Genomic DNA, 72089 nt, shown 5'->3' on the forward strand with positions numbered 1-72089 from the left:
TAGTGCTGCACTTTCCAAAATTTATTTTCAATAAACGTTATGAAAGCACAAGTTATTAGAGACCTATAGCCAGTGCCACATATATATGGACATAAATTTAAAATTTAAGACGCATTTAAAAAAGTCACTTAATATATGTGACGAGAGTCACATACACATGTCAGGATGAGACATGTGACAGGAAGCAAAGTTGTAGTTTTTTTTCAAAATGGAGCAATGGTTCCAAATTCTGATATCTATTGTACTTTTATCTATTTTTGTGGTACTTGCAACAGGAATTGCATTGCTTTTTGTGATGTTCAGGCGTTGGTCATTGCTTTTTAATTTGTGGAATAGAGATCTCCAGTAAATGACATGCAGTTGTATGAGGTATACATTGACGGTAATGAATACTTTTGTCAGTTAAGATTTATTATGGCAATTATACTGGAATTGAATCTACACTGCCAACTGCTAACAAAGATAAAAAATGCCTCTACAAGATTTGGTTTTGGAACATTTTCACTAGAAGAGGCAGAAGTGATAACATGTTTACTTATTAGACTGAAAGTTCCGTTTGAATGTGAATAGGTAAGTATAATCGATTGCAATGCCTACATTATGAATATGATACACTGAAAATCTCATTTTATTAATCACTTGATCTAAACATTATTTTGAACTTACAAGTGTAGTTAAAAAATGAAGGGTTAAGTAGTAGATAGAAAGCATTGACAGGAACAAGTCACATAGTTAGACCTAAAAAAAAATTACGTTTGTTTCCTGTAACCCGACCGACCCATTCAAATTTGCCCCGGGTGGATTTTTTTTCCTGCCAAATCTGTGTTTGCTGTTTGGTTTGATCAATCAGCTGATTCCAAAAAATATTAATTGTAGCTTTATTTGAGATATAAAATATGTCAACCTAGTCAATATTTACCTTAAATATAAAGAGTAATCATTATTGTAACAACAATTTCCACCCACAACTTTTTGAAGATCATTTTCTGTCGCTAGGCAGCCATGTTGGGTGTCTACTGTAAACATAACACCTGGTTAAGTCCGGGGATGTTTGACCCAATATCCATAAGCAAAAAAAAAAATTCCCGACCAATCGGCCCTTGATTTTTATGCCCCTGGATCGAAAGATCCCTGGGGTATATTGTTTTTGTCCTGTCTGTCTGTCTCTCTCTTATCAACTATAACCTAGCCCATAACTATTGCGCTGTCAAGGGTAAGGCTTTAATATTTGACATGAATGTTCATTATGACAAGACCTTTCCATTGGTACAGAAATTTTTGATCATGTGACCTCAACTGTGACCTTTGACCTACATTTGAAAAACTTTAACATTGGCCATAACTATTGCAATGTAGTCTACGTCCCACTCCAGAATTGTGTTACCATTGGGGGATAGTGTTTCACAAACACATCTTGTTTGGGAATGTTACAGGAAACAAACATAATTTTTTTTTTTAGGCCTTATATGGACAGATCCTTAGACATTGTATATTTATGTAGGTTAAGTACTAGATAGAAAGCATTGACAGGATTAAATCACATAGTTATATGGACAGATGTCACATAAATATCCTTAGACTTGTATATTTATGTAGGGTTAAGTAGTAGATAGAAAACATTGACAAGATTAAGTCACATAGTTATATGGACAGATGTCACATAAAATATCCTTAGACATTGTATATTTATGTAGGGTTAAGTAGTAGATAGAAAACATTGACAAGATTAAGTCACATAGTTATATGGACAGATGTCACATAAATATCCTTAGACTTGTATATTTATGTAGGGTTAAGTAATAAATAGAAAGCATTGACAAGATTAAGTCACATAGTTATATGGACAGATGTCACATAAAATATCCATAGATATTGTATATTTATGTAGAGTTAAGTAGTAGATAGAAAACATTGACAAGATTTAGTCACATAGTGATATGGACAGATGTCACATAAAATATCCATAGATATTGTATATATTTATGTAGGGTTAAGTAGTAGTCTACTAGAAAACATTGACAAGATTAAGTCACATAGTTATATGGACAGATGTCACATAAAATATCCTTATAGACATTGTATATTTATGTAGGGTTACAGTGATTTTTCTACACCCAATTTAGGTCCGAATATCAGCCCTTTCCCCTCTAAAAAATTACCGATTTTTTCCCAATTTCTGTTGCTTTTTTTCTCAACACAAAACCTGTTGTTATTTTTGTTATATTGAATTTTTTTCGTACGACTTATCTAAAATGGAACACTATTGTTCTCAGTCACTAAGACTCTTAAAATAACAGTAAGAAACAACAGAGTACTCTAAGTGTTTATAAGACCTAGAAAAACACATGGGTCTCCTCCTTGTCAAACTTGTGTGTAAATACATCGTTAGAAAGTGTAAGATGCATGTTAATTACCAGCAAAACATAGCTTTATTTGCAAATCCAAGTACTAATAGTTCTACAAAAAGCATCCCTGATTCCACGAAAATCAAACTGTTTCTACGCTCGGCAGATGCAACTAGTATTGCAGAGAAAAATTGCAGCATTATGTATAGCTAATGTAATTAGAAAGTTTAAATAATTACTTAAATGAAAAATAAATGATTTGTAATAAATCATGTTAGATTATTCTATCTTAAACTATGGCTATTACAAGAAGGATTTTCTCTTAATATGTCTACCATAATGTCAGAGCAAAAAGGGAAATACAGGTATACTGATATGATCATATAGGTTGGTCACAATAACAACTTTCAAAGATTTTAAAAAAGGTTAAAAATATAGAACTGTGTTTAATTGATTATTTTGTAGCAAATGAATTGATGAATGATGTTAAATTTACTTACATAGTTTATTTTACCTGCCAATTAAGGTTACATGACAATTTAAATTTTTTTTCCCAATTTAATACAAATGTCGACGATTTTTCCCAATTGTAAAGGCCCAGGCCCCTTTTAAAAAATGTAGAAAAATCACTGGGTTAAGTAGTAGATAGAAAACATTGACAAGATTAAGTCACATAGTTATATGGACAGATGTCACATAAAATATCCTTATAGACATTGTATATTTATGTAGGGTTAAGTAGTAGATAGAAAACATTGACAGGATTAAGTCACATAGTTATATGGACAGATGTCACATAAATATCCTTAGACTTGTATATTTATGTAGGTTAAGTACTAGATAGAAAGCATTGACAAGATTAAGTCACATAGTTATATGGACAGATGTCACATAAATATCCATAGACATTGTATATTTATGTAGAGTTAAGTAGTAGATAGAAAGCATTGACAAGATTAAGTCACATAGTTATATGGACAGATGTCACATAAATATCCATAGACATTGTATACATTGACGAGATTAAGTCACATAGTGATATGGACAAATGTCACATAAAATATCCTTATAGACATTGTATATTTATGTAGGGTTAAGTAGTAGATAGAAAGCATTGACGAGATTAAGTCACATAGTTATATGGACAGATGTCACATAAATATCCATAGACATTGTATATTTATGTAGGGTTAAGTAGTAGATAGAAAGCATTGACAAGATTAAGTCACATAGTTATATGGACAGATGTCACATAAATATCCATAGACATTGTATATTTATGTAGAGTTAAGTAGTAGATAGAAAGCATTGACGAGATTAAGTCACATAGTGATATGGACAAATGTCACATAAAATATCCTTAGACTTGTATATTTATGTAGGGTTAAGTAGTAGATAGAAAGCATTGACGAGATTAAGTCACATAGTTATATGGACAGATGTCACATAAATATCCATAGACATTGTATATTTATGTAGGGTTAAGTAGTAGATAGAAAGCATTGACAAGATTAAGTCACATAGTTATATGGACAGATGTCACATAAATATCCATAGACATTGTATATTTATGTAGAGTTAAGTAGTAGATAGAAAGCATTGACAAGATTAAGTCACATAGTTATATGGACAGATGTCACATAAATATCCATAGACATTGTATATTTATGTAGAGTTAAGTAGTAGATAGAAAGCATTGACGAGATTAAGTCACATAGTGATATGGACAAATGTCACATAAAATATCCTTAGACTTGTATATTTATGTAGGGTTAAGTAGTAGATAGAAAACATTGACAAGATTAAGTCACATAGTTATATGGACAGATGTCACATAAAATATCCTTAGACTTGTATATTTATGTAGGGTTAAGTAGTAGATAGAAAGCATTGACGAGATTAAGTCACATAGTTATATGGATAGATGTCACATAAAATATCCTTATAGACATTGTATATTTATGTAGGGTTAAGTAGTAGATAGAAAGCATTGACAAGATTAAGTCACATAGTTATATGGACAGATGTCACATAAAATATCCATAGATATTGTATATTTAGTAGATAGAAAACATTGACAAGATTAAGTCACATAGTTATATGGACAAATGTCACATAAAATATCCTTAGACAATGTATATGTAGGGTTAAGTTATAGTCACATAACACCTTGACAGAAATCACATAATATCCCCTTAACCATGTGACAGGAAGGTCTTGGGCAGCCATGTTGACCAGAGTCAGCTGAAGTGAAAACATGGATGACGAACTTCCCGTTGGATTTTTAGCATTTGATTCAGATTTGGAATTTTCACAAGCTTGTTCTTTCTCCTCAGATTTTTCCCTTGATGTTCTAGAGCTTTTTATTAATGGAAAAAATTTTCTGTGCTTTTTCTCTGCAGCTGAATTCACTGCATGTACATTTTTTTGTCATCTATTGGGATTTCACTTTTCAAAATATGTACTTGAATAAATTTTAATGCCATTATTCCACATCCATTCAATGAGGACACATTGGTGAAATACAAAAAGGTAGGGCCATGGCCACATTATTTTACGTCATCACTCTCACACAAAACCCATTGTGATGTCACAAGGGGGGGATATCAAGACAATATTCAATGAGGAATATTCATGGGATATAGGGGTAAACATGGGATAAAGAGATCTATGAATTGCTCCTGTGCAGCATGGACAAGAATCCTAAGATATTAGGGGTGAAACGATACGCCTCCTTCAAGATACGATACGAATCAGAAAATTTTTCTAGGTTTGGTTTTTTTCTATACAATACATTTTGATAGAAGGAAACAAATTCAACGTTGTTTTATGTATTGTATCACTGAATCCAGTCACTTAATCTACTTGCAAATTAACTAGAAGAAGTAAATTAGAATGAATTGACTGTTTAAGATTATTTTACATAGTATCAGTCCTCAAAAAATTACCTTTTTAAATATTTTTTATGTTGAGTAGCGTGTTTTACCTATGCCAAACCCGACTGAATAACGATCGATCCTGACCGAAAAATGAACTGAACCAAAAATGGAGATTTTGCACCGTGTGGTAGCTAAACACAGTTTCGTATAAAATCCAGGGGGTTTTTCCCCAGTGAATAGCATGATGGGTAGGGATTTTCCTGCTATTTTTGTGCGGTATACATGAAATAATTTCTTTTTTATTTTCAGTTGCATAGAATATAGTCTTATCTTTAGAATAGATGTAAAAAATATGCAGAAATGTTTTTAAAATTAATTTTGTGAGTCTCTGATATAGAGGGAGGTAACTCGATAAACATCCGGATTTTACATTTGCAGGATTTCATGTCTTGAGTAGCAGGTAATATAGCTCTTTAAAAAGCTGGCGAATGTACCCTAAAATAACATGAAAACAAGACTTTAAGACTTGCTCTGTGAAATGCTTAGAACTTGAAATGGCTGATTTGGTTGCAATTTTGTGTTAGGGGGTGCTAAAAAGGAATGGGTGTAGAGCAATTTGGGGCATTATCTCCCATATTTACCCCATATTTCCATCGTCTAATACACCTTATTATTTATTGATAAATGTGTTATCTTTTAATATTTACAAAATTCATCATTTTATCTTTCCTTTGATATATAGATATATATGTAACACATTTTAACAACATTTCTTTATAGGGGTCAGTTTTGCTTGTCCCTCATGTAATGACGTCGCGATAACGTCATATAGAAAACTGTGTTTTGCACCCTTAAGGGACACACATGAAATAATGTTTTCTTCATTGTTCTGCATGCTCAGGCTGCAAAGTGGTTGATGTGACTTATTTTTTTTATTAAAAATCATACAGTATTGGTTTCATGTAACATTAAAGCACAAGTACATGTTTTTACATGTGTTGCATAGGCTTAGCCCCCCCCCACTGGTTAGACCTAATCATTAGGCACATAGCAGAATAGAGGGTTCAGCCCCCCACTTTTTCTTCGCATGAAACATAATTTTTCGTTTGAAAGATTGAGAAGTTGGAGTCAAAGGTATACTATCCCCCCCCCCCCCCCCCCAAGGTAAACTACCCCCCCCCACCCCCCCCCACCCCCACCCCCCCACATAATTTTTTTTGTAACTTAAGGTATACTCATCTCCCCACGCCCCTTGGATAAGGATTTTCATGATTTTGGGGTAAAAATATGTTATGGCCGGGAAAGATGTTTTGTTTTGGAAGTATAGGTATAGGATTACTCCCTCTCCCCCCCCCCCCCCCCCCCCCCCCCCACCCCCCACGGATTAGGATTTTCATGATTTTGGAAATTAGGTTTTTTCTCTCAATATTGCATCGGACGCCAGTGTGTTGTACATGTTAAATGTGCATGTTAAATATGTCATTTACTTACAGCCCATTTCATTTCAGTGTCAGTTGCTTTTGACACAACATCATGACTGTATTTTCTATGATATTGTTTCAGACCGCTGGATTTAAAGTACATATTTTAAAAAATCTATCATGTCCAAGGCATATGAAACCCCCTTCACAACAGAAGAGAAACAATTTTTATACTCAAAGTTGTATAAATTTAATGAATTAGATGGTTGTCATATATGGTACGGTGCGACAGACTCTGATGGATATGGCATCATAAGACCAACTTTCCGTCTGAAAAGACAAATTTTTACCGTTCACCGTCTTATGTATTATTTGGAAAATGATTGTCATTTTCATAACATATCATATCATGTTTCCCACTTATGTCATTACAAAAAATGTATGAATATTCAGCATTTATCTCTGGAGCCAGGAGAAATTAATGTCCAGCGCAATAGCTGCAGACAGTCAAAGACATGCTGCGGGCATGATGGTTTTAAAAATTGTATTTTTAGGTAAGCAGAACACAAAAAAATGAACTCTGTTTTTGTTTGGGTTTTTTTTCTGTTTTATTAACATTTAGTGTTTGTTGACATTTATTGCATAGTTGTGAATTTGTACCAGTTCATTACATGCATTTGAGTACAAGGACCCTTGTCTAATTTTTCGATTACTTTTTCTACATTTTGCAAGATACCGCTGTATTTTGTACTTTGGCGTCTTTTTCCTTTGCGAATGGTACAAAGCTAATATATCTTTTCGAGTCATATAACGGAAAAAAGGGGCGCATTTTGAGAAATTAAGACCAAGGGATTTTGCTAACAGTACGGACGACTTCCCAGTTCCAAATGTGGATGAATGGCATGCTGAGTGACATAGTCCATTAAAATTTCTTGAGAACAACACAGATTTTGGTGCATATGTAAAAACTCTGTGATGCAAGCTCTCACATTGATTGGTTGTATATAGATTAGCAATTTTATTCAAAATTTCAGTTGTCAGGGACTTATTCATAACCGATTCCAGCTTGCGGCGGTCTTCTGTGACCAGACTTAAGTAACTTCCATATGGAAGATACTGAGTACTGAAGGACTCCAGGTGAGCATTGCAGGCCAGGGATCTCTCTGCACAATAAGTGTGAGATCCACTGAAGCATGTCACAATGTTCTTCATAGCCATCAGTGCCCTGGTCACAAAAGCCCCCTCTGCTGGGTACTTCTTTTTAATCCTGACTAGTTCGAGTCTCACTCTCGACCGGATACATGTTGCCAATTTTTGGCGAAAGATGTCTTGATCGTAACCGGCCGGGAGTTTTAAGAACTGTATGGATTTCACTTTTTTCTGAATTGTGCGTAGTCGGTGAACAAAACATTGGAAGTACTTGATAACGATTTCATTTTTTTTCCCAACTTCTCTAACAACCTTGCTGATTTGAGAGCTTGCATCACTAGTTAAGGATTTTATGGATACAATTTTGAGATCATGAATCTTTTGCAAGTTTTTAGTGGTCAGTTTTGATTCACTGGAGGAGATAGACTCATCAGGGTTGTAGGTCAGTGAACATTTGTTGTTCTCATGGGTGCACATGTTTATTTTTGAACACAGTTTGCTCGCAGTGGCCATTGCAATTGGGAGGTTAAGACCAGTTGTCTTCTCAATCACCGGACAGAATGATTGCGTGCCGGCTTCGTACCCAGTTTGGTTACGGTTGTTGAAGCACGTGTCCGTTTCGACATCAATGTTGTTTCCCTCTCCGATGAAGGTTGCCACTTGGCCGGCAAACTTCTGATTCTCAACCATGGATTTTTCATTTAGTTCTATCATTTTTTCACATTGCTTATTGATTTTGTTGTTGATTATAGTTAAACTGGGAGCACGAATATCAAGACAAGCCATTAACATCTGAACGTCAGTTCCTCCCATTTTGGATTTAACGGTGGCCATAGAGAGGCCTTCATTTAAGCAGCCTGCGGCGGGACCTCTTTTGTTGCTTGTACACTCGGTGTACAGTTTATGCACACCGGTATCAAAACCACAGTTTGTGCAGCTCGCCTGCAGACATACACACAATCCTTTTCGCTTAGCAATTGCCACATTGAAACTGTCTTGTCGCCTGCAGTTATGGCTAATGCTTGATTTAATGAATTCTTTTAACTTACAGAAGTTAACAATTATATTTTCTGATGAATTGTCTAACGGTTCATCCTCTTTTCTTTCATGTTTAGGTCTTAGCTTTCCTGGAAGGGTATTTGGAGGACCCTCATACTTTAGAATTGAAGCGTCATAGATTGCTTTCTCCGGACGACACACAGGGATATTGACAGAGGTGGACTCTGTGCAAGGAACACTGCTGATAGGCTGCTGATCCTTATTCCAAGGTAGGTGTCCCTTTAGAAATGTAGTCTTGCGTGTTTTCTTCTTTTTGCCTTGCCTGTGTCTATCAGTTCTAGGCATGTTGAAAATCATTTAACAGCATAGTCCCTCATTCATGATTGTTTACATTGTGATGATACATGTATGTGATTATGACGTCATGTATATTGTGACATCATCAATGCATTTGCATTGTGACGTCATAGCATGTCATCAATCAATCAATCAATCAATCAATATATATATATATATATATATATATATATGTATATGTATATGTACATGTATATACATGTATGTGTATGTGTATATACATGTATGTGTGTGATGACACTCTATGGACATTTGAGGCATTCTTTTATTTCAACACAATTTCACATAGAATCATCACTCATGTGTTCATAATTCAACAAATGTAAATCTAAAACAACAGAATGTGTAGTTGGAGGAATTATTTAATATGTACTGAAGCATGTCATCAATATTCACACATGCAGTTCAATTCACGGTGTTCTTTTTATTAGATAAAATGAGATAATGTGAGTTGATGGTCAGTTCTGAATTCTTGACTGTTCAGTCTTGTTTGTTGGGTCAGTCAATGTCTTGGACATGTCGTACTAAAATACCAATTTCTCGGCCATTTCTTGACTATATTGAATGCTGCATACACCAAAATGTTTGTAATTTGTAGTTCCAAATGTGGATGAATGGCATGCTGAGTGACATAGTCCATTAAAATTTCTTGAGAACAACACAGATTTTGGTGCATATGTAAAAACTCTGTGATGCAAGCTCTCACATTGATTGGTTGTATATAGATTAGCAATTTTATTCAAAATTTCAGTTGTCAGGGACTTATTCATAACCGATTCCAGCTTGCGGCGGTCTTCTGTGACCAGACTTAAGTAACTTCCATATGGAAGATACTGAGTACTGAAGGACTCCAGGTGAGCATTGCAGGCCAGGGATCTCTCTGCACAATAAGTGTGAGATCCACTGAAGCATGTCACAATGTTCTTCATAGCCATCAGTGCCCTGGTCACAAAAGCCCCCTCTGCTGGGTACTTCTTTTTAATCCTGACTAGTTCGAGTCTCACTCTCGACCGGATACATGTTGCCAATTTTTGGCGAAAGATGTCTTGATCGTAACCGGCCGGGAGTTTTAAGAACTGTATGGATTTCACTTTTTTCTGAATTGTGCGTAGTCGGTGAACAAAACATTGGAAGTACTTGATAACGATTTCATTTTTTTTCCCAACTTCTCTAACAACCTTGCTGATTTGAGAGCTTGCATCACTAGTTAAGGATTTTATGGATACAATTTTGAGATCATGAATCTTTTGCAAGTTTTTAGTGGTCAGTTTTGATTCACTGGAGGAGATAGACTCATCAGGGTTGTAGGTCAGTGAACATTTGTTGTTCTCATGGGTGCACATGTTTATTTTTGAACACAGTTTGCTCGCAGTGGCCATTGCAATTGGGAGGTTAAGACCAGTTGTCTTCTCAATCACCGGACAGAATGATTGCGTGCCGGCTTCGTACCCAGTTTGGTTACGGTTGTTGAAGCACGTGTCCGTTTCGACATCAATGTTGTTTCCCTCTCCGATGAAGGTTGCCACTTGGCCGGCAAACTTCTGATTCTCAACCATGGATTTTTCATTTAGTTCTATCATTTTTTCACATTGCTTATTGATTTTGTTGTTGATTATAGTTAAACTGGGAGCACGAATATCAAGACAAGCCATTAACATCTGAACGTCAGTTCCTCCCATTTTGGATTTAACGGTGGCCATAGAGAGGCCTTCATTTAAGCAGCCTGCGGCGGGACCTCTTTTTTTGCTTGTACACTCGGTGTACAGTTTATGCACACCGGTATCAAAACCACAGTTTGTGCAGCTCGCCTGCAGACATACACACAATCCTTTTCGCTTAGCAATTGCCACATTGAAACTGTCTTGTCGCCTGCAGTTATGGCTAATGCTTGATTTAATGAATTCTTTTAACTTACAGAAGTTAACAATTATATTTTCTGATGAATTGTCTAACGGTTCATCCTCTTTTCTTTCATGTTTAGGTCTTAGCTTTCCTGGAAGGGTATTTGGAGGACCCTCATACTTTAGAATTGAAGCGTCATAGATTGCTTTCTCCGGACGACACACAGGGATATTGACAGAGGTGGACTCTGTGCAAGGAACACTGCTAATAGGCTGCTGATCCTTATTCCAAGGTAGGTGTCCCTTTAGAAATGTAGTCTTGCGTGTTTTCTTCTTTTTGCCTTGCCTGTGTCTATCAGTTCTAGGCATGTTGAAAATCATTTAACAGCATAGTCCCTCATTCATGATTGTTTACATTGTGATGATACATGTATGTGATTATGACGTCATGTATATTGTGACATCATCAATGCATTTGCATTGTGACGTCATAGCATGTCATCAATCAATCAATCAATCAATCAATATATATATATATATATATATATATATGTATATGTATATGTACATGTATATACATGTATGTGTATGTGTATATACATGTATGTGTGTGATGACACTCTATGGACATTTGAGGCATTCTTTTATTTCAACACAATTTCACATAGAATCATCACTCATGTGTTCATAATTCAACAAATGTAAATCTAAAACAACAGAATGTGTAGTTGGAGGAATTATTTAATATGTACTGAAGCATGTCATCAATATTCACACATGCAGTTCAATTCACGGTGTTCTTTTTATTAGATAAAATGAGATAATGTGAGTTGATGGTCAGTTCTGAATTCTTGACTGTTCAGTCTTGTTTGTTGGGTCAGTCAATGTCTTGGACATGTCGTACTAAAATACCAATTTCTCGGCCATTTCTTGACTATATTGAATGCTGCATACACCAAAATGTTTGTAATTTGTAGTTCCAAATGTGGATGAATGGCATGCTGAGTGACATAGTCCATTAAAATTTCTTGAGAACAACACAGATTTTGGTGCATATGTAAAAACTCTGTGATGCAAGCTCTCACATTGATTGGTTGTATATAGATTAGCAATTTTATTCAAAATTTCAGTTGTCAGGGACTTATTCATAACCGATTCCAGCTTGCGGCGGTCTTCTGTGACCAGACTTAAGTAACTTCCATATGGAAGATACTGAGTACTGAAGGACTCCAGGTGAGCATTGCAGGCCAGGGATCTCTCTGCACAATAAGTGTGAGATCCACTGAAGCATGTCACAATGTTCTTCATAGCCATCAGTGCCCTGGTCACAAAAGCCCCCTCTGCTGGGTACTTCTTTTTAATCCTGACTAGTTCGAGTCTTACTCTCGACCGGATACATGTTGCCAATTTTTGGCGAAAGATGTCTTGATCGTAACCGGCCGGGAGTTTTAAGAACTGTATGGATTTCACTTTTTTCTGAATTGTGCGTAGTCGGTGAACAAAACATTGGAAGTACTTGATAACGATTTCATTTTTTTTCCCAACTTCTCTAACAACCTTGCTGATTTGAGAGCTTGCATCACTAGTTAAGGATTTTATGGATACAATTTTGAGATCATGAATCTTTTGCAAGTTTTTAGTGGTCAGTTTTGATTCACTGGAGGAGATAGACTCATCAGGGTTGTAGGTCAGTGAACATTTGTTGTTCTCATGGGTGCACATGTTTATTTTTGAACACAGTTTGCTCGCAGTGGCCATTGCAATTGGGAGGTTAAGACCAGTTGTCTTCTCAATCACCGGACAGAATGATTGCGTGCCGGCTTCGTACCCAGTTTGGTTACGGTTGTTGAAGCACGTGTCCGTTTCGACATCAATGTTGTTTCCCTCTCCGATGAAGGTTGCCACTTGGCCGGCAAACTTCTGATTCTCAACCATGGATTTTTCATTTAGTTCTATCATTTTTTCACATTGCTTATTGATTTTGTTGTTGATTATAGTTAAACTGGGAGCACGAATATCAAGACAAGCCATTAACATCTGAACGTCAGTTCCTCCCATTTTGGATTTAACGGTGGCCATAGAGAGGCCTTCATTTAAGCAGCCTGCGGCGGGACCTCTTTTGTTGCTTGTACACTCGGTGTACAGTTTATGCACACCGGTATCAAAACCACAGTTTGTGCAGCTCGCCTGCAGACATACACACAATCCTTTTCGCTTAGCAATTGCCACATTGAAACTGTCTTGTCGCCTGCAGTTATGGCTAATGCTTGATTTAATGAATTCTTTTAACTTACAGAAGTTAACAATTATATTTTCTGATGAATTGTCTAACGGTTCATCCTCTTTTCTTTCATGTTTAGGTCTTAGCTTTCCTGGAAGGGTATTTGGAGGACCCTCATACTTTAGAATTGAAGCGTCATAGATTGCTTTCTCCGGACGACACACAGGGATATTGACAGAGGTGGACTCTGTGCAAGGAACACTGCTGATAGGCTGCTGATCCTTATTCCAAGGTAGGTGTCCCTTTAGAAATGTAGTCTTGCGTGTTTTCTTCTTTTTGCCTTGCCTGTGTCTATCAGTTCTAGGCATGTTGAAAATCATTTAACAGCATAGTCCCTCATTCATGATTGTTTACATTGTGATGATACATGTATGTGATTATGACGTCATGTATATTGTGACATCATCAATGCATTTGCATTGTGACGTCATAGCATGTCATCAATCAATCAATCAATCAATCAATATATATATATATATATATATATATATATGTATATGTATATGTACATGTATATACATGTATGTGTATGTGTATATACATGTATGTGTGTGATGACACTCTATGGACATTTGAGGCATTCTTTTATTTCAACACAATTTCACATAGAATCATCACTCATGTGTTCATAATTCAACAAATGTAAATCTAAAACAACAGAATGTGTAGTTGGAGGAATTATTTAATATGTACTGAAGCATGTCATCAATATTCACACATGCAGTTCAATTCACGGTGTTCTTTTTATTAGATAAAATGAGATAATGTGAGTTGATGGTCAGTTCTGAATTCTTGACTGTTCAGTCTTGTTTGTTGGGTCAGTCAATGTCTTGGACATGTCGTACTAAAATACCAATTTCTCGGCCATTTCTTGACTATATTGAATGCTGCATACACCAAAATGTTTGTAATTTGTAGTTCCAAATGTGGATGAATGGCATGCTGAGTGACATAGTCCATTAAAATTTCTTGAGAACAACACAGATTTTGGTGCATATGTAAAAACTCTGTGATGCAAGCTCTCACATTGATTGGTTGTATATAGATTAGCAATTTTATTCAAAATTTCAGTTGTCAGGGACTTATTCATAACCGATTCCAGCTTGCGGCGGTCTTCTGTGACCAGACTTAAGTAACTTCCATATGGAAGATACTGAGTACTGAAGGACTCCAGGTGAGCATTGCAGGCCAGGGATCTCTCTGCACAATAAGTGTGAGATCCACTGAAGCATGTCACAATGTTCTTCATAGCCATCAGTGCCCTGGTCACAAAAGCCCCCTCTGCTGGGTACTTCTTTTTAATCCTGACTAGTTCGAGTCTCACTCTCGACCGGATACATGTTGCCAATTTTTGGCGAAAGATGTCTTGATCGTAACCGGCCGGGAGTTTTAAGAACTGTATGGATTTCACTTTTTTCTGAATTGTGCGTAGTCGGTGAACAAAACATTGGAAGTACTTGATAACGATTTCATTTTTTTTCCCAACTTCTCTAACAACCTTGCTGATTTGAGAGCTTGCATCACTAGTTAAGGATTTTATGGATACAATTTTGAGATCATGAATCTTTTGCAAGTTTTTAGTGGTCAGTTTTGATTCACTGGAGGAGATAGACTCATCAGGGTTGTAGGTCAGTGAACATTTGTTGTTCTCATGGGTGCACATGTTTATTTTTGAACACAGTTTGCTCGCAGTGGCCATTGCAATTGGGAGGTTAAGACCAGTTGTCTTCTCAATCACCGGACAGAATGATTGCGTGCCGGCTTCGTACCCAGTTTGGTTACGGTTGTTGAAGCACGTGTCCGTTTCGACATCAATGTTGTTTCCCTCTCCGATGAAGGTTGCCACTTGGCCGGCAAACTTCTGATTCTCAACCATGGATTTTTCATTTAGTTCTATCATTTTTTCACATTGCTTATTGATTTTGTTGTTGATTATAGTTAAACTGGGAGCACGAATATCAAGACAAGCCATTAACATCTGAACGTCAGTTCCTCCCATTTTGGATTTAACGGTGGCCATAGAGAGGCCTTCATTTAAGCAGCCTGCGGCGGGACCTCTTTTTTTGCTTGTACACTCGGTGTACAGTTTATGCACACCGGTATCAAAACCACAGTTTGTGCAGCTCGCCTGCAGACATACACACAATCCTTTTCGCTTAGCAATTGCCACATTGAAACTGTCTTGTCGCCTGCAGTTATGGCTAATGCTTGATTTAATGAATTCTTTTAACTTACAGAAGTTAACAATTATATTTTCTGATGAATTGTCTAACGGTTCATCCTCTTTTCTTTCATGTTTAGGTCTTAGCTTTCCTGGAAGGGTATTTGGAGGACCCTCATACTTTAGAATTGAAGCGTCATAGATTGCTTTCTCCGGACGACACACAGGGATATTGACAGAGGTGGACTCTGTGCAAGGAACACTGCTAATAGGCTGCTGATCCTTATTCCAAGGTAGGTGTCCCTTTAGAAATGTAGTCTTGCGTGTTTTCTTCTTTTTGCCTTGCCTGTGTCTATCAGTTCTAGGCATGTTGAAAATCATTTAACAGCATAGTCCCTCATTCATGATTGTTTACATTGTGATGATACATGTATGTGATTATGACGTCATGTATATTGTGACATCATCAATGCATTTGCATTGTGACGTCATAGCATGTCATCAATCAATCAATCAATCAATCAATATATATATATATATATATATATATGTATATGTATATGTACATGTATATACATGTATGTGTATGTGTATATACATGTATGTGTGTGATGACACTCTATGGACATTTGAGGCATTCTTTTATTTCAACACAATTTCACATAGAATCATCACTCATGTGTTCATAATTCAACAAATGTAAATCTAAAACAACAGAATGTGTAGTTGGAGGAATTATTTAATATGTACTGAAGCATGTCATCAATATTCACACATGCAGTTCAATTCACGGTGTTCTTTTTATTAGATAAAATGAGATAATGTGAGTTGATGGTCAGTTCTGAATTCTTGACTGTTCAGTCTTGTTTGTTGGGTCAGTCAATGTCTTGGACATGTCGTACTAAAATACCAATTTCTCGGCCATTTCTTGACTATATTGAATGCTGCATACACCAAAATGTTTGTAATTTGTAGTTCCAAATGTGGATGAATGGCATGCTGAGTGACATAGTCCATTAAAATTTCTTGAGAACAACACAGATTTTGGTGCATATGTAAAAACTCTGTGATGCAAGCTCTCACATTGATTGGTTGTATATAGATTAGCAATTTTATTCAAAATTTCAGTTGTCAGGGACTTATTCATAACCGATTCCAGCTTGCGGCGGTCTTCTGTGACCAGACTTAAGTAACTTCCATATGGAAGATACTGAGTACTGAAGGACTCCAGGTGAGCATTGCAGGCCAGGGATCTCTCTGCACAATAAGTGTGAGATCCACTGAAGCATGTCACAATGTTCTTCATAGCCATCAGTGCCCTGGTCACAAAAGCCCCCTCTGCTGGGTACTTCTTTTTAATCCTGACTAGTTCGAGTCTTACTCTCGACCGGATACATGTTGCCAATTTTTGGCGAAAGATGTCTTGATCGTAACCGGCCGGGAGTTTTAAGAACTGTATGGATTTCACTTTTTTCTGAATTGTGCGTAGTCGGTGAACAAAACATTGGAAGTACTTGATAACGATTTCATTTTTTTTCCCAACTTCTCTAACAACCTTGCTGATTTGAGAGCTTGCATCACTAGTTAAGGATTTTATGGATACAATTTTGAGATCATGAATCTTTTGCAAGTTTTTAGTGGTCAGTTTTGATTCACTGGAGGAGATAGACTCATCAGGGTTGTAGGTCAGTGAACATTTGTTGTTCTCATGGGTGCACATGTTTATTTTTGAACACAGTTTGCTCGCAGTGGCCATTGCAATTGGGAGGTTAAGACCAGTTGTCTTCTCAATCACCGGACAGAATGATTGCGTGCCGGCTTCGTACCCAGTTTGGTTACGGTTGTTGAAGCACGTGTCCGTTTCGACATCAATGTTGTTTCCCTCTCCGATGAAGGTTGCCACTTGGCCGGCAAACTTCTGATTCTCAACCATGGATTTTTCATTTAGTTCTATCATTTTTTCACATTGCTTATTGATTTTGTTGTTGATTATAGTTAAACTGGGAGCACGAATATCAAGACAAGCCATTAACATCTGAACGTCAGTTCCTCCCATTTTGGATTTAACGGTGGCCATAGAGAGGCCTTCATTTAAGCAGCCTGCGGCGGGACCTCTTTTGTTGCTTGTACACTCGGTGTACAGTTTATGCACACCGGTATCAAAACCACAGTTTGTGCAGCTCGCCTGCAGACATACACACAATCCTTTTCGCTTAGCAATTGCCACATTGAAACTGTCTTGTCGCCTGCAGTTATGGCTAATGCTTGATTTAATGAATTCTTTTAACTTACAGAAGTTAACAATTATATTTTCTGATGAATTGTCTAACGGTTCATCCTCTTTTCTTTCATGTTTAGGTCTTAGCTTTCCTGGAAGGGTATTTGGAGGACCCTCATACTTTAGAATTGAAGCGTCATAGATTGCTTTCTCCGGACGACACACAGGGATATTGACAGAGGTGGACTCTGTGCAAGGAACACTGCTGATAGGCTGCTGATCCTTATTCCAAGGTAGGTGTCCCTTTAGAAATGTAGTCTTGCGTGTTTTCTTCTTTTTGCCTTGCCTGTGTCTATCAGTTCTAGGCATGTTGAAAATCATTTAACAGCATAGTCCCTCATTCATGATTGTTTACATTGTGATGATACATGTATGTGATTATGACGTCATGTATATTGTGACATCATCAATGCATTTGCATTGTTGACGTCATAGCATGTCATCAATCAATCAATCAATCAATCAATATATATATATATATATATATATATATATATATATATATATATATGTATATGTATATGTACATGTATATACATGTATGTGTATGTGTATATACATGTATGTGTGTGATGACACTCTATGGACATTTGAGGCATTCTTTTATTTCAACACAATTTCACATAGAATCATCACTCATGTGTTCATAATTCAACAAATGTAAATCTAAAACAACAGAATGTGTAGTTGGAGGAATTATTTAATATGTACTGAAGCATGTCATCAATATTCACACATGCAGTTCAATTCACGGTGTTCTTTTTATTAGATAAAATGAGATAATGTGAGTTGATGGTCAGTTCTGAATTCTTGACTGTTCAGTCTTGTTTGTTGGGTCAGTCAATGTCTTGGACATGTCGTACTAAAATACCAATTTCTCGGCCATTTCTTGACTATATTGAATGCTGCATACACCAAAATGTTTGTAATTTGTAGTTCCAAATGTGGATGAATGGCATGCTGAGTGACATAGTCCATTAAAATTTCTTGAGAACAACACAGATTTTGGTGCATATGTAAAAACTCTGTGATGCAAGCTCTCACATTGATTGGTTGTATATAGATTAGCAATTTTATTCAAAATTTCAGTTGTCAGGGACTTATTCATAACCGATTCCAGCTTGCGGCGGTCTTCTGTGACCAGACTTAAGTAACTTCCATATGGAAGATACTGAGTACTGAAGGACTCCAGGTGAGCATTGCAGGCCAGGGATCTCTCTGCACAATAAGTGTGAGATCCACTGAAGCATGTCACAATGTTCTTCATAGCCATCAGTGCCCTGGTCACAAAAGCCCCCTCTGCTGGGTACTTCTTTTTAATCCTGACTAGTTCGAGTCTTACTCTCGACCGGATACATGTTGCCAATTTTTGGCGAAAGATGTCTTGATCGTAACCGGCCGGGAGTTTTAAGAACTGTATGGATTTCACTTTTTTCTGAATTGTGCGTAGTCGGTGAACAAAACATTGGAAGTACTTGATAACGATTTCATTTTTTTTCCCAACTTCTCTAACAACCTTGCTGATTTGAGAGCTTGCATCACTAGTTAAGGATTTTATGGATACAATTTTGAGATCATGAATCTTTTGCAAGTTTTTAGTGGTCAGTTTTGATTCACTGGAGGAGATAGACTCATCAGGGTTGTAGGTCAGTGAACATTTGTTGTTCTCATGGGTGCACATGTTTATTTTTGAACACAGTTTGCTCGCAGTGGCCATTGCAATTGGGAGGTTAAGACCAGTTGTCTTCTCAATCACCGGACAGAATGATTGCGTGCCGGCTTCGTACCCAGTTTGGTTACGGTTGTTGAAGCACGTGTCCGTTTCGACATCAATGTTGTTTCCCTCTCCGATGAAGGTTGCCACTTGGCCGGCAAACTTCTGATTCTCAACCATGGATTTTTCATTTAGTTCTATCATTTTTTCACATTGCTTATTGATTTTGTTGTTGATTATAGTTAAACTGGGAGCACGAATATCAAGACAAGCCATTAACATCTGAACGTCAGTTCCTCCCATTTTGGATTTAACGGTGGCCATAGAGAGGCCTTCATTTAAGCAGCCTGCGGCGGGACCTCTTTTGTTGCTTGTACACTCGGTGTACAGTTTATGCACACCGGTATCAAAACCACAGTTTGTGCAGCTCGCCTGCAGACATACACACAATCCTTTTCGCTTAGCAATTGCCACATTGAAACTGTCTTGTCGCCTGCAGTTATGGCTAATGCTTGATTTAATGAATTCTTTTAACTTACAGAAGTTAACAATTATATTTTCTGATGAATTGTCTAACGGTTCATCCTCTTTTCTTTCATGTTTAGGTCTTAGCTTTCCTGGAAGGGTATTTGGAGGACCCTCATACTTTAGAATTGAAGCGTCATAGATTGCTTTCTCCGGACGACACACAGGGATATTGACAGAGGTGGACTCTGTGCAAGGAACACTGCTGATAGGCTGCTGATCCTTATTCCAAGGTAGGTGTCCCTTTAGAAATGTAGTCTTGCGTGTTTTCTTCTTTTTGCCTTGCCTGTGTCTATCAGTTCTAGGCATGTTGAAAATCATTTAACAGCATAGTCCCTCATTCATGATTGTTTACATTGTGATGATACATGTATGTGATTATGACGTCATGTATATTGTGACATCATCAATGCATTTGCATTGTGACGTCATAGCATGTCATCAATCAATCAATCAATCAATCAATATATATATATATATATATATATATATGTATATGTATATGTACATGTATATACATGTATGTGTATGTGTATATACATGTATGTGTGTGATGACACTCTATGGACATTTGAGGCATTCTTTTATTTCAACACAATTTCACATAGAATCATCACTCATGTGTTCATAATTCAACAAATGTAAATCTAAAACAACAGAATGTGTAGTTGGAGGAATTATTTAATATGTACTGAAGCATGTCATCAATATTCACACATGCAGTTCAATTCACGGTGTTCTTTTTATTAGATAAAATGAGATAATGTGAGTTGATGGTCAGTTCTGAATTCTTGACTGTTCAGTCTTGTTTGTTGGGTCAGTCAATGTCTTGGACATGTCGTACTAAAATACCAATTTCTCGGCCATTTCTTGACTATATTGAATGCTGCATACACCAAAATGTTTGTAATTTGTAGTTCCAAATGTGGATGAATGGCATGCTGAGTGACATAGTCCATTAAAATTTCTTGAGAACAACACAGATTTTGGTGCATATGTAAAAACTCTGTGATGCAAGCTCTCACATTGATTGGTTGTATATAGATTAGCAATTTTATTCAAAATTTCAGTTGTCAGGGACTTATTCATAACCGATTCCAGCTTGCGGCGGTCTTCTGTGACCAGACTTAAGTAACTTCCATATGGAAGATACTGAGTACTGAAGGACTCCAGGTGAGCATTGCAGGCCAGGGATCTCTCTGCACAATAAGTGTGAGATCCACTGAAGCATGTCACAATGTTCTTCATAGCCATCAGTGCCCTGGTCACAAAAGCCCCCTCTGCTGGGTACTTCTTTTTAATCCTGACTAGTTCGAGTCTTACTCTCGACCGGATACATGTTGCCAATTTTTGGCGAAAGATGTCTTGATCGTAACCGGCCGGGAGTTTTAAGAACTGTATGGATTTCACTTTTTTCTGAATTGTGCGTAGTCGGTGAACAAAACATTGGAAGTACTTGATAACGATTTCATTTTTTTTCCCAACTTCTCTAACAACCTTGCTGATTTGAGAGCTTGCATCACTAGTTAAGGATTTTATGGATACAATTTTGAGATCATGAATCTTTTGCAAGTTTTTAGTGGTCAGTTTTGATTCACTGGAGGAGATAGACTCATCAGGGTTGTAGGTCAGTGAACATTTGTTGTTCTCATGGGTGCACATGTTTATTTTTGAACACAGTTTGCTCGCAGTGGCCATTGCAATTGGGAGGTTAAGACCAGTTGTCTTCTCAATCACCGGACAGAATGATTGCGTGCCGGCTTCGTACCCAGTTTGGTTACGGTTGTTGAAGCACGTGTCCGTTTCGACATCAATGTTGTTTCCCTCTCCGATGAAGGTTGCCACTTGGCCGGCAAACTTCTGATTCTCAACCATGGATTTTTCATTTAGTTCTATCATTTTTTCACATTGCTTATTGATTTTGTTGTTGATTATAGTTAAACTGGGAGCACGAATATCAAGACAAGCCATTAACATCTGAACGTCAGTTCCTCCCATTTTGGATTTAACGGTGGCCATAGAGAGGCCTTCATTTAAGCAGCCTGCGGCGGGACCTCTTTTGTTGCTTGTACACTCGGTGTACAGTTTATGCACACCGGTATCAAAACCACAGTTTGTGCAGCTCGCCTGCAGACATACACACAATCCTTTTCGCTTAGCAATTGCCACATTGAAACTGTCTTGTCGCCTGCAGTTATGGCTAATGCTTGATTTAATGAATTCTTTTAACTTACAGAAGTTAACAATTATATTTTCTGATGAATTGTCTAACGGTTCATCCTCTTTTCTTTCATGTTTAGGTCTTAGCTTTCCTGGAAGGGTATTTGGAGGACCCTCATACTTTAGAATTGAAGCGTCATAGATTGCTTTCTCCGGACGACACACAGGGATATTGACAGAGGTGGACTCTGTGCAAGGAACACTGCTGATAGGCTGCTGATCCTTATTCCAAGGTAGGTGTCCCTTTAGAAATGTAGTCTTGCGTGTTTTCTTCTTTTTGCCTTGCCTGTGTCTATCAGTTCTAGGCATGTTGAAAATCATTTAACAGCATAGTCCCTCATTCATGATTGTTTACATTGTGATGATACATGTATGTGATTATGACGTCATGTATATTGTGACATCATCAATGCATTTGCATTGTGACGTCATAGCATGTCATCAATCAATCAATCAATCAATCAATATATATATATATATATATATATATATATATGTATATGTATATGTACATGTATATACATGTATGTGTATGTGTATATACATGTATGTGTGTGATGACACTCTATGGACATTTGAGGCATTCTTTTATTTCAACACAATTTCACATAGAATCATCACTCATGTGTTCATAATTCAACAAATGTAAATCTAAAACAACAGAATGTGTAGTTGGAGGAATTATTTAATATGTACTGAAGCATGTCATCAATATTCACACATGCAGTTCAATTCACGGTGTTCTTTTTATTAGATAAAATGAGATAATGTGAGTTGATGGTCAGTTCTGAATTCTTGACTGTTCAGTCTTGTTTGTTGGGTCAGTCAATGTCTTGGACATGTCGTACTAAAATACCAATTTCTCGGCCATTTCTTGACTATATTGAATGCTGCATACACCAAAATGTTTGTAATTTGTAGTTCCAAATGTGGATGAATGGCATGCTGAGTGACATAGTCCATTAAAATTTCTTGAGAACAACACAGATTTTGGTGCATATGTAAAAACTCTGTGATGCAAGCTCTCACATTGATTGGTTGTATATAGATTAGCAATTTTATTCAAAATTTCAGTTGTCAGGGACTTATTCATAACCGATTCCAGCTTGCGGCGGTCTTCTGTGACCAGACTTAAGTAACTTCCATATGGAAGATACTGAGTACTGAAGGACTCCAGGTGAGCATTGCAGGCCAGGGATCTCTCTGCACAATAAGTGTGAGATCCACTGAAGCATGTCACAATGTTCTTCATAGCCATCAGTGCCCTGGTCACAAAAGCCCCCTCTGCTGGGTACTTCTTTTTAATCCTGACTAGTTCGAGTCTCACTCTCGACCGGATACATGTTGCCAATTTTTGGCGAAAGATGTCTTGATCGTAACCGGCCGGGAGTTTAAAGAACTGTATGGATTTCACTTTTTTCTGAATTGTGCGTAGTCGGTGAACAAAACATTGGAAGTACTTGATAACGATTTCATTTTTTTTCCCAACTTCTCTAACAACCTTGCTGATTTGAGAGCTTGCATCACTAGTTAAGGATTTTATGGATACAATTTTGAGATCATGAATCTTTTGCAAGTTTTTAGTGGTCAGTTTTGATTCACTGGAGGAGATAGACTCATCAGGGTTGTAGGTCAGTGAACATTTGTTGTTCTCATGGGTGCACATGTTTATTTTTGAACACAGTTTGCTCGCAGTGGCCATTGCAATTGGGAGGTTAAGACCAGTTGTCTTCTCAATCACCGGACAGAATGATTGCGTGCCGGCTTCGTACCCAGTTTGGTTACGGTTGTTGAAGCACGTGTCCGTTTCGACATCAATGTTGTTTCCCTCTCCGATGAAGGTTGCCACTTGGCCGGCAAACTTCTGATTCTCAACCATGGATTTTTCATTTAGTTCTATCATTTTTTCACATTGCTTATTGATTTTGTTGTTGATTATAGTTAAACTGGGAGCACGAATATCAAGACAAGCCATTAACATCTGAACGTCAGTTCCTCCCATTTTGGATTTAACGGTGGCCATAGAGAGGCCTTCATTTAAGCAGCCTGCGGCGGGACCTCTTTTTTTGCTTGTACACTCGGTGTACAGTTTATGCACACCGGTATCAAAACCACAGTTTGTGCAGCTCGCCTGCAGACATACACACAATCCTTTTCGCTTAGCAATTGCCACATTGAAACTGTCTTGTCGCCTGCAGTTATGGCTAATGCTTGATTTAATGAATTCTTTTAACTTACAGAAGTTAACAATTATATTTTCTGATGAATTGTCTAACGGTTCATCCTCTTTTCTTTCATGTTTAGGTCTTAGCTTTCCTGGAAGGGTATTTGGAGGACCCTCATACTTTAGAATTGAAGCGTCATAGATTGCTTTCTCCGGACGACACACAGGGATATTGACAGAGGTGGACTCTGTGCAAGGAACACTGCTGATAGGCTGCTGATCCTTATTCCAAGGTAGGTGTCCCTTTAGAAATGTAGTCTTGCGTGTTTTCTTCTTTTTGCCTTGCCTGTGTCTATCAGTTCTAGGCATGTTGAAAATCATTTAACAGCATAGTCCCTCATTCATGATTGTTTACATTGTGATGATACATGTATGTGATTATGACGTCATGTATATTGTGACATCATCAATGCATTTGCATTGTGACGTCATAGCATGTCATCAATCAATCAATCAATCAATCAATATATATATATATATATATATATATATATATATATGTATATGTATATGTACATGTATATACATGTATGTGTATGTGTATATACATGTATGTGTGTGATGACACTCTATGGACATTTGAGGCATTCTTTTATTTCAACACAATTTCACATAGAATCATCACTCATGTGTTCATAATTCAACAAATGTAAATCTAAAACAACAGAATGTGTAGTTGGAGGAATTATTTAATATGTACTGAAGCATGTCATCAATATTCACACATGCAGTTCAATTCACGGTGTTCTTTTTATTAGATAAAATGAGATAATGTGAGTTGATGGTCAGTTCTGAATTCTTGACTGTTCAGTCTTGTTTGTTGGGTCAGTCAATGTCTTGGACATGTCGTACTAAAATACCAATTTCTCGGCCATTTCTTGACTATATTGAATGCTGCATACACCAAAATGTTTGTAATTTTGTCCTCTTTGCATCTAAGCATTACAAAGTAGCATACAGAAATGTTTTATTTCCTTTAAGGTAGCTAAACACAGTTTCGTATAAAATCCAGGGGGGTTTTCCCCAGTGAATAGCATGATGGGTAGGGATTTTCCTGCTATTTTTGTGCGGTATACATGAAATAATTTCTTTTTTATTTTCAGTTGCATAGAATATAGTCTTATCTTTAGAATAGATGTAAAAAATATGCAGAAATGTTTTTAAAATTAATTTTGTGAGTCTCTGATATAGAGGGAGGTAACTCGATAAACATCCGGATTTTACATTTGCAGGATTTCATGTCTTGAGTAGCAGGTAATATAGCTCTTTAAAAAGCTGGCGAATGTACCCTAAAATAACATGAAAACAAGACTTTAAGACTTGCTCTGTGAAATGCTTAGAACTTGAAATTGCTGATTTGGTTGCAATTTTGTGTTAGGGGATGCTAAAAAGGAATGGGTGTAGAGCAATTTGGGGCATTATCTCCCATATTTACCCCATATTTCCATCGTCTAATACACCTTATTATTTATTGATAAATGTGTTATCTTTTAATATTTACAAAATTCATCATTTTATCTTTCCTTTGATATATAGATATATATGTAACACATTTTAACAACATTTCTTTATAGGGGTCAGTTTTGCTTGTCCCTCATGTAATGACGTCGCGATAACGTCATATAGAAAACTGTGTTTTGCACCCTGTATCAAACTGAGAAAAAATACCACGGTGAACCGTTTCACCCCTATAAGATATGTGACAATGTCTTGTTGAAACAAAATTAAAAAATAAAGAAGTTAATAATAGATAGTTTTCAGTAGACCCAAATTAACAAGAGTTATTTCCCTTCTGCTGCCAACATGCCAAAATGTCAACATTTGATCTTGAAAATCTACATAAAATCAATTTATTTTTCTCAAAAATATACAAGCTTCTTGAGAATTAATTGTATTTAAACTGTCAAAATCTTCAAAACTGTTTAATCTCTCGTTGGTCGTAAAATTCATGTTTTCGATTTTAGGTATGAAGAAGTGCCACTGACTTACTAGAACGACTTAGGTCATACAACTGCATGTGTTAATTATTATTATAAATGTGTTTTTACAGAATGAAGAGAGGTCAGTTTTGTTGGGCCAGGCTACCAGGTTTACCAAAAACAATGATGTGGCCAGTGCGCCGGGAACCTGGTAGCACCATGGACTCTGAAATAGTATATTGTAAAGCAGATAATGCCATGTAAGTACTACCATACATGTTCATAACCATATAAGTAAAAATTATATATTCCGATGCTGATCTACACATACTCATTTTTTTCTTACTACATTTTTATATATATATCTAGATTTACAGTAAAAACATCCAACACAGAGGAATTGCTCACAGAGCATTGGGCAGATATAGGACTAAGTAATATTTTGTATCATTTTGCATGGGTTAAAGATTTTTTAGTTATTTTTTTTGTTGTTGGCTCAAAAGGCTTAATTGAGCTTTTCTGATTGATGTTTGTCTGTCTGTCATCTGTCAGCTTTTTTTTTCCCCTTCAATTTTTCATTTATCCCGGTACATTTTTTCCAGAATCACTGAGTTAATTTCAAGCAAGATTGGCACAAAGCATTTTTACTAGGAGGTATTCTAATAAATGGTTCTCTTCTTTTTTGGTGTTGGGTAGATAATTCAAAAATTGGATTGCAAATCTATGCCAAGCTTGCTTTTTTTCCCTTCCAATTATTTCCATCATATGATATAGTATTTTATTCGTTATTCTATAACCAATTTTGAATTTGCCAATAATGAAATTGATGAATCTCAGCTTGAGTACTTTTGTGTTGCGTCATTGAAAAATCTTTCTCTGTAGGACTATTGTGGCAGAAATAATCACACTAATATGGAAGCCTCGTGATACACTGTAGGCTCTTATTTATTCTAACTATGGCATTGATGCCGAAGGGTAGTAGAATTCTACAATTTTTACAAGGAAATTTATTTTCAAAAATCTTTTAAGAGTTTTTGATCCAAAAATTTTGAAACTAATATGTAAGCATCATCATGTGGTGTAAATTCAACTTAGTTCAAATTTTGATTCCCCAAAATATTACTTGTACTATTATTAGCAAAAAGAATCGGTTAAAATCTTGAGAAGTAAACACCTATAAGTGGTGAAATTATTATGTAAAGTATCCTCAGTAGTATCCCATTCAAAAGAAATTTTTAGGTCACCTGAGTCACTCAGGTAACCTTTTTCTATCTGTTTTGTCCGTTGTCGTCCATCGGTTGTCGGATGTAAACTTTTTAAAATATATTTTTCAGCTTTTTCTCATAAACTGTTTTACCACTTTCAACCAATTTTGGTATAGAGCAAATAGGGGCAAAGGGGAACACAAATTTTGAATTTCATGGTCCTTGCCCTAGGGCATTAGGGTGGGGCCAAACTATCAAAATACAATTTTCTTCAATTTTTTTTTTTTTTACTTCAGGACATCAAAGAGTCAAATATTTACATGATTATAACAAGCAGTGTCGAGTCTTTTATCAAAATTGTGAAATTTCTGGCCCCACGGTCCGGGGTTCTGGAGATATTGCTCTATTGAGTAAAAATGTATAATTTTTTCGAAAATCTTCTCTTACCCTTTATATTTAGCAGAAAAAAGTAAGTGCATGATTATGAGCAATGAACCTTGCTAATGAGTAAGGGGTGCCTTTTCAAACATTGTGAAAATCATGGCCTATTGATCAGGGGTCTGGTGTTATGGTGGGCTCCATTGATTATGTAGAGAAAATGCATTATTTCTTTGAAAAATTTAGGTCTCTGCTCCTGGGTATTAAGCATCAGGGATAGACATTAACTTTCAGATTCACTTGCCCTTCGGCACTTTGACTTGTCCGAATGCAAAACTTGGTTGCCCAAAATTAGGATGGAACTTAAGACGAAAATTATTAATTACTGCAAACATTATGAAAAGAAAAAATGTGACGAAATACACTACTGTCAATTTGGCAAGTTGAGCTACCGGGTACCTGAAAAAAATTCAATCCTGCATTTGTACATAAATGTATACAGCTGTACTTGTAAAATTAACCTGTTAACACACACTGCCATGCAGCAATAATCCTCCGTTTCCTTTAAAAAAAAATCATATTTTTGAAAATTATTTGCGTTAGGATCATTTTGTGATTCGTGATTTTTAGCGATAACTGTGAAGCAACGCTTAAGGCCAAAGTTATTTTATCTTTAGGTTTACAGATTTTTTCAACCAAAATGTCCGTTGGGTGGCGTAAAAATAAAAATAATTTAAAACTTCTTTCAAACGGAACATCGCTGATTAAAAAAAAAACCAAAAAACACCACAACCCTCTTTTGAATTAGTAAATATTAGAAAACATTTCCTGAAATTTGAAAAATTATTTGTAGTAAAATGAGAATCAAATTAAAGGAACTACAAATGATTTTACTGAAGGTTTACTACAGATCATATTTGAAATCTTTAAAAAAAATCTCTTTTAAAAAATTAAAGATGTTGATCAGAGAATATTGGGAACATGATATATATTTTTTTTTACAAAAAAAAAAAAAAATAAATAAAAAAAAAAAATAAAAACAAATAATTTACTTTGATTTAGATTCATAATCTTGTAAACTGTATTATATTAATTATGAAGACGAAGTCACAGATTATCTTTAAATCTTTAAGTGAAACCCTACACTGTTGCCTATTTCCTTTTATTAGCATGACCTTTTAGCTACATGTATACCAATGGCGGTCGAAGTAAAATGTCAACAAGGCATGTATCTGGGACCTATAACCATGAAAACGATCTATTTATCTGGTTATATTGATTTTTACATTGTTTCATACACTTATCAAAAAATTTAGCATGTGTCTGGGTTTGGGAAATAAAATTCAAGTTAAAAAAAACGTACATAGTCTTTGTGTGCAATTTCTACAATTTTTGTTCAGTTTCAACATATTAATTCCTTACTTTTGAATTGGAAGAAAAATATTACCAATGGGAAAAAATAGTGAAGTTATGTCATTGAAACAGCTGATATTTGGTGGTTATTTTTATTTCCATAAAAATCATACAAGATTACGTTTTTAACAGGATCACTCTTTGGGGAAAAGAAATATTGCATCTCCCATAGTTTGTTCTTCTATCATTCTCCTTGAAAAGTTTCTGGACAACACGTTATCTCCAAGACATTTTAACTGCACTTCATAAAATATAGACATGCTTGCCGCCATGTTTCTAGTCACTGAAACGTTTGAAAGAATGAGACGTTTTATTACATGTTTGGGACTCAGACGCATTATAAATATTAAAACCCTGATGATCAGGCATGAATTTTCCGGAAATTATCGAAAGTGGTGATAAAATCCATTATTTTTATTTTCTAGACCTTGAAAAAATCGGGTCGGCAGATCCGTAAACCGAAAGATAAAAAAACTGTGGCCTAAGGAAGATAGTTGCTACGAAACATACATCTTACCTTGATCAGGATACAACGTGTTACACTGTACTTATATTCTGTGCGTGAATAATCTAATTTCCCAATAAGAAGTTAACAAAATTTTGTTAGACGTAGAGCATATTTCCTATGAAGGAACGGTATAATCCAGAAACGCTTCCAAGGAATTTCGAATGCAAAACATTGTCAGTTCAGGTGCATGGCGGAAATCAAGTGTTCAATTTATTGTTTTATTTATAAATTAATGTAAACTAAATAAATATGTACATTTGTATGAGAAAAGTTCACTTGCCCAATCGGACAAGTATGTCGACAATTTCACTTGCCCGAACTGAGAATTTACTTGTCCCGGGCAATCGGACAACCATTAATGTCCATCCCTGAGAATGCATAATCTTCATGGTTATGATGAGCATGAATGCCTCTTAAAAAATCTGTTAAATTCATGTCCCCTGGATCAGAAGTTTTGGTGTTAGTGAGGGGCTCTATTAATTGTATACTTAAAAAATGCATTATTTTCTTGAAAATCTCCTCTGCTCAGGGTTTTATTATACTCAGGTGATCGTTAGGCCCTTCAGCTCTAGTAAAGGATGATTCTCAAGAGTAACAAGGCCACAAAGATAGATTAGTATGTATGCATCCTCATATCCTTAATTAACTGATCCTTTCTGGTTCAGGGTCCTGTACCCTTTTGATTGGTAATTTTACATTAAAAAAGATGGTAAAATGGGAAAGTGTTGATGATTTGTATTTATACTATACTGAAAAATAAAGACAGATGATAGATTATCCTCTATTCACATCTTTATGAACTATTATAATCTGAAGATTCAGATTCTGATAGAAAGCACTAAAAAAATTATACTGCTTGTCATTTGGGAATGCAAGGAATATTAAGCGCTGACTGATACAGATTCAAATCTTGATCTCGAAGGTGTGGATGGGGTAGGAAAGGGAAACATTTTGGCCAGTAGGCCTTTTGTTTGATTTTCAGTTTGATTTTGAAGTTCAGTTTGCAAACCTGTTTACTAGCAAATATTTTCCGTATTATGCACAAGTTTTTGATTGAAAGTACTTTTTATAGATTTTGTTTGATAAGGCTACATAAATCTGAATTTCTGGTTCTCAGGCCAATTTTCTTCAAAATAGACGAGGGAGGTATTTTTTTCAAACCCGAATTTTCTATAAAATAATGATAACAATTCTTTGCTCATAAATATACTCTCTTTAAGTCTATTAAACTAAATATACCTAACATATAACCAATTATAATTGATGAGTTAAAGAATTGGCTTCATAGTGATTTTTCTTTGGGTAGATTTAAATTGAATGTAATTACAAAATTTAAATTCATATTGATAATTATTGATTTTTAAAAAAAAAAAAAAAGAAGAAGAAAAAAAAGGGTAGAAGTATAAGTAGTTAATCATAAGCGTATCAACCCCCCCCCCCCCCCCCTTCCTCCCTTAATTTGTAAAACTTCTCCCTAATTTGCTTTGAGATAGAAATGAAGGCTTCATAAATTTTAGGCTTAGTAAACCTTGACTAGACCTAGATTTATTTCTTTTTCATTACGTTCAGTAGATATTAAATCTCCAACCCCTACCTCATTAAAAAAAAATTTGCAAAACCCAAACACACACGAACACACATTTTTTTTTTTTTTTTTGCCTTGTACTGTAACATGAGTGAGATCCTAGTTTAGCCAAAAAAAAAATTCCCTACCTACTTACCCTTTATTTTTGGGAATTTTACATGAAAGAAACTTTTTTTTTTGGCCTTTTCACCAATTGATACTTGAAATTTCAGTTTTGCAAGCAGAGATTTTTTTTCAGCTCAGCTGAGCTAAAGGCTCAAGGAATTTTTTTTTTTTTTTCTGATCAAAATTTGTCCATTGTCTGTCATTGGCCTAGTTAACTTTTTACAATCTCATCCAGGGGTTTTCCTGGGTTGTTTTTGGGTCCGGTTACCGGAATTTTTTCAATCAAGGTTGTAGAAAAGAATTTCAAGAAAAAATCCAATTCTTTCTTGTCCTCGTCCAGCACAAAAGACGGGCCAACTTCCTCCGTAAATTCAGTCACGTTTGGTTTGTGCAACTGTCTTGACCAGGTCGCGTCGTCTCTTTCCTCCTCTGACTCTTCTTCCGAAGATGAATCCTCAAAATCAGATAGAGAAATATCACTACCGATACTTCTTCTCTCTACTGCTTCAATATCTGCTTCTATAAATCCCTCAAATTCATCAGAATCGCTGTCCGATAGAAATATGTCGAGTATGTTTTCTGCCATTTTGAACTGCTTCAAAACTATAAACAACGCGCTGGGAATCTCCTTTCTATATATTGATAACACTGCCTAATATGGAAACATTACATATCAATTTACAGATTAGCCTTTCCTTAAACTGATTTTCATTGGTTCTGTGATGGGGTTCTCCCTCAAACTAACCAATCAGACTTACCGTAACATATGTAAAAATGCGGATATTTCAGTCAGTACGAATGCGCAGGTATTTGTTTACAGCGGTTATATCCGCCAATGCGGATTAGCGTGTAGTAAAATCTGACGGGTTTATCCGTCACTGCAAACATAAGCAAGATAAAATAAGCTGATATATCCGTCAGTGGTAGGTAAAAAGTTAAACTTTTTCTTTATATCAGTCATGAATGGAATAAAACTAAATAATATTTTTGCTGGAATTTTTCCTTATCCAATTAAAAAATATTATGTCCACTTAAACTTTTTTTTTACATCAGTCATGAAATTATAGGAATAAAACTAAACAATTTTTTTCTGCAATTTTATTTTTTATCCAATATTTTTTTTTACTGTCTTTATATCTGTCTAAGTTGTTCACTCTGTTTAACACAGACATTTTTTACCCCATTCATTTTTATTTATTGTCAATGCGGAAAAAAATAAGGAAATATGTCCTTTTTAAAATTTTCCTATTTTGAACAGATTTCGCGTCAATTTTCCCAATTCTTTGGACTCTGGACCCAGTTTAAAAATGGTAGGAAAACCCCTGTCATTTCCTTCTCCAGAACCACTGGGCTATTTTCAACCAAACTGAATATAGAGTATCCTTGGCTCAAGGGGATTCAAGTTTGTTCAAATGAAGGGCCACACCCTTTTCCAAGGGGAGATAATCAAGAAAAGCAAAATTGGGTGGGGTCACTGACACAGTGTTGATTCAAGTTTGTTCAAATCTTGACCCCCAGGGGTAACGTGGGGCTACTTTAAGTGATCAGAGTTTTGTTTGGATATGAACAGGAAATATCTGTTTGAGAACAGCAAAGCCGTAAGCAGTCATATTTATATGGAAGAATCCTGAGGTAGTGTAGATTCAAGTTCAATTCATGACCCCATGGGGTGGGGTCATGATGGGCAATCATAAATATACACAAAAAGACAAGAGAAATCTTTCTCAAAACCATGTTAATTCATATTTACTTAGATTCATCCTTAGGAAGTGTTAGTGGTGTTCCAATCAACGATTATAATCGAAAATCAGTCGATTGCTGACGTAATCCAAGCAATCGATTGCATTTTTAAAATTCTGATTAATCGGTTTATTATTTTATTTTACAAGCATAATAGTTTTTAACCCTTATTTTCCAACCACAGCTATTGCTTTTGACTTTTTAGGTCACCTGAGTCACTCAGGTGACCTATTGCAATTGGTCTTCGTCCGTCGTCGTGCGTTGTGCGTCGTGCGTCGTGCGTCGTGCGTTAACAATTTTACATTTTTAACTTCTTCTTGAAAACTACCAGGCCAATCGTTACCATTTTTGGTGTGAAGCATCTCTATGGTAAGAAGAATCTAAATTGTGAAATTTATGGCTCTACCACCCCTGGGGTGCCACGGGCGGGGCCAAATATGCAAAAAAAGCCAAATTTTCAAAAATCTTCTTCTCTACTTCCACACAAGTGAGGAAAAAACTGAATGCATGGTTATGATGCCCATGAGGCCCTCTACCAAAATTGTGAAATTTATGGCCCCTGGGTCAGGGGTTCTGGCATTAGGGTGGGGCCAATATGGCCATATAGTAAAAATGTATTAAATCTTAGAAAATCTTCTTCTCTACTCCCATATATATTTGTTAAAAACTAAATGCATGGTTATGATGTCCATGAAGCCCTCTACCTTAATTGTGAAATTCATGACCCCTGGGTCAGGTGTTCAGGCTCTAGGGTGGGGCCAATATGGCCAAATAGTAAAAATGTATTAAATCTTAGAAAATCTTCTTCTCTACTATCATATATATTTGTTAAAAACTAAATGCATGATAATGATGTCCATGAAGCCCTCAACCTAAATTGTGAAATTCATGACCCGTCGGTCAGGGGTTCAGGCTTTAGGGTGGGGCCAATATGGCCATGTAGTAAAAATGTATTAAATCTTAGAAAATCTTCTTCTCTACTCTCATATATATTTGTTAAATACTAAATGCATGATTATGATGTCCATTAAGCCCTCTACCTAAATTGTGAAATTCATGACCCCTGGGTCAGGGGTTCAGGCTCTAGGGTGGGGCCAATATGGCCAAATTGTAAAAATGTATTAAATCTTAGAAAATCTTCTTCTCTACTCCCATATATATTTGTTAAAAACTAAATGCATGGTTATGATGTCGATGAAGCCCTCTACTTTAATTGTGAAATTCATGACCCCTCGGTCAGGGGTTCAGGCTCTAGGGTGGGGCCGATATGGCCAAATAGTAAAAATGTATTAAATCTTAGAAAATCTTCTTCTCTACTCCCATATATATTTGTTAAAAACTAAATGCATGATTATGATGTCCATGAGGCTCTCTACTAAAATTGTGAAATTCATGACCCCTTTGTTAGGTGTTCATGCTCTAGGGTGGGGCCAATATGGCCATATAGTAAAAATGATTTAAATCTTAAAAAATCTTCTTCTCTACTCCCACACATGTGGGCAAAAAACTGAATACATGGTTATGATATCCACAATCTCCTTTACCTAAATTGTGAAATTCATGGCCCCTGGGTCAGGGGTTCAGGACATGAGGGGGGGGGGGGGCAATATGGCAATTAAGTGTTAATGCATATAATGTTTAAAAATCTTCTTCTCTATTCTCACACATCTGTATTAAAAAAAACGACTAATAATTATGTTTACCAGGAAGTCCTCTACTGAAATTTTAATTTTCATGTCCCCTGGGGTATGGGTTTTGACTCTAGGGCAGGGCCAAAATGGATGTATAGATGCTAATGCATATAACGTTAAAAAATTATCTTCTTTACTCCCACACACCTGAAAGGAAAACTAAATTCATTATTTTGTAGACCAGATCTTTTAGTTTTTCACCAAAATTATAGGTTTCACAGTTCTTTTTGAATTATATGTGGTTGTCATTATATACAAATTTATAATTTTTCTACTCCAGTATGAAACCTAATTAATTGGATGCATATATGAGACTCCATGACAAGTTTGTGTATTGGATATATGCTACTCAGGTGACCGTTAAGGCCAATTGGCCTCTTGTTTGTGTAAGTTAACGGTGCAGATAAATAAACTCTTGTATTTCTACCCGTATAACAAAGCATGTTTCTGGGCTTGGGCGTACTTTTGGTTCTATAAAATGAACAAAGGACCAGTTGGATCACCACAGAAAGTCATCATTTACCCATTCTTATGATTTATTTGTTAAAATTGATGTACTTTTTACATGTCCGATTATAATCGATAATTAGTCAGTTAGAGTAACCCAATCATCGATTATGAAATTCTTACCGATTCCCATCACTAGGAAGTGTATATTCAAGTTTATTCAAATCATGCCCCTTGGAAAGGATGGGTCACAATGGGAATAAAAGTTTTACTTGGGAATACATAAAATTTCTTTAAAAATTCTCTTTTCAAGAACAGGAAAGCCATGATTAGGCATTTATATGGAAGCATCCTCATGTAGTGTAGGGTGAAATGGGGCTTCAGTGGGTTGTCTATGTTTTACTTTGAAATATATAGGAAAAAGACTTTGCTCATGAAAAACAAAAACGGCCATTAGGCCATAATAAAAAAATGCCTAGATTCTCATCCGATTTTACTGAAAAATCAAGGCGGGCAGATTTTATTTTATAATTTTTTTAATTCTTCCATTGTGCAGCTTTTTTGTTGACCTGATCAGTTGGTGCAGATTTATCTATAATGCTCAAATAAAAGTCACAGTAGAGGTCCATTTAAATATGTATATCTCTTACTACACGTCATCACCAATCTTTCACAACCAATGATCCTTGTTTAATACATATTACAGAAATTACCATCTTGTCAGCTGTCAAAATCGTGCTGACATTCACAAGATTGAAAAAAAAAGTTGAATGGTACTTGAATAATGATACTTATCAGAATCAAGACAAAAAAAACCTGAAATTAAAAAATCGAGCGGGGGTAAAAAATGGGGGCGGACGGGGATGAGAATCTAGAATTTTTTTTATTTTGGCCTTAGTTACTAAGTTGAGTGTTGTGGCCCATGGGCCTTTCTTTCTTTCTTTCTTTTTTTTAGATGGAATTGTGCCAACTCTGTAATGGTTACCACTATATGGCCTTGCTAATTATTTTTTGAAAGGGCAATGTAGTCTTAAATACAGGCATATCTTTCTTCAGGATTCAAGTTACTGTCATGTCATGTTTATTTAAAAAAAGACACATATGGCCGTCTTTAAAAAATTGTTTGGTTGCCCTCTCCCGACCGACTGGCTAAAAATGGCCCGACTCAAAATTTTTTTTAGCATTCTAGGGAATGATTTTTTTTTTCTTTTATTCCTCTTATCCCGTCAACAAACATTGAAATTTTCTGGAAAAAAGATTTTCCCACCTACCTACCGACCCATTAATTTTACCCTGAGTCGGGAGAGGGCAAGCAAATATTATTTTAAAGATGGCCTAATGTTGATAGGTTATCAGCTGTCAACATGAGTTGAATAAAAATTGACGTTAAAAATTTGTTCTTTGTAGAATGCTTGGCTAAGAAGAAAAAGAAAGCCATGCTTGCTTGTTTTAAAGAGGATTTACATTGGGCTAAAGGTAATAAATGTGTGTGTTGGTGTATGTATATTTTTATGGCTTTGAGTTCTGGAGCTCGAATATCATATAGCAGGCGTCCAATCAAAGTCCATACCAGAATTTATATGACCGAATGTGTCAGTTGATGCATCCGTAAAAGAAAATAGCAATACTGTAACATCAATTTCTTTGAAAATCTTCACAATGAATAATAGCTTGAAAATAAAATTGCATCAATTATATCTACAGTTAATTCTGTCAAAGAACAAAGATACTTTGTGTTTATTTTCACATAAGAAAAAGGTGAGAGTTGTTGCAGATGAATTTCTATGGAAAGGGTGCGTCGAATGACATGAATAACATTTCGGAAGAATAACCATGTAACACAAACAACCCAATAGGCAGTAAAATAATCATAATTTTACATAAAAATTAGCTGCAATAATGTTGCCCTCTCCCCTTTTTTTTTTTTTTTTTTTTTTTGGGAGAGGGCTATAACTCCTTAGGATCTCCGTGATGGTGCAAGTGCGGCAGAGATTCACTCCAACACGGATTTCGGCTTAAATTATCAGTAAATGGCTATTTAATTAACATTTCTTACCTGAACTCCAAAATGTAGTTATGCAAAACATAAATCAATCCAAACATACACAGAACAATCCATATATCGGTTATTTTTCCAGTATGTCAACATCACAAATTAAATTTATCCGCCATGTTTACTGACCTGGATCGATTTTATTTTGGGACAGCCAATGAGACTAGGGAGTGGATCTCTGTAGGAATTACCTTATTTTAGGCATAAATATCGCTGTTTACAAAAAAAATGTCACATGGAATAGTTTTATTTATCAATACTTAGTGATGCCATAGAGCACAATCATTTAGTAACCCCGAAAATCTACTTTACAAAGTAATTTATAATTTTCAAGCGTCAGTCTCAGTGCATCACACGAGAACTGTCATGGCTTCTGATGAGAGCAACTGGTAAACAAGCAGATTTATTTTATCTGGTTTTCGCGTTTAACGGGCTATTTTGTTGACAGTGAATAAAAATTTTGCCTTTTTAGAAGTAAGTTGAATGTAAAAACAATTTATTTTGCCTGCGGTCGCCTGATTTAAAAATATATTTGCACCATTACAGAGATGCTGTGGAATTGTAGCCCTCTCCAGAAAATATCAGATAAAAAAAATCATAGAGGGCTACATTATTGCAGCTACATAAAAATGAATACTGGAAGACATGTTTGTCACACTTTTGCAAATGGTCTATGTATAATAACTATTACTCCTTTCCAGAATGCCAGAGAGAGCTGGATGAGGGGCTTGAGACATGCCATGAAAACATATGTGCACAGTCTGATGAAGATAAAGATGAAACAGTCTTTGATGATCAACATGGGGCACAGCCTGATAAAGAAAACAATAATCTACTTGTTGACCTTCAAAGAACTCAGTCTGGTGACATTCTTGCACTGCCTGACAAAGAAAGCATTGAGACTCAAGTTGATGGGATGCATCAGACTCATTCTGAAGACATGATATACTCACAGCACAACAAAGAAAGCATTGAGACTCAAGTAACTGGCCTGCAGTGGACTCATTCTGAAGACATGATAAACTCTCAGCCAATCAAAGAAAGCATTGAGACTCAAGTTGAGGACCAGCAGGGGACTCATTCTGAAGACATGATATACTCACAGCACATCAAAGAAAGCATTGAGACTGAAGTAACTGGCCTGCATGGGACTCATTCTGAAGACATGATAAACTCTCAGCCAAACAAAGAAAGGATTGAGACTCAGGTTGATGGCCAGCAGGGGACTCATTCTGAATATATTATATTCTTGCAGCCCGACAAAGAAAGGATTGAGACTCAAGTTGATGGCCAGCAGAGGACTCATTCTGAAGACATGATAAACTCTCAGCCAAACAAAGAAAGGATTGAGACTCAGGTTGATGGCCAGCAGGGGACTCATTCTGAATATATTATATTCTCGCAGCCCAACAAAGAAAGGATTGAGACTCAAGTTGATGGCCAGCAGTGGACTCGTTCTGAAGACATGATAAACTCTACGCCTAACAAAGAAAGCATTGAAACTCAAGTTGATGGCCAGCAGAGGACTCATTCTGAAGACATGATAAACTCTCAGCCAAACAAAGAAAGGATTGAGACTCAGGTTGATGGGATGCATCGGACTCATTCTGAATATATTATATTCTCGCAGCCAAACAAAGAAAGGATTGAGACTCAAGTTGATGGCCAGCAGTGGACTCATTCTGAAGACATGATAAACTCTCAGCCAATCAAAGAAAGCATTGAGACTCAAGTCGAGGGCCAGCAGGGGACTCATTCTGAAGACATGATATACTCACAGCACATCAAAGAAAGCATTGAGACTCAAGTAACTGGCCTGCATGGGACTCATTCTGAAGACATGATAAACTCTCAGCCAAACAAAGAAAGGATTGAGACTCAGGTTGATGGCCAGCAGGGGACTCATTCTGAATATATTATATTCTCGCAGCCCAACATAGAAAGGATTGAGACTCAAGTTGATGGCCAGCAGTGGACTCGTTCTGAAGACATGATAAACTCTACGCCTAACAAAGAAAGCATTGAAACTCAAGTTGATGGCCAGCAGAGGACTCATTCTGAAGACATGATAAACTCTCAGCCAAACAAAGAAAGGATTGAGACTCAGGTTGATGGGATGCATCGGACTCATTCTGAATATATTATATTCTCGCAGCCAAACAAAGAAAGGATTGAGACTCAAGTTGATGGCCAGCAGTGGACTCATTCTGAAGACATGATAAATTCTCAGCCAATCAAAGAAAGCATTGAGACTCAAGTCGAGGACCAGCAGGGGACTCATTCTGAAGACATGATATACTCACAGCACATCAAAGAAAGCATTGAGACTCAAGTAACTGGCCTGCATGGGACTCATTCTGAAGACATGATAAACTCTCAGCCCTACATCGAAAGGATTGAGACTCGAGTTGATGGACTGAATGGGACTCATTCTGATGACATGATATACTTGCAGCACAACAAAGAAAGGATTGAGACTCGAGTTGATGGCCTGCATGGGACTCATTCTGAAGACATGATATACTTGCAGCACAACAAAGAAAGCATTGGGACTCAAGTTGATGGCCAGCAGAGGACTCATTCTGAAGACATGATAAACTCTCAGCCAAACAAAGAAAGGATTGAGACTCAAATTAATGGCCAGCATGGGACTCATTCTGAAGATATGATATACTCTCAGCCTGACAAAGAAAGTATTGAGACTCAAGTTGATGGCCTGCATGGAACTTGTTCTGAAGACATGATAAACTCTCAGCCAAACAAAGAAAGCATTGAGACTCGAGTTGATGGACTGCATGGGACTCATTCTGAAGATATGATATTCTCGCAACCCAACAAAGAAAGCATGGAGACTCAAGTTGATGGTCAGCAGCTGACTCAGTCTGAAGACATGATTTACTCGCATCACAACAAAGAAAGCATCAAGACTCAAGTTGGTGGTTTGAATGGGACTCATTCTGAAGACATGATATACTTTCAGCACAACCAAGAAAACACTGAGGCTCTACTACATGATTTTCATGGGACTCGGCTTTATGACTTGATTTACTCGCAGCTTGATAAAGGTTGCACTGAGGCGCAACTCGATAGTTTTCTTGGGACTCAGCTTGACCTGATTTACTCGCAGAAAGACAAAGAATGCATTGAGACTCAAGTTAATGGCCTGTGTGAGACTCATTCTGAAGACATGATATACTTGCAGCACAACAAAGAAAGCATTCAGACTCAAGTTGATGGCCAGCATGCGACTGATTCTGAAGATATGATAAACTCTCAGCCAAACCAAGAAAGCATGGAGACTCAAGTTGATGGCCTTCGTGAGACTCATTCTGAAGACATGATATACTCGCAGCACAACAAAGAAAGCATTGATACTCAAGTAAATGGCCTGCATGGAACTCATTCTGAAGACATGATAAACTCTACGCCTAACAAAGAAAGCATTGAAACTCAAGTTGATGGCCAGCAGAGGACTCATTCTGAAGACATGATAAACTCTCAGCCAAACAAAGAAAGGATTGAGACTCAAATTGATGGCCAGCAGGGGACTCATTCCAAAGACATGATAAACTCTCAGCAAAACAAAGAAAGCATTGTGACTGGAGTTGATGGACTGCATGGGACTTCATCTGAAGACATGATAAACTCTCAGCCCTACATCGAAAGGATTGAGACTCGAGTTGATGGACTGAATGCGACTCCATCTGAAGACATGATATACTTGCAGCACAACAAAGAAAGCATTGGGACTCCAGTTGATGGCCTGCATCGGACTCATTCTGAAGACATGATGTACTTGCAGCCCGACAAAGAAAGAATTGATACTCGAGTTGATTGCCTGCATGAGACTCATTCTGAAAACATGATTTACTCACAACCTGTCAGTGATTCTGAGGACATAGATCAATATGAAAAAGAAAATGTGAGGAAAAGGAAAAGCCTCCTTGGAAAAAGAAGTAAATTTCAGTCAGAGTTGGTTGCTGAAAACAGTGAGAAGCAAGAGTATGATACAAACATGGAAAATCACTCTTCTACAGAATCGCTTAAGAGAAAAAAGTACCCCAGTGGAAAGAAGCATCTTGAAGATCAGACTCAAAAATTGAAGTCAAAGCTCAATAAAAAGATTGACACAATACAGCAAGAAGACTTTAATAAATCAGATAGATATGTAATGGAATGTGAAAAAATTGACAAGGATGGTGAATCTGGCGAAGAAATAGATGATTCCGAGTTTCTCCAAAGAGATCAGAATATAAAAGGAATTTACATTAAAAAATACAGATTAAAAAAAAAAAGGGAGTTTAGAGGACAGAGTAAAGATACCAGAATATACGATAATACACATGCATGCTTTTTTTGTGGGAAAGTTGTACTCCACATTAAGGAGCACTTGAAAACCCATAAAAATGCTGAAGAGGTGAAGGAGATAATGGCTATGGATCATCCCGATTTTACCTCACTAAGAAAAAGGGGAGACGACAAGCATAACCGTCAGGTTTTAGAAAAGGGTGAAGGGGAAATCATTTTAGCGAGAAGACCAACAACAGAATTTGACATAACTAATTTCGGTCCTTGTCCAGACTGCAGAGAATGGGTTCTTTTAAAAAGTATTAAATATCACTTTAGAGAATGCACAAAGAAACTTGAAATGACTAGAAGGAAAAAAAAAGATCTCGTGTTGCAGTCCCAGATATTGGCAGGGCATATAAAAGGAAGACAGTCACCACAGATGATGAAAGAGGTCTTTCCAATTATGTCGTCAGATAATGTGACGACAATTGCCCAGAATGATAGATTGATACTGGCTCTTGGAGAAAGCTGGATTAAAAGAAACATTGGAAATGTTGAGAAAAGGAAGTATTATGCAAGTTCTAGAATGCGTTTGTGTGCAAGATTTTTAATCCAACTACAACAACTACAATCCATTCAGAAATCAGGCTCTTGTGTTGATTCCTCCACATATGATGTTGATGAGATTGATACAGAGATGAATGTGGACAAAGATTCCAAGCAGGATAGTCTTTGGGATTTTCTAAGGCCACAGAACTTCGATAATTTGGTGCTTGCGGCTCTGAAATGTTCATTTCCAAATGCTGATGATGATGATGATCTACTTTCCCCAAGCAATGCCATCAAGTTGAAATATGATTTATATCGACTCGTAAACACCAAATGGGCTCTTATTGTGAAAACCAGCGGCAGTGAAAATTCTAAAGAAGCTAAAGAATGCAAAACACTTGCAAGCCTCATGGATATTGAATGGAAGGAAAGGGTTACTATTATTGCAAGAGCAGTGCTGAGTCGCAGAAAGTTTGACGAGAAAAAAGAGCTGCCATCTCCTGAAGATATAGAAAAAATGACAATGCACCTTTCCAAAAAACTCAAGGAAACATCTCTAACATCAGAAAATTTCACTCGTCTGGTAACCATTGTGCAGACAAGGTTGCTCCTTTATAATAAAAGAAGAACAGGGGAACTTGAAGCCATCAAGTAAGTTAGCAATTTTTTTTTAATATTTTGACTAATTTATGAAGAAATAAAACCTGCTTACGCAGAGGGTTAATTAAAGAGAATCCCATTGCAATACTGGAAATTCATCGTAAATTTAAAACATAAAATAAATTTTATTAAGTTTAAATTTAAAACATAAATATCGTTGCATCTTGTGTTACAATTTGTTGGAAGTCATTTGTCATCAATCAGTACCATCATTTTTTCTGATGATGCTTGTGTTGCATAGGTACTCTGTTTTGTTTTGTTTTTTTTAAACTTGCACTCCTAATTTTGCCAACAAAAGCTCTGGGAATTCAAATACGACTATTGATTAAATTGACAACAGTATTTATTAGTAAACAGGGCATTCAACTTCCTTAATGATTTGTTAAGCACAAAATGTCACAATTTTTTTTTTTCATGTAGAATTAAAAGTAATTTAAAGTTGTTGTTTCTAATCAGTTCTGATAAATTGTAGAGTGCAGAGCTATGCTTCAAGAAGCTGTGGGCTTGATGAACTTGATGAATCACTAGCTAAGGACCTTACAGATGTTGAAAAGCATTTAATGGGAACACAGGATCTGATGAGAGTGAGAGGGAAGGTATGCACTCAAAGAAACATGATTTTTCTTTGCCAAAGAAACATGCATAATATATTTGAAAGGAAATTTTATAATTACAAGATTACTTTGAAATACTTAAATTGGCAGTTTTTTCTACTTCACCAACTAAATGAAATTGATTTTGAATGCCATTTTTAGCTCACCTGAGCCGAAGGCTCAAGTGAACTTTTCTGATCGAAATTTGTCCGTTGTCTGTCGTCGTAGTTGTAGTAGTCGTCGTTGTTGTCGTAAACTTTTCACACTTTCATCTTCTTCTCAAGAACCGCTGGGCCAATTTCAACCAAACTTGCTACAAAGTATCCTTGGGTAAAGGGGATTCAAGTTTGTTCAAATGAAGGGTCATACCCTTTCCCAAGGGGAGATAATTATGAATTAGAGAAAAATTAATTGCATTTTTGAAAAATCTTCTTCTCAAGAACCACTGGGCCAGGAAACATGAAACTCAAGTGGAATCATCCTCAGGCAGTGTAGATTCAAGTTTGTTCAAATTATGACCCCCGGGTGTAGGGTGGGGCCAAAATGGCCGATCAAAGTTTTACATAGGTATATATAGGAAAAATCTTCTTCTCAAGAACCATTGAGACAGGAAAGATGAGACTCAAGTGGAATCATCCCCAGGTAGTGTAGATTCAAGTTTATTCAAATTATGACCCCCGGGGGTAGGGTGGGGCCAAATGGCCATTTAAAATTCTTACATAGGCATATATATATGGAAACCTTTTAAAATCTTCTTTTCAAGTACTTCAAAGCCATGCTTAGTGATGTTTATAGGGAATCATCCTCAGGTAGTGTAGATTCTAGTTTGTTCAAAGTAGTTTCAAATTAAAATTTAAGCCTCTCTCTCTCTCTCTCTCGTTGCATGGACTTAGATCACGTAATGTTATGACATGGCATGCTGTACAAAGTTTGATAGAACCTGAACCAGAGACGTGGACAAATAATGTTCCTGATAGAATGGCATCCAAACTTTGTACACTTTTTAAGATCCGACCTTGTTTTTGAAGCATTTGATCAATTGTTTGCATATCAGTTATCGCACAATGAATCATGATTGTATTGTCATGCTAATAAAGAGTGTTTTGGCGGCATTTATAATGACTGTGTAATGGGTTAGGTACGTAGTAGTAAGTAAACATGACAAACAGCAAGCAAAGTCCTGTCTCAACAGCTGTTAAGCTTGTATTTTCATTTGATAAAATTTTATTTCTGAAATCAGATTACTTGTGTTTTTCTGTACAACCATAAGGGTACATGTATTCAATGAAAATATTTCATTCAACCTAGCAAATTTTTATAGTCACAGTAATAAGTAATCTATGATATGAGAAAGACATAATACATATCCTTATTTAAATTATCAAGTTTTATTCGCAAAATGTATTTTTTTTATGGCGAGTGAAATATTTGATTATGGCGACCAGAAATTCTGAAATGGCGACCAAAAAAATTTTTAGGTCGCCATTTTGCGACCTGAGAGCAAGTGTGACTTGGATCAGTTCTGATCTGATATGCGCTTCTGATATGTGCTTTTCCTAGCCAATTGCTCAGGTGAGCGATGTGGCACCTGGGCCTCTTGTTGTATGTAGTTATGCTTAGAAATATTATAACATGTAGAAGTAACACAAAAGTGCTGTCACAATAAGGGTAAAAATATAACAATGTAGGTCAGCAAAAAATTTAAATCCTGTATATATATATATATATATATATATATATATATATATATATATATATATATATATATATATATTTTTATTATTATTATTTTTTTTTAATAGATGTAAATATGACTTTTTTCAGTTCGTGAATGTTACTAAAAGCTTGTGTATTTGTTTAAAGCTAAGTGGTTTTTCTTTTCATCAGAGAGGCAGACCTGTACCGGTGTTAATTCCTCCAGATTGTAGAAAAGCACTGGCTTTCCTAGCCAACACGGCACAGAGAAAAAAAGCAAAAATAGCTGAGGGAAACCTGTACTTGTTCCCCAATTCTGGTAGGTATTGACAATTTTATTTTTACAAATCTGACTTGCAATTCAATGAATGCATGAAAAAGGAGACAAAAACAACCCCCCAAAAAAGCAAATATAATCTCTGCACTACTGAGTTTGATTAGGAAAATTAAAAAGCTTAGGCATATATGTGGTGATCTATGTTATTTATGGAAGAAATCAAAATAAATAGAAATTAATGAAAGTCTTGTTAAAAAGAATCATTTATTGTCCATTTATTTGAGAGACGGCTGAATAATTTGTAGTATTGTAATTTGTTTTTCAATACCACAATAAAAAGCAATGTTTTTGGGGCTGCAATACCTAGCACTATTCAAGGATAGTATTTTGAATACAATTTTTATGCCCCCTTCTAAGAAGGGAGGGCATATTGCTTTGCTGCTGTTAGTCAGTCGGTCAGTCCACCAACAGTTTCCGTTTATTTTTTCGCAGAGGTTGTACATACTGAAATAAAATTTGGTATACAGATTTATCATAAGAATATCTTGGTCAAGTTTTGTTTTAGGTACAACCGAGCAATTTTGACAGAGTTATGCCCCCTGAAGTTAAAACAATTCCAATTATTTGCAGTTTCAGTTCATTTTCTATGCAGAAATGAAATGAAATTTGATATACAGATTTATTTTGACAGAGTTATGCCCCTTGGACTTAGAAAAATTCCAATTTTTTTTTTTGGGGGGGGGGGGGGGGGGGGGGGCTAAGTGTTTCACAAACATCTTTTGTTAAGAATTATTTCAAAAATCCACTTTTTAAGTTACATGTAGGTAAACATCAGAACATGGTAAAATTATGCATTTGGTCAAGATTCATAATGCACAAGGTTTGTAGAGGTGAGCTAAATTGTTCGTAACGATATAGTGTATCATTTATTACATACATCTTTTTCAGTGAATGGCTATGTTAGGGCATATGACTCTCTGAAAACAATGTGCAATGAAGTATGCTTGTTGGCTCCTCATAGAATAACTTCAGTCTCAATGCGAAAGTATATGGCCACTCTCACACAGGTATTTTATTGTTACTTTTTATTGAAGTGTACATGTGAATCTGTAAATGACTTCTTTGCTCTGTTATGTGGCATTTAACATTAATTTATGCATTAATTGCCAGGAGACACTTGTGAACTTTAATTGCACAAGTATGATTTACAGATGCTGAACCTAGACAAATTCCAAATGGACTGGGTCTGTAATCATCTAGGTCACACCAAGAGTGTACACAAAGAGCATTACAGACAAATGAGTGGTTTAGTGGAAAGAACCCAAATAAGCAAACTGCTGCTTATTCAGGACATGAACTTGACCTCAAAGTTTAGAGGGAAGAAGCTAGAGGACATGGATATTAAAGGTACCAGCATTAAACTACTGATAGACAGTATGCAATTCAATGTTACTGACAATAATATTGTACATTTTTATTGTTTGTTCACCTATTTTATTAGGTCACCTGAGCTTTTACCTGAGCCAAAGGCTTAAATGATTTTTTCTGATCGAAGGGTATCCATCTGTTAAGTGTTGTGTAAATTTTTCACATTTTTAGCTCACCTCAACAAAGTTGAGATGAGCTTAAGCTATAGCCCCTGCATTGGCGTCGGTATCGGCGGGTAGCGTTGACGTCCTGGTAAAAGTTGTAGGAGCAAGTCCATTCTCAAGAAACTATAAGCCGTACCTGGACCAAACTTGCATGGATGATGCATCTAGGGATGGACACTACCAGACTTGCTTTAGATGCTGGATGTGACCTACATTTTCCAGATGAGTGACCAGGGTAAAGTTTTTTGAGCAGTTCCATTCTGAAGTAACTATTAGCTGATTTAGCTCTACTTTGACCAAACTTGAATGGATGATGCATCTATGGATGGACACTTCCAGTCTTGCTTCAGATGTTGGAACTGAGTGACATTTACTTGATTAGTGAGCAAGTTAAAGTTGTTGAAGCAGTTCCATTTCCAATCAAATATAAGCCCTACTTAAACCAAACTTGCATGGATATTGATCTTTGGATGCATACTATTTAGAAAAGAATATGATGTGAGATTTACCTTACTTAGGCCAAAAAAAATAATAGTCTTGTTTCCTGCTACCAGCCAGAAAAAAATAGGGTAGGTAGGTAGGAAAATTATTTTATTTTTTAATTTAATTTTATTTTTTTCCAACGTTATTTTTTTGGATATGAACTACTACAAAACCAAATTGAACATGTCATAGCTTAGATAGCTAAGGTCAATATCATCTTTCAAAATGAAATTCCATGTCTTTGGATGCACAACTCAAGTGGAATTTTATGAAAGTCCATATTTTAAACATATACTTCATGAAATACAACTTGAGAATATATAACTTTTTTCACTTTTGAAACATGAAATTCCTAAAATTTTGAATTTTTTCACCAAAAGCTAAAAAAAACTTTAGGGTCGGGTGCAAAAAAATAGGGTAGGTCGGGTAGCAGGAAACAAGACTATTATTTTTTTTGGCCTTATAGACAACCTTTGTCAAGGTGATCTTTGATTACCTATGTTTTAACTTCTTAAAAGATTTAAATATTGAGAATAACTGAAAATTTATGCATATTTAAATAATTATCTCGAGGGAACACCAAGGTCATGATTAGTCATACTCACATGGAAGTATCCTAGCTTGAAGATTCAAGTTTATTCAAATCGTGACCCCCTGGTTAGGGCAAAATCACATTAAGTGAACAAATTTATTGTACGAATACATGTATTAGGGAAATTATTAATTTTTAGGTCACCTGAGTCACTCAGGTGATCTATTGCCATCTGTTTTTGTCTGTCACTGTCCTCATCCATCGTGCGTTAACATTTGAACATTTTCAACTTCTTCTGTGAAACCAATTTCAACCAATTTTTGGCATATAACATCTTGGGGTGAAAGGGAACAAAAATTGTCAATTTCATCTGGATCCATTACAGTGTGGTATTATATTCAGGTGGCCAAATGTTCTTTAGGCCTTAAAATGAAAAACTTGGTTCTCGGGCCTGCCCGCATCTCATTTAACAATGAGCATTAACCATTTTTATCCACAAAAGAATAAAAAAGTTTTCTCTCGTGGGCTCCTATGGTGCAAAAAAAGAGAAAAATCCGGAATCCCTGACGGCATTTTAGATACTCCATCAGTAAAACGTTTGACAAACATCAAGATGATCCAGACTAATGGCCTAGTTTAAACTCGCAAATATGGCCATCAAGTTAACAGGTTAAGACATCAACATTAAGTTTGGTCATGATGGCATTGATGTCAGTGAAAATTCGTTAGGGAATGACTGTAATACTTCCAGGGCACATAGTGTAGGTTTCTGAAGGTTGTTAGAACTCGATAATGCTATCAATGACGGCTCCCTCAACCTCAGAAGTTTTCAGAAAAGCTTCGGCAAGATTTGCCAATTTCATTTAGTGTGGGTAAAGCAAAGACTGATAAATTTGACAATGTATAAAAAAAAATCATAAGCACTATTTACAGTGCTGAAACACTCTTAGATTAGTTTTGATAAGTAAGCAATTGACCAGATGCATCACTAAAAGTGTCAGGTTCTGTAAGTTAAATGCATGTCTGGCAGATAAAATGCCGTCGTTTCATTACACAAATCATAGGAATGTAGAAAATTAAAGAGAAAGAAGCAGGAAATAAATGCTCTTGATTTCTACACTATGTTGAAACACTTTTGATTAAAAGTTGCTAAGCTTTGAAATAAAAAAAAATCACAAATCTCGCATCTGTTTTTTATGAGGTAAAAAAAAAAAGCCTCCCTCCCGCATTTATTTTGGAGAAAACTGGCCTGAGAACCAATTTATTCATTTTTCACTTGCTATCCGTTTTCATCTGTCGTCATTCGTCGTACGTCATTCGTAAACTTTTGATCATTTTCAGCTTCTTCTCTGCAACCACTGAACCAATTTCAACCAAATTTGGCACAAAGCATCTATGGGTGAAGGGGAACAAAAATTTTGAATTTTATGATCCCTGGGGCCTGGGGGTGGGGCCAAAACCACTAAAATTAATGCAGTCTTTAAAAATCTTATTCTTTACTCCTGGACATCAAGCAGTCAAACTGTTTGCATGATTGTAATCAGCATTGAGTCCTCTACCAAAATTGTGAAATTCATGGCCCTGGGGTCAGGGGTTCTAGTGCTAGGGCAGGGCTAAATAAGTATATAGTGAAAATGCATTATTTCTTTGAAAATCTTCTTCTCTGCTCCTGGGTATTAAATAAACTAAGTAGATAGTTATGATGAGCAAGAGTGCCTCTACCAAAATTGTGAATTTTATGACCCCAGGATCAGGGGTTCTGGAGTTAGGGCGGGGCTCTATTGATTATATACAGTGAAAATACATGATTTCTTTGAAAATCTTCTTCTCTGCCCCTGGGTATTAAATAAACTATTTAAGTGCATAGTTATGATGAGCAAGAGTGCCTCTATCAAAATTGTGAATTTTATGGCCCCAGGGTCAAGGGTTCTGGTGTTGGGGGGGGGGGGGGTCTATAGATTATATAGTAAAAATACATGAATTCTTTGAAAATCTTCTTCTATGCTCCTAGGTATTAAATGAACTATCTAAGTGCATAGTTATGATGAGCAAGAGTGCTTTTACCAAATTTGTGAATTTTATGGCCCCAGGGTCAGGGGTTTTGGTGTTAGGGCGGGGCTCTATAGATTATATAGTAAAATACATGAATTCTTTGAAAATCTTCTTCTCTGCTCCTAGGTATTAAATAAACTAACTAAGTGCATAGTTATGATGAGCAAGAGTGCTTTTACCAAAATTGTGAATTTTATGGTCCCAGGGTCAGGGGTTCTGGTGTTAGGGCGGGGCTCTATTGATTATATAGTGCAAATACATTAAATCTTTGAAAATTTTCTTCTCTGTCTCTGGGTATGAAGCAGATGAACTACCTATATGGTTATGATGAGCAAGGGCCCTTATCTTGCAGAATTGTGAATGTCAAGGCCCCAGGGGTGGGGGGTGGGGCTCTACTTATATACTGAAAATGATTAATTGTTTGAAATCTGCTCCTTTGTATTTATAAAACATTTATTTATTTTTGATAGGCAATTTTAAGGGTGCCTTTTTAAAATTTGTGCAATGTGTGGACCTAGGGTCAGGGGTTTATTTAGCAGTGTTAGGGGCACTACTGATTATTGCTGAATATTACCGATTAGTTGGAATGCATTTTTCTTCCCCTACCTTTCATATGGGTATTCAGTACCCCTGCGAGGTGATCATGAATAATTCATGAATTTCCTTGAATTTTTCATGAATTTTATTTATGAAATGTTCATAAAACATTCATGAAGATCCTATGAACTTATTATTGGACATTTTCAAACCAATAAACCAAGCTAAGCAATTGCTAAGTGTATTGTTATGATGATCAATGGTGCCTCTTTCAAAATTGTGAATGCCATATAGCATCTGGCTTAAAACATGAATCAAATTCAATAACTGGAAAGTTGTTGCAGAATGCTCAGGTGACCTATAAGGCCCGTGGGCCTCTTGTTTAGGACTTGTATATATGTGGTAATTCTGTCCAAGCTATGTAAAGAAGACATATCATTATTGCAGACATTGTCTTCCAAGATGATGCAGATGATGAGGAAGAAGCAGGCTTTCAAGAAAATCTGTAAGACTTAAAGCTCATTTAAAATGGTTGCTTGTATATATAAAGTTAAACTCTGGCATTTTGAAACACTGGTATGTTGAGTATCACAGATATGCTGCCTTAAATTTTCAACCCCTTTATTGGGAATCATAAAAAAAATTATTACGAAAATGTGGTTATATCGTCACTATTTTATAAATCTCGATTTATTACTGCTGAAATAAGTGAAACAGCAGGGCACTTGCACCTGTTTCACTGCTAATTGACCACTGCATTGAATACTCTGTCGGAACCCCTCTAGAATTTACACTTCTTTGTATGAAAAAGTCCATTGTTACAAGTTATGCACAAGACGCAAAACAGCTGGGCAGCTATCGATGTCATGCCAAAGATGTTGATGATTTTAGATCTTTTTATTGTCAAATGATTAATTCATGCTGTGAATACAGACATATTTTTACCGTTAAATTGTAGTTATTAACTGTCTAAGAGATTACACATGATGATAAACATGTCATTCAATCGGCATGCAGTAGTGCATCAAGACTAAAATTTTTTTTTTTTTTTTTAAAGAAGTTAATATTGAAAACGAACTTTGAAGAGAAAATATTATAAAATAAGATAAGAAAAGTGTGTGAATCATTAACCTTTAACAGTTAAATGTGCATACTATGCAAAAATTAAAAATACTTTGATTAACCTTTTAAGAAACTTAAAAATTGTCATTGTATTGTATTTTTTTCTGAACAGAATCACCTTTTCGTGTGTCATCAATACTTCCAGTTGCTACCGGAAGTGAATTTAAAAAGTTGAATTTTTCAACTTTTTTGTTTTTCAATATTTTTCTTTGATATTTGTAGGGTTTATAGAGACTCTTTTCAAAGTGCTAAATATATGATTTGTTTTCAAATTGATAAATCGGAAACTCTAGTTCTTCTTATTTTTTCCCCAGAATTTTGTTTACGCGATTTCTCAGTAACTATTCAGTGGTTTTCAATGAAATTTTCAGGAATAATGCGCATCTATGAGAACTTGATACATCTGGGAGGAAATGTGAAAATGCCCTTCCGGTGCCAAGTTATGGACAATTTCCTGATTTTAAAATGATTTTTTGTCAGCGAACGATCTAAAGAACGGCTAATAATATGAACTGGAAACTTGTTGGAGATGATAGTACATGACCTATAGGTACATGACCTTTGTGTGCGTCTAATTCCGGTCGCTACCGGAAGTGAATTTAAAAAGTCAAATTTTTAAACTTTTTTGTTTTTGAGTATTTTTTGATAATATTAGGATGGTTATTCGGACTGAAGACCTCTAGTTGCTCGCAACGAGTTTCTAGTTAATTATCATTCTCAAGGACAGCAAAGCCATGAATAGTCATATTAATTTAGAAGAAGCATAGAAGCATCCTCAAATAGTGTAAGGTCAAGATTTTGTTTAAATCAGGACCCTAGGTGGTAGGATGTGGCAACAATATGGGGTCAGAGTTTAGTATACTGTGGTATATTACAAAATGTACTGTAGATTCAAGGTTGTTCAAATCATTGATCCAAAGCTAAGATTGGGACTACAATGGTGGATCAAAGTTTCACATGGGAATATATAGGGAATATCTTTTAAAAATCTTCTTCTCAAGAACACTAAAGGTCTGATTAGTCTCATTTTCTAAATTTTATAGTTATTCATCAGTTACAGCCATTAACTGTAGGCAATCATAATTCAGCATATGTTCATTTCCTTGCATTCACTATTTATAATACAATGTACCATATTACTTACCTACATTGGTTTATGGACTTTTTGATTTGAACAGGGCTCTTCCAAGTGATACAGTGGATGCCACTGAAAACTGCTATTTAGAGGAGGCAGGATTGGAAGAAGAAGAGGAGGAGGAAGAGGAGGAGGACGAAGTTCAGACCAGGAAAAAGGTGAAGAAAACAACGCGGCAACGGTGGACTGATGATGAAGTAAAAGAAATCAAAGAGTATTTCAAAGATTTCCTGAATTCGGGTACCACCCCCAGATCAACGTTCATAGATCGAATGAAGCAGAAAAGCAAGGTCAACAAGGGGGTGATACACTTAAGAGAGAATCATTTAATTATAAAGAAAATTTCAAATATGAATCATTCCAAAAAATAAGTTAATATCTTTTGCCCTTCCCCCCATCCCCACCCCCCCTTACCCCTTTTCAGCTTTTGGTCTCTAGTTCAAGGATGGATGTAGCTAAGAATCCAAGTTTATTGCTACAAGTTCATTTATTTAGAAAAGGGGGGAAAAACCCTTAAATGTGTACTTATGCATTTGTATTTGGGGAATGTTTTCCTTGACTCATGTATACATTATGTACAGTATTTGACTTTTTTTAATATTGCTGTTTCACAGAGTGAAGGTATCATGTGAAATATGTATGAAAACAAAAAACATATAAGGGAAATTAAGGTAAAGACACATAATGTATGGACACTTTGCTATAGCCTATAGGCAGTGCCACATGATGTGATTGAAAATCTAGAGACATTGCTGTATTATAGTTTGGTAAAAAAAAACTTGTATATGTATGGACACAAGTCAAATGCACGTTTCAGGATGGACTTGACAAGAATTTTTTTTCCCCCAAAACTAAAACCAAATGGAGGAATAGTTTTTAATTCTGATATCTATTATGTTTGTGGGACTTGCATAAAAGTACCATTGCTTTTTATGATGTTTAGGCATTAGTCAGTGCCTTTTAGGTCACCTAAGTCACCCAGGTGACCTATTGCTATCTGTTTCTGTCCCTTGTTTGTGGGTTACAAACTAAACATTTTCATCTTCAACAAAACTGCTGAACCACTTTTTGGGGGAGCAAATATTGTTAATTTCCTGGTTGTCCTATTACATGCAGAGAAGTAAATAAATGTACTTTTGAAGTAGTTTTAGATTACCAGAAAAAACTTCAAACAATCATTGATTGCCCATTTTCTTTTGTTTGTGAGTAACATACCTCCCCTTATCAATTTAGTTCGCTATATTATATAATTATAGAATGCTTTTCTGTGGATCTTTACAGAGTTGTATCATACTCAGGTGACTATTAAGGCATTTGGGCCTATTGTTTTTAACTTTTTTTTGTTCATTTGTGGAATAACTGTAAGGTATACATTTATGGTAATGAATGCTTGAGGCAAAGATTTCTTATTAATGATTTATATGTACATTGCAAACTGTTAACAAAGATCTGCAAGATTTGGTATTGGAATATTTGCGCTAGAATAGAATTTATAACAAGTGTACTTGTTAAACTGAAAGTTCGAATATGAAAATTGGATTCCAGTGTCAGTATTTTGTTTTTATATGTATCGGACAACTTGTTGAATGTGTTAAGCAAATGTAAAGAACATCTGCTATCTATGAAGAAAGTCTTCCTTTTTTTTTTCCTCTTACACTTGTGACCAACTTGTCAATGAATCAAATGTTATTGAAACTGATTTTTAAAGGAAATTGGTTATTTAAAAGCTTCAATCTCAACAGAGATTTGATTAAATGCAACAAATATATCACCACCTCTTAGTGATGGGCAATCAATTTTTTTTAGGAATAATTTTTTTTTAACTAATACTTTGATTTATCGATTATCAAAATATAATGGGGGGGGGAGGCATTTTGTTTGGATAATTGATTAAATAAATTAATTGCTGCATCACTACCATCTCTTTATACAGTTAACATTTTCCAAGATTGATTTTGGCATCATACCTAGGATAGCATAAAGTTTGGTATGTACTGTACACATTCTCTTGTACATGTCATGGAATTGCATGCATGTAAGACAAAAAGCAGCAAACACATTTTTTGATGATGCATATTTTTAAAAAAAGAATTAGTAAGAAATGTAAAAAATTTTGAGGTCTGCAAAATTAAAGAATTAACAGTGTAAGATACTTATATATATTGTGCAGTTATCTTTATCTGGTTGTCTAATAGTGCTCTTTGATTCTAGCTTCCATGTTACACTGCATTACTGTGGACAGAAAAAGCAATAAGGGTGGCAGAATGATGAGTTGGCACTATATATGTACATGAATTTTGTGTATAATAAACACATACCAGGTTTATCAATAGATTTTTGTTCCACATTTTGTTAAAATATTTTTTTTTAATACCTGGAATTGTACAGATGATGTACAGTGTACATGTACATTCCTTTAGAATGTGAGGTCATCTTGGACTAATGGAGGAGTTTTGGTTGTTATTTTTTATTTTTTTTTTATTTTATGTTGTTTTTTTTTTTTTACAATACAAAGTATTAAAAAGTTTTTATTGTGGTTATTTTTTGAGGTTTATATGGAGATTCCTGAAAATTTAAGAAAAAACTACTCATAATGGTAGGGACTAAAAAGTTGTGTGAAAACTGAAGACATATCCGACTAGAAGCTGTGTTTCTGCACTTGTAAGCTACAAGAATTTCTGATTAAGGCTTGAGGACTCTTATTCAGCAAACCATTTTAATGGACATTAATATTTATGAATTTGTGCTTCCTAGAGTTGTTCAGATGTCAATTTCATACCTTCCAAAGCCATTCGGCAATAACTTATAATTAGTTCATCATATACATACACAACAATTTTGGCAAATGTAGATAATGGACGTGACTGGGCATGTTTATAGGTTTCAACCATTTTTGGCCTATAGCATCTATGGCTGAAGGGGAACAAAAAAATGAATTCCATGGTCCCCCCCAACCCCCGGGTCCTGAGGGGTGGGGCGAAAACCACTAAAATTAATGCAATCTTTAAAAATCTTTCATCCTGGATATCAAGCAGTCAAACTGTTGCATGATTGTATTGAGCATTGAGCCCTTTACCAAAATTATGAAATTCATGGCCGTTCTGGTGCTAGGGCAGGGCTCTGTTGAATATATAGTGAAAATGCATTATTTCTTTAAAAATTTCCTCCTCTTCTCCTGGGTATTAAACAAACTAAATGCATAGTTATGATGAGGAAGGATACCTCTTCCAAAATTTTAAATTTCATGGCCCCTGGGTCATGCCTAGGGTTCATATCTTAGGTACCATGTGAAAGTTCAACCAGACGCTCGGCTGTCTCCGTAAACTCTGACTCCGCCGCTAAATTTGGAAAGACGACAAATACAAAGCTGTAAAGCTTGCATGCAATACAGATCATTTCAGTTTTCAATGAAAATATAGAAAGTCAACGCTTTTTAGCCGGGCTTATTGCTCAAAGAGCAATTGCCGGCTTATGTGATCCTGTTCAAAGCAGGATGTTGACCCCATAGTCGCCATTTTAAAGTTACGTGCAAAAATATAGTTCTTACTCTCAACCGCTTTTGAGATAATAGAAACGCTAAATAAAGCAACAAAAAAAAAGAAGTTTTATCTATATAAAATAAACATTAGTAGTAATGACTTTGAAAACTTCATAAGTCGAAGAACATAGCTCATTAGCGTAAGGGTTTTTGATAATCAGTGTTACCGTAGTTCTCTACACAAACGAGGTAAAGCAGGAGAGGGAACCAGTCTGCCCTGTTTGTTTACATTCAGCTGCGGTACCAGGCCAGATTAAAGCTGAACACTTCTAATAAATAGGCACTGTCAGACGGGTATATAAACCGTTCGCTTTCGTTACACCCGATTGCACACTTGAAACTGGGGCATGGACACAGATTTGAAGTTAATATTATGACTTATTTGTTGCTATAACATTTCACACGGAAATATAATAAAAAAAAATATATTTTATCTGGAAATTATTGAAATTACGAATTTCGGGACGCGTTTGATTGACACATCTTTGCATTTTCACGAAGTAAACTTTATCCTTAATACTTAAGAAAAATAGAAATTTTGTTGTGTATTAATGAAAAATATTAAAACTATAATCGAGAAAATTCAGAGTAGAAATGTGAGAAAGCAAAACCAACTCATCTGTATTGTCAGTTCGTGCTCAGTGATGTGTGCAGAGTTTAACAAATTCAACACCCCCGGTGTTTTTGTAAATAGGGCACGAGATCTTGTTATTATAGGTGTGTTCCCCGAACGTCTAAAACCTATATAAACAGTATAATTATTACACTCAATTAAGAGGCCCTCTGAGGGGCATAGGTAGCGTTTATTTGTGTTACCTTTGTCTTAAACTGGATGAATAAACTACCTGCATTTATATGACTGTGTCAAAGACTTATAAGTTATATAGGAAAAATCTTAGCGATATAAGTCCTATCAAATGAATTAAATGTTGTTCAAATTTTTAAATATTTTCACAGACTTATATGTATGGACATTTGTATACATGTAAATCGTTAATATTAATTAATTGTGCTCCTGAGAATGACAAATATGCTTATCAAGATAACATTTTACTGTCCCGGGCAGATGTTGATTTAGAATATTCTCTACCCTTGCCCCTCAGAGGGCCTCTTAATTGAGTGTGATAATTATACTGTTTATATAGGTTTTAGACGTTCGGGGAATAAACCTTATTATACCCCATGCAACGAGTTGCATGGGGTATAATGTTTTTGACCAGTATGTCAGTCCGTCGGTCCTGTTTTTAAACCGCTACACAGAATTTCGTCAAACTTTGCAGATATTTAGGACACAGGAAATTCCGATTCCATTATTTTTCTGGGAATTTCGACACTTTTCAACTGAGAATTTTTGCCTTATCTTGAATATAGAGATGAACAGTTTGTCAGCGCAACTCCTCTTAAACGACTGCACAGAATTTCGTCAAACTTTGCAGATATTTAGGATACAGTGTGTAGATGTGCATATTACCAGTAAATTCAGATTCCCTTATTTTTCTTAGAATTTCGGCATTTTTCAACTTAGATTTTTGGCCATATCTTGAATACAGAGATGAACAGTTTGTCAGTGCAACTCCTCTTTCCTGAAACTCTGTAGGTATTTTAGACATGATGTGTAGATTTGTATATTACCAAGAAATTTTGATTCCATTATTTATCTAGGAACTTAAGCCCAATTAAATTTTGTAACAGACAAAGATTTAAAGGTCCTTATATGCAAGAAGTTTGATGTGATGAATTTTTGTAAGTAATGCCGCTTTTTGAATTATACTGTGTTTTTAAAGTGCACCGTATCTTTCATTATGTGTTGCATTTTCAAGTTTTGGGGGAGAGTGGGGTATGTGAGCTTGCTCACTTTTTCTTTCATTGTTAATGTTTACCTTTCACGGGGTGTGTTCAATTTATTAAACTGTTCACATCACTGAGCAATACTGGTGATTTGGTTTTGCTTTCTCGCATTTCTACTCTGAATTTTCTCGATAAATGTAATCAGTTGAGAATTTGGACAATTTTCCAAACTTCTCAAAAATCGCCTATATTTGTGACTTGCAACATGCTGGATGCATCTTATTTATGTTGACATGCAAGATAAATGTTGATATGCAGGATATTTTTGTCAACATGCAACTTATATATGTTGATATGCAGTTTATTTATGTTAACATGCGAGATAAATATGTGAATGTCGACATGAAACTTATTAATGTCGACATGCAAGTTATTTATGTCAACATGCAAAATAAAAATGCACGTATATAACACAAACTCTAGTACATACTACTTCATACTACTACATAAAAAGTACAATATGTATATGTTTGCATGAAAGTTACTAATACAGTCGCCTCGGATATAAAGGATGTATTCGCTTGAACAAAAGAATCGACCTATAGGAGAGAATTATTTCCTGGAAAAAACGACATTTAAACATCAATATGTATTTGTTGTTTTCTACCGTATATATGTCTAAATTTTTCAAATTTGTATTTGATACCTCAAATTTATTATTTACAACTTAACAATAAACCTCCAAAGTTGATCGAAACACCATTTTGTCCATAAAAGCATTGATTTTTGCATGAATTTTGGCCTTGAAGTCCTTCAGGGCAGGCCTGCCCTTAAATAAAATTGTGATATTTTGATAGGTTAGGATGTAAGGAATACATTAAGATAAGATTTTTTTAGGGGCACCCCTGCCTTGGGGTCAAAATTTACCAAAAAAAACCTACAAAAATAAGGAAACCTGATTTTCATCACCTGCTTAAAATTTATGCCAATGCTTCTTATAGTCATTTGATATAAGCGCTGACTTTTGCACCTTGGATACTTTCTTTTTGAAGTCGGGGTTCGAATCCACCTGGTACAACACTTTTAAACTTTAAAATTTCGCCTTTTCAAAGACTATTTAGATTTTTTATATAGATTTGTGTATTTTTCCTTCAATTATCTATCCTTTATGCATGCCCATTCCTGATATATAAGAAACACTAAAGAGATATCAAATCGTAACAATCCAATGTACAGTTCTCAGTCAGGCGGAACGAACCTCAGTATAAGCAAACTTTCTTCGAGGACAAGAATAACTCACTCTGTGTTACTCAATACAGGTATTCTTGGCAGCATTGAGCTGCAATGAATTTCAGTTGTATATATTCCTTATAATTAAATCACATTGATTTTGGCTACATATTTCAGAAAATGCACTCCCTTGGGTTTCATTTAGGCCTATATATTTTGCACACATTAATGACTATTATATCCACGGATAAATGGCCTAGACATGAAGAACAGAATTCAGAGACAGTTGACACTACCTTTATGAACCATGAGAAGTAAAGACAAATATCAATTAGCACGTATGGAGATAAACTCAGAAAATCAATGAAAGGGTTCCTCCTACCTCTACTAACTGAAATAAAAAATTAGGAAAAACAAATTAATATATGTATTTAGCCTAATGTCATTAATCGGAACGGAAATCGACAAGCTTTTTGTAGAGAAAAAACCAAGCCCGGTCCTATGTAGATCCCGATAAATTATAATTAGTTATTAAGTGTCACTGTGTTTCAATTACACTCGTATTGCGTTTATAATATACATTATATACCAGATCTACTCAACAAAGATATTATTTGAGCATCAATGTGTGTTCTACGTGCAATTTTTTTTTTCCTTTTTAAAGTGGCCTGTAGAATTTTTTTTGGGGGGGGAGGGGGGGTATGTTATGTAATGGTTACCTAAGTTTTATTATATACCACTAGGCTTATGTGACATAGCATTAAATAGTGAAATTAAGTTACATGACATATATTTATGTGACAGTAAACTAATTTTCAAGACATTTATGTGACATTTACCCCTAAGCTTTTTTGACATAATAAAATACAATGTCAAATACCTTTATGGACAATAGTCACATAAGTATTAATTCGACTGAATATGCAGTTTATGATGTCACATTTTTTTTTTAAAAAGTCACATAAATTGTCAGTACAGTGACCTGCATTTTGTGGATAAGTTATGCAACAGTTACCCAAATTTCAGAATATTTATGTGGCATTTACCCCTTAGCTTAAGTGAGGTAACAATAAAAAGTTAAATTAAGTTTGTTACATATAAGTGACAGTTAACTGTTTAAGACATTTATGTGACACTTACCCATAAGGTTACGGTATGTGACATTACATAATCAATACAATGTCACACACTTATGGACAAATGTCACATTACCATTGATTCGTTAGAACAGTTTATGAAGTCACATATATTTTTTTTAAAAAGTCACATAAATTGTCAGTCACATGACCTGCATTTCGTGGGTCCGTCCGTCCGTCTGTCCGTAAACTTTTCACATTTTCAACATCTTCTCAAGAACTACAAGGCCAATTTCAACCAAACTTGGCACAAATCATCCTTAGGCAAAGGGGATTCAAAGTTGTGAAAATTAAGGGCCACACCCGTTTTCAAGGGGAGATAATTAGAAATTAATGAAAAATTTTGAGAAATTTTCAAAAATCTTCTTCTCAAGAACCAAAAAGCCAGGAAAGCTGAAACTTGTGTGGAAGCATCCTCAGGTAGTGTAGATTCAAAGTTGTGAAATTCATGACCCCCGGGGGTAGGGTGGGGCCACAATGGGGGGTCGAAGTTTTACATAGGAATATATAGAGTAAATCTTTAAAAATCTTCTTCTCAGAAACTAAACAGCCAGGAAAGCTGAAACTTGTGTGGAAGCATCCTCAGGTAGTGTAGATTCAAAGTTGTGAAAATCATGACCCCCGGGGGTAGGGTGGGGCCACAATGGGGGGTCGAAGTTTTACATAGGAATATATAGAATAAATCTTTAAAAATCTTCTTCTCAGAAACTAATCAGCCAGGAAAGCTGAAACTTGTGTGGAAGCATCCTCAGGTAGTGTAGATTCAAAGTTGTGAAAATCATAACCCCTGGAGTTAGGTTGGGGCCACAATGGGGGGTCGAAGTTTTACATAGGAATATATAGAGTAAATCTTTAAAAATCTTCTTCTCAGAAACTAAACAGCCAGGAAAGCTGAAACTTGTGTGGAAGCATCATCAGGTAGGGTAGATTCAAAGGTGTGAAAATCATGACCCCCGGGGGTAGGGTGGGGCCACAATGGGGGGTCGAAGTTTTACATAGGAATATATAGAGTAAATCTTTAAAAATCTTCTTCTCAGAAACTAAACAGCCAGGAAAGCTGAAACGTGTGTGGAAGCATCCTCAGGTAGTGTAGATTCAAAGTTGTGAAAACCATGACCCCCGGGTGTAGGGTGGGGCCACAATGGGGGGGGGGGGGTCGAAGTTTTACATAGGAATATATAGAGTAAATCTTTAAAAATCTTCTTCTCAGAAACTAAACAGCCAGGAAAGCTGAAACTTGTGTGGAAGCATCCTCAGGTAGTGTAGATTCAAAGTTGTGAAAATCATGACCCCCGGGTGTAGGGTGGGGCCACAATGGGGGGTCGAAGTTTTACATAGGAATATATAGAATAAATCTTTAAAAATCTTCTTCTCAGAAACTAATCAGCCAGGAAAGCTGAAACTTGTGTGGAAGCATCCTCAGGTAGTGTAGATTCAAAGTTGTGAAAATCATAACCCCTGGAGTTAGGTTGGGGCCACAATGGGGGGTCGAAGTTTTACATAGGAATATATAGAGTAAATCTTTAAAAATCTTCTTCTCAGAAACTAAACAGCCAGGAAAGCTGAAACTTGTGTGGAAGCATCATCAGGTAGGGTAGATTCAAAGTTGTGAAAATCATGACCCCCGGGGGTAGGGTGGGGCCACAATGGGGGGTCGAAGTTTTACATAGGAATATATAGAGTAAATCTTTAAAAATCTTCTTCTCAGAAACTAAACAGCCAGGAAAGCTGAAACGTGTGTGGAAGCATCCTCAGGTAGTGTAGATTCAAAGTTGTGAAAACCATGACCCCCGGGTGTAGGGTGGGGCCACAATGGGGGGGGGGTCGAAGTTTTACATAGGAATATATAGAGTAAATCTTTAAAAATCTTCTTCTCAGAAACTAAACAGCCAGGAAAGCTGAAACTTGTGTGGAAGCATCCTCAGGTAGTGTAGATTCAAAGTTGTGAAAATCATGACCCCCGGGTGTAGGGTGGGGCCACAATGGGGGGTCGAAGTTTTACATAGGAATATATAGAATAAATCTTTAAAAATCTTCTTCTCAGAAACTAATCAGCCAGGAAAGCTGAAACTTGTGTGGCAGCATCCTCAGGTAGTGTAGATTCAAAGTTGTGAAAATCATAACCCCTGGAGTTAGGTTGGGGCCACAATGGGGGGTCGAAGTTTTACATAGGAATATATAGAGTAAATCTTTAAAAATCTTCTACTCAGAAACTAAACAGCCAGGAAAGCTGAAACGTGTGTGGAAGCATCCTCAGGTAGTGTAGATTCAAAGTTGTGAAAATCATGACCCCCGGGTGTAGGGTGGGGCCACAATGGGGGGTCGAAGTTTTACATAGGAATATATAGAGTAAATCTTTAAAAATCTTCTTCTCAGAAACTAATCAGCCAGGAAAGCTGAAACTTGTGTGGAAGCATCCTCAGGTAGTGTAGATTCAAAGTTGTGAAATTCATGACCCCCGGGGGTAGGGTGGGGCCACAATGGGGGGGGGGGTTGAAGTTTTACATAGGAATATATAGAGTAAACCTTTAAAAATCTTCTTCTCAGAAACTAATCAGCCAGGAAAGCTGAAACTTGTGGGAAGTATCCTAAGGTAGTGTAGATTCAAAGTTGTGAAAATCATAACCCCTGGGGGTTGGGTGAGGCCACATGGGGGGGGGTGTTAAAGTTTTACATAGGAATAAAGAGTAAATCTTTAAAAATCTTCTTCTCAGAAACTAATCAGCAAGATGATTCTTTATAATTGTTAAGACTTTGGCTCCAGGACAATTCTTCGGCCTCACAAGAAGGTTCAGAGTTTGATGTAGCTAAGTATCCCATATATAAACAATTGTAAAGGATCTTTTTGAGAACTGCAATACTCAACATGTGATATGACTATAAAATTGAAGCAGGCAGCTATTTTTTCATTAGAATCTTTCTGTATTACTGTTTTGAGTTATTGCCCTTGATTTATTGATTCTTGATTATTTTAATTAATGCCTCCACTGTTAACCAATTAATGTGATGATTATTTTTATACAATAATAAATATTCAATGTATATAAGTTGTTCTGCATAAGTAGTTTTGGGTTAGGCTGGATTAGTTTGTTTATTTTTGATTTCCAATTTTTAGATACTATGAATTATTTTAGGCTGGCACATATATAGGGACAGTGTCTATTGCATTGCAATGAGCGACTGTTTGGGGTTAAACTTGAACAGGTACGGAGAGTTTGAGGGTGTTGACCTCCCTGCTCTTTCTATTCTTCGTGTTTTTCTAACCAACGATACAGAATATGCGGTCATTTCTGCCCTGTATCGCATTAATACAAATGTGCGGTCATACCTGCTTGTATTGGTGGCGGTTGCGGCGGAGCACTAGTGTATGGTCATCCCTGCTGGTGTTCTGGCCTTTCTAGCGCAAGTGTGCGGCACTCCCTGCGTTAGGTTGAGCTGTTGGCGCAAGTGTGAGGTCATCCCTGCTTGCGTTATCTCTGCTTGCATTAACGTTGGTACCTGTTGAGTTTCGTAGGTGTGCGGTCATCCCTGCCTGCATAACGTTGAGTCCCTATATATGTGCAGGAGCGGTGATTAAAGTCTGCTCTTGTAAATATTTTCAGCAATCAGGGCTATCCAAGTTCCAAGGGGGAAAAATGGATTTTATTTATACAGGATCTACATGTATCAATGTACATTGTCCAGATTGTATTATGACTCCATTAAGCTGACTTTATCATACCTATTGTTCCTCAGGTGAGCGATGTGGCCCATGGGCCTCTTGTTTAAGTCTAACTATCGATCAATGAACCTTGCCAAAAGTCCTTAAGATATATGCCTTGCTATCAATATATCTATATATTTATGTATTATTTATAATCATATTTGCACTAAAATTTAGAAAAAAATAGGTATAAACATTAACTTTGATTCCTTATTATCAAGATGTAGACGAATGTCAAAAGAATCTAAGAAGAATCTATCTATCTATCTATCTATCTATCTATCTATCTATCTATCTATCTATCTATCTATCTATCTATCTATCTATCTATCTATCTATCTATCTATCTATTAATTTTTCCAATTATCTGTTTATATATTTATCTACATACATCTATAAATCTGTCTAGATATGTTTAAATATCTCTTTCTCTTCATGTTTCTATTATCTTGATACATGTCTAATTATCAATCAATGAACCGTGCTAAAAAGGGCTTCAAATATTTATTTACCTAGCAATATATATATTTTTTAATCATTATTTATAATTATATTTCAATTAGAAGTTTGAAAAAAATTATAAACATTAACTTTTCATTCTTAATTTTCAGATGTGGATGAATGTCAAAAGAATCCTTGTATGAATGCAGCAGCCTGTGTAAACAACGAAGGGTCGTTTACCTGTACATGTGTCAATGGATGGGAGGGTTCAGTCTGTGATCAAGGTATATCTCTATCTATCTATCTATCTATCTAACTTTCTATCTATCTATCTATCTATCTATCTATCTATCTATCTATCTATCTATCTATCTATCTATCTATCTATCTATCTATCTATCTATCTATCTGTCTATCTATCTATCTATCTATCTATCTATCTATCTATCTATCCATCTATCAATATACAGTCATTTCATGCATATCTTTTACAATTGAATGCTATGCTATGGTATGCGATTTAAATGATATGCTATGAGATGTGTATGATATGCTATGAGATTTGTATCCTATGCTATGAGAAATTGAAATGAAGTGCTTAATGATATGGAATGCTATGCTATGCTATGGTATGCAATGAGATTTGAACAAAAACGCATCCATACACAGAAGAGTACCACACATTTCGAAGTGAAATAATAAGAAGCCAAAGTTTACCACAAATCTATCATGTAAACATTTATTTTTTGCAAATAAAAACATTTAAAACCGAGTTAAAATAATGTTGTATGCTATGCTATGGTATGATATGACGAATGCGATTCTATGAGATTGTATGCTATGGTATGAGATTCCAATGCTATGGCATGAGATTCCAATGTTATGCTATGAGATTCCAATGCTATGCTATGCTATGGTGTATGTTGTAAAAGATATGCTTGAACTGACTGTATCTATTTATCTATCTATCTTTCTATCTATCTATCTATCTATCTATCTATCTATCTATCTATCTATCTATCTATCTATCTATCTATCTATCTATCTATCTATTAATTGTTCCATCTATCTCTTTATATATTTATCTACATACATCTATGAATCTGTTTAGATGTGTTTAAATATTTCTTTCCTTTCATTTTTCTATTATATTGATATATGTCTATACATATCAATCAATGAACCTCGCTAAAAAGGGCTTCAAATATATATCTACCTATCAATATAAATTTGTTCTATCCATTGTTTATAGTTATATTTCGAATAGAAATTTATAAAAATGTATAAACATTAACTTTTCATTCTTAATTTTCAGATGTGGATGAATGTCAAAAGAATCCTTGTATGAATGCTGCAGCCTGTGTAAACAACGAAGGATCGTTTACCTGTACATGTGTCAATGGATGGGAGGGATCACTCTGTGATCAAGGTATCTCTCTCTCTCTCTCTCTATCTAATTTTTTTTAATTTTTTTTTACTTTTAAATGGTGCCCATAAATGCACTTGTCCATTGTGAACGCTTTAAAACGATAGCTATGCTACGTATGTGTACAAAAATATATTGCAGTAGGATTCATGATTAATTAAGCAATTTACAATGAAAATAATGATGGACAAAATGTGTTTTAAACAAACGACACAAGAGATTACCATTTCGCCTCATATAATAATTTGCCCCTGACGTCTATATTGTATAACGACTTTGGCATCTCTAAAAGTAAAGGTAATAATGTTTTGGCAAATTCAAAGTAGACCTGTGTCCATTTTGTTTAATAATAAATCGCAAAATTGCTTTGTTAACAATCGATGCATTACACGCAGGTTAAATAAACCTAACAATCGGGGGACGAAACCAAACTGTCACTTTTTTTTTTTTTTACAAAAATTGTCAAATGAAATCCGAGTATGCTATTTCATTTCCAAATAAGCATCAGCAATATTCGCAAAAGAACATTCGTTATATAGGTCGAAAACCATAATGAAAAATTACTTCATGATTTTGCCACACTCTCAATAATGGGATCAACCTTGATCAATATCCTATCGATGTTCTCAAATTCATCGTATTCTGAACGGAGGATCCAAACAAGTGATTGCCAAATCTCGAAATTCCGAATGTAAAGTTAACACAATTCCTAATATGTCCAAAAGCTAAATTTAAAAAAAATGTTAACTATGTACAACCATTTGACCAAATTAAACGGCAAACTTACAAGTGATTTGAACGCATCCAGACCGCATGATACTACAGCAGAGAAGTGTTTGCAATTGACAAAGAGTGACACCGGAACAAATTTGACATTATGGACACAATAAGTGAAAACATTGTGACGTCAATTTATCTCTGGATTGGTTTGGCAAGTTTGAAGTAGATCGAGTTCTGCTTCACCAGAGATGATATTTTAATTTTTTACGGGTGGGTTTGTAAATTGCCAGTTTGTGTACGAATCAAATCTAGCTGCGAGAGATTACCGTTTAAATGTTGTTTAACCAGATATGGTATTTCCTGTTTAGTTCATAGCTACAGTAAAAAAAATAGGAGAAAAAAGTCGCAACGACTAAGAGGGTTTACCTGCATTATCAAAGCGCAGTGTATTTAGACATCAGACATGCTAGTTTTTATGTTTGTAATGTCTTATTTGGTTATATTCCCTAGACTAAAAATAAAACATAATTTTAAATTTTGTAATTCATATGGAAAGCAACATTTAAGTTCTTGTTCAAAACAATTATAAAAACGCCAATATTTTAAAGCTCTTAAAATACAAAATTAAAAAGTGTATTTATATTAAAGAAATTACAAATTGAGAATTATAAAACGCACGTCTTTTATGGAATTGTAGTATTAACCAGCTTTATTAACGACCCGGCAGCTTTAGATGTTACGTAGTTGTTTCTATGCATCAATTTAGTATTTCAAACTCTTTTTTTTCTATCCTTTTTTGGACTGTATACGCAGTGTTGCTGCTTCTTGAAGGTATTCAGTTTCACAAATGTATCAAAGAATTACCCTACACTTTATTGTACTTACAATGTTGGATGAAAATGTGAGTAGTTAGAATCGAGCAAGTGATTAGCTCATTATGTAATTAGGACTCTATTTTGTTCACAAAAATAATAAAAGAAGTTAGAAAAGAGACTAGAATCATGTAGTTTCCCCGGTCTTAAATTCGCCTACATTCACTACCCAGTTATCACAAAGTAATCAAAGAATTATTTTGTGTTCAAACTATTCTTAAATCGCCCGCTGAAACGAGAATAAAACTGGGGCGAGTATGTCACTGTATTCCATGGTTATGTGGTACACTCTCCCTTGAACAACAGCTATCCTATTTAGCTTTTAAAATACATGTTTTGCTGTTACTTGTATTACTTTACTGAAGAAAAACAATCCTTTAGATATTTGCTTAAAATCAAAGGTTACACTATTGGTATTTAACGTGTCAAAATTCCTATATTCTAGGTTAATCCAGTTTTTTAAATAATATTTTTATTTCACTTTTCAAGATGTCGGTGAATGTCAGTATAATCCATGTCAAAACGGCGGGAAATGTTTAACCACCATAAACTCGTATGCCTGTATCTGTGCCTATGGATGGGATGGAGCACATTGCGAACAAGGTATCTATATCTATCTATCTATCTATCTATCTATCTATCTATCTATCTATCTATCTATCTATCTATCTATCTATCTATCTATCTATCATAATTTTATATTCTAACAATTCATTTGGACTTTTTTTTAATTAACGTATTGATTGAATAAACAAATTCCTTTCAATTAGATATAAACGAATGTTTGACACGGCCATGTTCAAATGGAGCAAGTAGCTGCACAAACTTACAAGGATCCTTCATCTGTCATTGTAAATCAGGATGGGAGGGGCCAACATGTGCTATTGGTATATGTATTTTTATATCTTTCTATCTATCTATCTATCTATCTATCTATTGATCTATCTATCTATCTATCTATCTATCTATCTATCTATCTGTCTATCTATCTATCTATCTATCTATCTATCTATCTATCTATCTATCTATCTATCTATCTATCTATCTATCTATCTATCTATCTATCTATCTTTTTATCTATCCAGATACCCATACATCTATCTAATATATATCTATCTTTTTTCTAATGATCCATTGATCAACATCTATCAATTAGCATATTTACTTATCGATCAATCTTTTTAACTGTCTATCATTATCTCTCTCGCGCTCCTCCTTGTATCTTCTTTCCTTATCTGTTATCATATCTTACTGAGTTTTGCATTACAGATATAGTCTTATTTTCAAGAAATGACTGTCCGCAAAAAAGGTTAAGAATTGTGAACTCACAAGGATCATACCATTGCAACTTATAATTAAATAACTAAGATAGGATCAGATTGCAGTTATTATCTAGATCATAAGTAATAAATGTTGTACAAGTCAAGTTGTATGAACATCTTTTGAAATGTATGAATATTTTAAAAAGCCATCACCATTTTAATTTGTGTATTTCTAACAGGCATATATATTCGAATCAGTTGTATAATGCAAAGATTCCTAAAACGCATGTCCATAATGTACAAAATCATAAGTGATTTATATAATTATAAGTATATTCTTATTTCGCAAATGTTGATAGATAACTACAAGAATGGATTTATTTTTTTGATTTCAAAACGGAACTGTCATGCAAATTTTAGAAATAAGAGTAGGGGTGTAATCAAATTGTAATATTTCGTTGAGTGTCAATATATAGGCTGTGCAAACATTTTATGTTATAAAGCATATGCTAAAATTATAGTATATGTTTTATTATTATTTAGAATTTATTATTTAGAATTTTTATGAGTATTTTTATGTGTTGTGACATTGTATTGAAATACAGTAAGACACGGTTAAAGCGAACACCCTTATGACGCTTACAACGAAGTAATTTTCATTCCTCGAGACTTTATAACATGTTGTAAACTTGACGGATATAACGAATTACGCTTATAACGAAGTAAAATCACCCGTCTCTGGCACTTAGTTATAATCGTGTTTTACTGTATAAAGTCAAAAATTCCAAAATTAGAAGCACAGAGTTTAAATATATTTTTGTAACATAATTATATTGCTCTTTAAAAAGGCCAATTGATTTTTTGAATTATTTTTCCGCTATCAAAATTACTGATAGCAATATGATGATAACAATCAACATTCAAATTCAGAAGTTCAAAGGAAAAATACAAAACAGGAGCAGAACAAACCAACAAAACATAAAGTTACATGTACGTACAGGTGCCACGGAGGAGTGAACATCCTCGGCTGACCGGTCACACCCGCCATGTATTCTTTGAGGCAATCGGGGGAAAACAGTTTAATCCGTAGACCACTCGGTGATTAATAATCACCAAACAATTGTTACAGGTTCTACTCATAAACATAACGCCTGTTGAGAGTTCAAATATATACTATGGACACAGTGACAAATGATAGTAATGATTGAAATCAATCTAATGATTGTGAGCACTGTAAACATAGAATAATATTTGCATTCGACATATTTTTTGAAAGTAAAGTATGTCGAAAGCTACTGTCGTTATATTACTGTAAAACACACATGGCATTAAACGATATAAAGGACTGATTAATTATGAGTCACAAACGTTAAACGCTGTCAAATGCAACGTTTAAGCGATTATCAAAGTTCACGCTTGTGGCTGTTACAGTGGCTGTTCCAGTAATATGAATTTACTCTTAGGATAAAATAACATTTTTGAGGTATTATCATTTGCAGACCAGAGAATATACATAAGTGTGAAAAGGTACAGGGTGGATCAAAGTGTGTGTGGTGTTATTTAAAATGTGTGTCAGATTTGTTTGGTTTTATTTTTAAATCTAGAAACATAATTCATATGCTTAATTACTATGATATCAATAATTATCATACTATTACAATCTCCACCGGATGAAGAAATAAAGTCTGTCATTCAACGGAGAAATACGAAATAAAACTGCATAAAAAACTGAATATACGCACGTTTCAGAATTGATTTACTGCAATGGTGAAACAATTTTCTACATAACCATTTGGTATACACAAGAATTTAAATTCTTAAAATGTCAACCCTTACCCTGCCTTACCCTATGCCATCATCACACAGTCTTTGGTCCAGTCGGACGCTTTTCTCTCTCTCTTTCTCTCTTCCTGATCTCTTTGAAGCGGGAACAAGTCTCTCCATACCTAACTGTGGTTCATCACTTTCAATGGAATGATCCTTATCTGGAAACATCTTCATTTGCTATAAGAATCTTATCTCCTGCTGTGGTAATCTCATCATCTGCTGTGGTAATCTTATCATCTGCTGTGGTAATCTCATCATCTGCTGTGGTAATCTTAGCATCTGCTGTGGTAATCTTAGCATCTGCTGTGGTAATCATAGCATCTGCTGTGGTAATCTCATCATCTGCTGTGGTAATCTTAGCATCTGCTGTGGTAATCTTAGCATCTGCTGTGGTAATCATAGCATCTGCTGTGGTAATCTCATCATCTGCTGTGGTAATCTCATCATCTGCTGTGGTAATCTTAGCATCTGCTGTGGTAATCTTAGCATCTGCTGTGGTAATGACATCATCTGCTGTGGTAATCTTATCATCTGCTGTGGTAATCTTATCATCTGCTGTTGTAATGACATCATCTGCTGTTGTAATGACATCATCTGCTGTTGTAATGACATCATCTGCAGTGGTAATCTTAGCATGATCGTCATAATGTTGAGTAGAGGAATACTGTTGGGATTTTCTTCGCATTACAGGGTAACCTGCAAAATAAAATTAACTATCTGTATCTGAAGTATCATCTTTGTCTTTTCTAAGCTCCTTTTATTTTATTTTCTTGGCTTTGGTGGTGTTGATCTGGGTATTGGAAACTTCAAGTCCCAATAGGTTAAAATAGGTTTCTATGAAGAACCTTGGAACGACCTTCTCCATCCTCTCACCTTACTTTGAATAGAGGGATGGCCATGTTTGGTTGGAAATTAATCATATAAGGCTTGTCTTCCCACTTGTCCGCTATTTTGCGATTACCGTCATATGATACAATTCTAACGAGGACCCTGTCACAAATTCCTAATGTAGCTGCTCTGGCTTTAGGTCATGTTTGGACTTCTGTCTGTTTTGTTAGGCTTTTGTCGCTGTCCTCGCTTGTCTGTATGCTTCATGAAAACGCAACCTCATCTTTTATATGTACTTGGTTGTACACCTGCTTTCATCATACGGTCAAGACAAACCAAAGATGACATCTACAGGTAATTTTA

General features: G+C 35.6%; 8 protein-coding genes and 1 pseudogene across 11 annotated transcripts; 1 reads left to right on the plus strand and 8 right to left on the minus strand.

Annotated features, from left to right (window-relative positions):
• Positions 1-7869: 7869 nt before the first annotated feature.
• On the minus strand, positions 7870-9150 carry LOC128162498 (uncharacterized; annotated as a pseudogene).
• Positions 9151-9657: 507 nt separating this feature from the next.
• On the minus strand, positions 9658-11372 carry LOC128162493 (uncharacterized). Its single transcript, XM_052825727.1, has one exon. It carries the CDS (start codon positions 11370-11372, stop codon positions 9675-9677), a length of 1698 nt encoding a protein of 565 aa, XP_052681687.1. The 3' UTR covers positions 9658-9674.
• Positions 11373-11877: 505 nt separating this feature from the next.
• LOC128162492 (uncharacterized) lies at positions 11878-13592 on the minus strand. Its single transcript, XM_052825725.1, has one exon. It carries the CDS (start codon positions 13590-13592, stop codon positions 11895-11897), a length of 1698 nt encoding a protein of 565 aa, XP_052681685.1. The 3' UTR covers positions 11878-11894.
• A 507-nt stretch (positions 13593-14099) lies between these two features.
• On the minus strand, positions 14100-15814 carry LOC128162494 (uncharacterized). The gene has a single exon (XM_052825728.1). The coding sequence runs from the start codon at positions 15812-15814 to the stop codon at positions 14117-14119; it is 1698 nt and encodes a 565-aa protein (XP_052681688.1). The 3' UTR covers positions 14100-14116.
• Positions 15815-16317: 503 nt separating this feature from the next.
• On the minus strand, positions 16318-18111 carry LOC128162495 (uncharacterized). The gene has a single exon (XM_052825729.1). The coding sequence runs from the start codon at positions 18030-18032 to the stop codon at positions 16335-16337; it is 1698 nt and encodes a 565-aa protein (XP_052681689.1). The 5' UTR covers positions 18033-18111; the 3' UTR covers positions 16318-16334.
• A 98-nt stretch (positions 18112-18209) lies between these two features.
• Positions 18210-20271, minus strand: LOC128162491 (uncharacterized). Its single transcript, XM_052825724.1, has one exon. The coding sequence runs from the start codon at positions 20269-20271 to the stop codon at positions 18574-18576; it is 1698 nt and encodes a 565-aa protein (XP_052681684.1). The 3' UTR covers positions 18210-18573.
• Positions 20272-20776: 505 nt separating this feature from the next.
• LOC128162490 (uncharacterized) lies at positions 20777-23552 on the minus strand. Its single transcript, XM_052825723.1, has one exon. The coding sequence runs from the start codon at positions 22489-22491 to the stop codon at positions 20794-20796; it is 1698 nt and encodes a 565-aa protein (XP_052681683.1). The 5' UTR covers positions 22492-23552; the 3' UTR covers positions 20777-20793.
• Positions 22952-26405, minus strand: LOC128162335 (uncharacterized). Its single transcript, XM_052825479.1, has 2 exons — positions 23267-26405; positions 22952-23017 (listed from the first exon to the last, which is right to left on the minus strand). The coding sequence occupies exons 1-2, from the start codon at positions 24713-24715 to the stop codon at positions 22952-22954; spliced, it is 1515 nt and encodes a 504-aa protein (XP_052681439.1). The 5' UTR covers positions 24716-26405.
• Positions 24487-55484, plus strand: LOC128162484 (uncharacterized). 4 transcript variants are annotated; one of them, XR_008240674.1, is made up of 12 exons: positions 24487-24627; positions 26445-26573; positions 26683-26747; positions 36793-36861; positions 38140-42928; positions 43410-43533; positions 45418-45544; positions 46451-46569; positions 46714-46909; positions 51146-51203; positions 52192-52370; positions 52999-53137. XR_008240674.1 is itself a non-coding variant. In XM_052825713.1 (11 exons), exons 2-11 carry the CDS (start codon positions 26446-26448, stop codon positions 53324-53326), a joined length of 6003 nt encoding a protein of 2000 aa, XP_052681673.1. In that variant the 5' UTR covers positions 24487-24627; position 26445; the 3' UTR covers positions 53327-55484. The 4 variants fall into 4 exon arrangements, 3 of the variants coding, with proteins under 3 accessions (XP_052681673.1, XP_052681675.1, XP_052681674.1); XM_052825713.1 differs by lacking the exon at positions 52192-52370 and having other exon boundaries at positions 52999-55484; XM_052825715.1 differs by lacking the exon at positions 52999-53137 and having other exon boundaries at positions 52192-52991.
• The last annotated feature ends 16605 nt before the right edge of the window (positions 55485-72089 follow it).

Source organism: Crassostrea angulata, chromosome 9 (assembly GCF_025612915.1).
Source record: "Crassostrea angulata isolate pt1a10 chromosome 9, ASM2561291v2, whole genome shotgun sequence".
Taxonomy (NCBI): domain Eukaryota; kingdom Metazoa; phylum Mollusca; class Bivalvia; order Ostreida; family Ostreidae; genus Magallana; species Magallana angulata.

Coding starts and splice junctions, on each gene's coding strand:
- LOC128162493 (XM_052825727.1), bottom strand. CDS start 11,372: ATGATTTTCAACATGCCTAGAACTGATAGACACAGGCAAGGCAAAAAG.
- LOC128162492 (XM_052825725.1), bottom strand. CDS start 13,592: ATGATTTTCAACATGCCTAGAACTGATAGACACAGGCAAGGCAAAAAG.
- LOC128162494 (XM_052825728.1), bottom strand. CDS start 15,814: ATGATTTTCAACATGCCTAGAACTGATAGACACAGGCAAGGCAAAAAG.
- LOC128162495 (XM_052825729.1), bottom strand. CDS start 18,032: ATGATTTTCAACATGCCTAGAACTGATAGACACAGGCAAGGCAAAAAG.
- LOC128162491 (XM_052825724.1), bottom strand. CDS start 20,271: ATGATTTTCAACATGCCTAGAACTGATAGACACAGGCAAGGCAAAAAG.
- LOC128162490 (XM_052825723.1), bottom strand. CDS start 22,491: ATGATTTTCAACATGCCTAGAACTGATAGACACAGGCAAGGCAAAAAG.
- LOC128162335 (XM_052825479.1), bottom strand. CDS start 24,715: ATGATTTTCAACATGCCTAGAACTGATAGACACAGGCAAGGCAAAAAG. Junction 23,018..23,266: donor ACCGCCGCAAGCTGGAATCG/GTTATGAATAAG, acceptor TTGGTATTTTAG/TACGACATGTCCAAGACATT.
- LOC128162484 (XM_052825713.1), top strand. CDS start 26,446: ATGAAGAGAGGTCAGTTTTGTTGGGCCAGGCTACCAGGTTTACCAAAA. Junction 26,748..36,792: donor TTGGGCAGATATAGGACTAA/GTAATATTTTGT, acceptor TGTTCTTTGTAG/AATGCTTGGCTAAGAAGAAA. Junction 36,862..38,139: donor GGATTTACATTGGGCTAAAG/GTAATAAATGTG, acceptor ACTCCTTTCCAG/AATGCCAGAGAGAGCTGGAT.